Source organism: Platichthys flesus, chromosome 4 (assembly GCF_949316205.1).
Source record: "Platichthys flesus chromosome 4, fPlaFle2.1, whole genome shotgun sequence".
Classification (NCBI taxonomy): Eukaryota; Metazoa; Chordata; class Actinopteri; order Pleuronectiformes; family Pleuronectidae; genus Platichthys; species Platichthys flesus.
This window is the reverse complement of record NC_084948.1, coordinates 11,816,193-11,888,281: the sequence shown is the minus strand read 5'-3', so window position 1 is coordinate 11,888,281 and position 72,089 is coordinate 11,816,193. Positions and strand designations below refer to the sequence as shown.

At 41.1% G+C, this 72,089-nt stretch overlaps 1 protein-coding gene across 1 annotated transcript; it reads right to left on the bottom strand.

The window, feature by feature from the left end:
- Positions 1-15,250: 15,250 nt before the first annotated feature.
- zgc:172282 (leucine-rich repeat and fibronectin type III domain-containing protein 1-like protein) lies at positions 15,251-60,081 on the bottom strand. Its single transcript, XM_062386181.1, has 7 exons — positions 59,888-60,081; positions 58,716-58,867; positions 58,206-58,459; positions 57,782-58,025; positions 57,501-57,658; positions 55,816-56,196; positions 15,251-16,212 (listed from the first exon to the last, which is right to left on the bottom strand). Exons 1-7 carry the CDS (start codon positions 60,078-60,080, stop codon positions 15,471-15,473), a joined length of 2,124 nt encoding a protein of 707 aa, XP_062242165.1. The 5' UTR covers position 60,081; the 3' UTR covers positions 15,251-15,470.
- Between the last annotated feature and the right edge of the window lie 12,008 nt (positions 60,082-72,089).

Here is a 72,089-nt window from a genome sequence, read left to right as displayed (position 1 = left end):
GCTTTATATAGTCCTTGTCTCTGTGTTTGTTATTTAAAGCAGCTGATCGTCCAAACTTATAAATAAACGATATACTCGAACAGAGATAAGGCAAACGGAGTTTCATTTTAGAAAAAACATTGACAATGAAATATTCACTGCAGATAAAGCAGGTAGGATGAACAAAACGTTTTCTTACTTCACTCTGCATTTAGCAGTGAGTCTCAAGAACACAATATAAATTAGAGATGAGGCAAAACACCAAACAGGACTCCCATACAAAATAGTTGATACAAAACAAATTTAAGATGTGTCCTTCCTCTATCTTTACCTTCAGAACCAGACAAACAAGATCCTGAGCCTAACCTTTCACTGCAGCATGACACTGCCACACAACACTGTAAGAAATACAACATTTGCAGCAAAAGAAGAAAACATCAAAAGCCTCTGACTCCAGGGTTTTGTTCAATCGGACATTTCAGTTCAAACCCTTGTTCCTCAATACTAAACTTTACCCTGACACCGTTATTTGTTTTGAATCCGCCAAAGTGCCATTACGCACTACAGAGAATGTTATGTTTGTAACACCTAAAGAAAATACTAAAATCTCAGAATCCAGCACCTTTGCCTGTCGCCACCATCTCATTCACCCCCAATACAGATATACTGCATCAGCATTTTCAGTATAAAGCTGCAAATATCACAGTCCAGGAGCCAGAGTGGAGCTAAATCCATAAACCTGCGCAGTATTTTAATCCAAGAACAGATCTATTTTATCTCCTTCCTACAGCAGTAAATAGGTTTCTGCAGACAGAAACCCAAAGGTGCTAACTCCACGTCCTTCCAGTTGATGTGCAAATGCCTTGCACTGCAGATGCTTTTGTGAATATTAAAATATAAGTTGAAATTATGTTGATGCGTGAAACACACTTTAACAAGTGACAAATATATAAATAACACAACACACCTTAATGAAATTATGTGTGGAAATGCTTGGAATAAAATCTCCTCATATTCACTTCCCTAACCCCACTGTCACCACACACTACAATGCTCCTGCTGGGAAGTACAGTTGCGCACAGTGCACTAACGACTATGAAAATGTTCACACCTTAAATAGAGTTTCCAGATACTGCTATTTCAAACACAGCTGCCGCCATTTATATGTAAATAGCTCAAGGTATTTCTGTTTTGCTGTATCATTTTGTAACCTGCTGACTCGTGCTATCCCCATTTGGTCCTTTCCTCCTTGTTGTTTTTTTCCCCTTCATTTGTTAGCATTTGTATCCTGAGGGTGCGCCATGCACACAAACACACATACTCATGCTTCTCTCGCTCGCAACTCAATGGCCCTTTGCACGTCCTCGCATCACTAAATGTCAGCCAGTATCGGTTGCTATTGTGTTCAATTTGTACATGGATATAAATATAATCACTGCTGCTTATTTGCATTACATGCTTTCAGTGTCTATTAACGATTATTCCCAAGCCTGAAGCACAAGATTAAATCATGTGTGCTGCGCTATGTGTGTGTCACAGATGAGCACTATAAAAAGGACACCAACACATTCAGAGGTGTTTCATCCTTTAAGCATCAGTTACGTATACAGTGCACCAAGGATAGTGTTTTCTAACAGCGTTGTGGGGACAACTATTGACACAGGACTCACACGTACTTGTTGGAGGCTTCAGCTGAAACACTGGGGTGGTGTGATGCCATGCTGAACTGTGTAGTGGAGTTCCTGTGCATTATATCATTGTGTTGATAGCTAGCATGACATGATTGCACCAAAGCTCACATTTTCAAAAGGTTCAGATGAGATTGAACTATGAGGTAATTCATTCAGCCCTGTACAGCCTAATGCCCCTGCACCCAATTCAGTTCTGTCATTATCCTAATAAGAATGATCTTTAATTTTCTCATAGGTCAATAGGACAGTGTTAAGTCAAGCTTAATAGATAGAGAATGTAATGAGCAATACCTAAATAAGGTAAACTGCTCTAAACAATCTGTCATGATTACCGACTGGTATCGTCAGTAACTTGTGAATGTCATCTTTCACACATTCAAATAAGCACAACATTATCAAATAAATAGTGATGACCCTCCGTAGAGTTATATATTTCTATAATGTCTTTTCCTTCAAATATGTTAACCAAATATCTGTTGTCTGATTGTTCTGCAACAGACCGATCTGTTGGGAAGAAGTGACATTTGATTTGATTTGAGCCCCTCAAACCCATAGAGAACGATCTTGGAATCATTTGATATACACGTGTCTATTGAACTCCTCAGTTAAATACTGCATGTGAACTGTTGCATGGTCTTGTTCCACTTGATTTGACATCCTCCACCTGTGGCCATTTTGCAGCAGTATGTATGAGCCCCTGCCAGCAACCATTTAGTTGATTTGATTTACAGCGGCTACAACAGCTTGGTGAGAATAGACTGTGGCTTTTATAACAACCTCACTGGAGGGAATAAGGCTGTGGCTTCTCCGCGTGTGGGGACCGATGGTCCGAGCTATCACCAATTTAAGCCCCATGACACTTCTGGTGGTCGGGACAAAGACATGGTCATGCATCCATTACTGCGTTTGACACATGACACATGCGCACTTACACAAATAAATAATATATCAGTCATAAAAAAACACCCTGAGCTCTCCGACCGGTCACAGCTGGATGCTGCACTTATAGCGCCGGACTTTCCAGCTGTGTGAGTGAGAGGATTCACAAGAAGATTAAGTCAAAAGACATGTGCAGGCGCCTATATGGAAAGAATGAGCGCATCTCCCTTCTGTATAAAGGCCCGTATGTATGAGTGTATGTATGTATGTCTGACCTGTGGTCATATGTGATGTGTGTTCTACAAGTGCATGACAAGGTCAACACTGCCTGAGCGAAGGAAGCAGGAGGGGAGAAGATAAAAGTGGGAAGGAAGTGCAGAGCGTGGAGGCAGGAAGCAGGGAGAATATGAGAGAACAGAGGGGGGGAAGATGGAAGAGGTTCAGGTGTAAATGTACTACGAGTTGGAGAGAGGAGTAAAGTGAAAACACGGGGGGGGGAAATCTTAAAAATAGATCATACAAGGGTAAGAAAGAAACAAGACGACTGTAGGGCTCAGTGAGATGATTCTAAATGATGGTATATGCACTGGGTGAGTGTAGTTTGACATGATCTCGGTATATACAGATGTTGATCTGTTCTCCCGCCTACATGGCTCTTTTAATTGTACTGCTGGGGAGAAGAGTGAAATGAGGGAGGGAGTCTGTACAAGATAAGCAGCTTTAGAAATAAAAAAGACGGCGAGTAGAACAGGGGGAAAAAGACGAGGAGTACCAGGAGAAGGTGAAGGAAGAGAACAAGAAGAGATGTCAGGACGACCAGCCAGAGTGACGGAGGTGGAGAGGCAGGACAAGGTGAAAAGAGGGGGAAACAGAAGGAGTGGCACAAGTAATGAGCTCCAGCTGCATTGTGCTATGAATAGTGTTGTCACGATACCAAAATTATGACTTCGATACTATACCTGCCAAAATATCCCGATACCCGATACTTTCGATAAGATACCACAAATACGATACGATACTAGTTTATCTGATAGTAATAAATTAAACATCTGTAAGGTTACCTTTTTTACCAGCTTGTTCCTGCCCAGCTTTTTGGACACTTAACAAATGGCATTCCTATTAGTATTAGCCTACAGGCCCACATGGGTGAAATTATAGTTTATTTTGCATGTATAGCGGTTACTTAATTGAATTTAATTTTGACAATGAACTGAGCTACGTTCTTGCAGCCAAATTGAAAGCTAGATCAACGTCTTAAACGAGAATACATGCAATAGGGCAAGAACACATTCAAGTGATTGGGGTGTAATTTTTCGAAGTGCGCAAAAACACACACGCATAACGTGAGGGAACGTCACGTTAATTTGTCAAATCAGCATCGCATCAGGCCAGCATGATAAAACCAGCAGCCGTGACAAATTAACGTGACGTTCCCTCACGTTACCGTTCAACATATGAACAATGTACAGGGAGCCACTGCAGAGGGGCTGAAGAGCAGCGGATTGCGGCCCCTGGCTCCCGAGAAAGAATTACTTTTTTTACTGCTCCGCCATTAAAGAGATGCGGACGTCAAAGCATTAGTTGCGCCGCACATTCACCCTCCCGTTAGCGCGCCCCACTTGTTATGTCTCCGCCCGGTCGCGCCAGATAATTTCCAGATTTTACTGCGCGCATTTTTCTTTTCAACAAGCCGAGGACGGTCGGCAAGATCCATGTCTCCCCTGAGATCACTCGCTGTGAGTGAGGGCCGCCTGCATGTGTGAGAGCTGGCAGCCCCGCCCCTCGCAGTCTGCATGCAGAGTGACAGGGAGCGGAACAGCGAGTGCGCTCTGATTGCTGCTATTTCAATGAAGTACCGGTACTAAAAATATGCAAAACCATATCGTTTTTAACGTTAGGGTACCGCGGTACCTTTCTAGTACCGGTACACCGTGCAACACTAGCTATAAAGTGTCTTTGGTCCCTCCGACAGAAGAGATGGTTTTATGAAAAAATAGATGACACAACACTCTCCCACACACACACACAGACCTACACAATGCATGTTTATTTCCTGCACATTTCTTGTGTGACTCCGCTCCAATTGGATTTGTTATAAGATGAGATCTTGTCAGCGAGCCAGAGGATGTACTCAGCCGAACGAAAAAACGTCAACACGAGTCAAAAGAGATTTTACTGGAAGCATCCTGTGACCTCCCATGGACGCGTGTATATTTGCGAGGACAATATGAATTTATTGATAAAATTTGAATGAATGAGTGTGTATCTGTTCTAAAACCATTCAGTGGATGGGTTTGTGTGCCACTAATGCTAAATGTTGACATTTCTGTCAGTTGCCCATCAAGAAAAGCAACGGGAAAACTTTGAACAGTCTATAGAAAAGTTTTTTTTGATATTGTTCAATACATTGCTGAAACACAGTCTAGCAATCTTAAATGTTGTACTTTGTATGCAAATATCTAAACACCACAACAAATTAATTCTTCAAAAGATCTTGCTCTCAGTGTGATCAGCAATAACTGATGCTTGTTATCTGTCAATATTGGCACTTTATATAACACAAGTTAAACATTACATTTATATCTCAAGGGGTGGGTTTGTACTATAGCATGCTTATGCAAATAGCATGAACAATGGAACATGAGGACTCACATATCCTCACACCTGCAGAGCTGCTGTGAACTGAGTATAACAGAGTTATAGCCATATTCTGTCCTGCAGTTTCATAATGATCCATATTTTTTTACACTTATCATAATAACATAAAGGGCTCTACTTAGTGCTGTTGCTTCATTGTTTTGCTGTGTAGCACGCTTTGCTTAGCTGACGCTTCCTCTCTATACACATCAACCCATCTGTCCTTGTTAGACTGCCCATCGGCAGCAGAAGGAGAAATCCCACCATGTCAGTGGGCTGTCAAATCACAATAAGGTTTTATCCATACTCGGCAGGCAGGCAAAATTCTTGAGAACACCTGCCCTTTCCTGTCAGTCCGGTGCCCATGAGAGTGAACTGTGTGCATGTTTTCAATAATCAACCCGAGTCCTGCCTTATTCCTCATCACAGTGGAAACCTTCTCTCCTGGTTTTTATTCAGAAATAGAAACCTGGCAACATGCTGTGACTTTAGTTTTGTACACACTCTGTAAGCTGCAGAGATTGCACCTCGCTAAAGAGGCAAGCCTCAGGACTCACATGTGATTAGAAAGAATTCATTTTGAACTCATAGTTCATACTCAGTCAAACATATGCAGGTGCTAAACATGTGGTTTGAGGACTGCAGAGAACTGCATGCCGCTCACAGGGAGTGAGATTTCCAAAGCCTGTGTGAAGGTAAAAACTTTCCACTGGGACACCGACACAATCTCTCTCAGTGGAGCGGGAGAAAGAGTGAGCAAGGAACAGAGCGCTGCACACAAAGGAACCATGCAAAACACGAGTCCAGAGACCCTTATACGTTATTGTGAGAAGTTTGGAGAAAAAAAAAGCTCATTATGAAACTGTGGCGGGACAGATTACACTATGGCTGCCAACCGCATTTAATGGGAAACACTGATGCATTAAAGCAAACTTCATAGAAATCCATAATAAGCAAGTTATTGAGCCAGTGTATCCATTTATGCTGAGTAGAGAGCAGTGACATTGCTATTAGATCAACACAGGTTCGACACTACAGGATCCAGGGAATAACAAGGAAGGTACAACTCAGTTCATTCATGGTTTCTTTTTTTGGTGAATTATTTGGGGAAAGAAACTGTTTCACATGATCTATAAAATGTTATTTTGCTCACCTCCAATAAAAGAGCACATTCTGTAAGGTAAAAAATCGGTGCAGCCTGCGGACAGGGTGTGTTGAATTCTGCAACATCAGACATCAGCCTCTGTCCATGACTAAAGAGTTATTGCTGACCTCCTGTTGTACAAAGTCCATCCCTGAGGCCGTGTTGTAAGCTCATAAACATATCCTTTCCTAGCGTATTAAATTCTCCGCCTGTGTTCGATCTCTGCTTCGGGCAGGCAGCAAAGAAACTCGAGACATCTGATGGACAGACAAGGAAAGATGGAGACAGAAGAGGGATGAGGATGAAATAAGGACTGACTCGGATGCTTTAAAGGCCAGAAACTAACAGGAGGGGAGGATGCATTTGCCGTCGCCTGTCGTGATATTTTCAGTGCAGAGCAGTATCGAAGCAGACGGTTTAGCCAGGGTGGCTCTCTAATTGTCTAGCTGACAGCAATTAGATGGCTCTCGTAAAAAGCGCTGCCCTCATTAGGTTCCACACCACTCGCGGCAGGAGGAGCTGCGGCAGAGTGAAAGTGTGTCTTAAACTACGGGGCAGGACCCTACAATTGGTAGATGGCCAAGGTGATGTGCGCTGTGTTACCATATGTCACAGTAATTAATGAGCCGGGGTGTGTGGGTGAGAGAACTTGTCATTTGGCTGCTTGTTTGGATGAGTTAATGGGCTAATCAGCCGATTACTCACCTGTGGAAGGGTGCCTGGAGAGATGGGTCAGAGGCTGGTAAAGGTCCTCTAAGGTCCTCACTGGTCCCGCCCAGTGGAAACCATAGATGAGGGACCAGAGCAGAAGAGAGCACAGGCTGGACCAAAAGATAATGAGTTGGTCTAGCGTAGTCCAGTTTAGATTGTAATAGTCCATTATCAGTGTGTAACTGGAGGTCAGGCTCCAGTGGGTCCTTGGTGATTCAGCACTGTCCAGGTCAAACCAGTTCAGTTCAGGCGTCCTTGTTCTGTATGCTGTGCGTGTGCTTCTGACTGAGAGATAACAGGGTCCGGTCAAGGTTAAGATCCAGCTCAGCTCGCTTCAGTTCAGTGGAGTTGCATTGTGGAGCAACTGAGAGGCGGCGTCAATGGTGAGCTGATATTTAACATTTGTTCTTATCCATAACCAAACCCATCCAGACACATTTGAACGTTTGAACGTATTCCCTTCCTGTCCATGCAATCGACCGGTATGTCCAGGTTGCTTGTGATGATCTGAGTGTCCGATTGTTACTGGTTCACAACACATTTCCTGTATGTACCATCTACCCAGTATCTGTCCATGCATATGGCTGCTGCTCGAGGTGGTGAAAAGTTAATTCATGTTTTCTTTTTTTATTGACATACTCATATGCCTCTATTTGTTTTCTGTGCACATTGAATCCATTTCCACACTCATCCACATGATCCAAACTGGCCAATCAGCAGCCATCCGAAAGCGGGCTTTGAAACAGTCTGTTGTCCAATCCAGACACGAGAACCAGGATAAGCAGCGTAAAGTAAACCAGAGAGTTCAGGTCTTTAACCCCATGAAATTCATGGACACAAAGTAATGGGTAGAGTTAATGGGAGATATAGGGAGAGGAGCTATAGGGCCATTTTTTTCTTTAGAGTTTTCACCAGCTTTTCCCCAGTGGTGACGTTCATTCTTCACATCTGCCACCCAGGAAAACATCATCAGGGCTCTGGAAAAGAGCAAGAGAAGAATAAACACACTTTAAAATGGAGCAACAAAAACAGCACATTAGGCTAGAAGGTAAACATAACAAAGGATAAGGACATTTTGTTCTCAAAGTAAATATTTAGGAAAGGAAGGTTAAAAAAATAATCTTGGATCTGGAACAGTACATCAAGTCTTGACAAAAGGATAAAAAAAACACTGAGCGGCGGAGGTCTAGAAGACACAATTTAGCACTGTCTATAACAGTTTGAACAGTATTAAGAATATTTATGCTTCAAGCTTGTTGGGAGAACATAATAAACCTTTTAGGGGGTTTAACTTCTGTTGTTTTGTGTCTGGAGTTGAACTTGAAAATCCTATCCACAGGCCATATTTATAAAGATTCTCTGAGGAGGCTGTTTTGTTTGCTTTCAATTTTGGCCTGGACTTAAAAGTTTAAGAAAAGCTAATATTCACAGAAACCTTGAATATTTTTCTGAAAATTACCTCCCAAGGGAAAGCAGAATAAAATTAGACAAAAATGTAATTGTAGGAAGTGACTTTGTGGCAGACATCAGACTTGTCTTGGAGCAAAAGAGACACGGTTCGCAGTTCAGAATGTTTAAACGCTCTTGGATGCAGTCACCTTATATAAAGGCTCTTTTCTATGTAACAGAAAGGTTTTCAAATGTCATTTGGAAAGAAAAATCAATTCTATTTAATTTTCTAACATCTTACAATCTGATTGTTTTGCTTCGTGAAAGCTGTTTGAGTGTAACGGCTGCAGAGGCGGAATACATTGCATATGCCTGCGTAAGCAACGTCTGCTTACTTGGAAAAGCAGAGACATACGGCAGGTTAAAGAATGATGAAGCCAGTACTTGACGCGGCAGTACATTGCCACAGCTGTTATTCGTAATGTGTATATTTGTCAGGAGGGTATTTTTTAACTTCATTTGTCAGAGGGAATATTTCCTAAATGCGTTTATGTACAGCCAATGCTCATTGTGTCAGTTTCAGAATGAAGCACAGTCTTCTTAATGCCTCAGTATGTGTTCATCCATCACAACCACTGCACATCTCCACTGTCTTCTCCTCCATCACCCTCTACTCCTCTCCCCTCTTCTTCTCCATCATCTTTTTGTACCATGCACATGGATGAAGGAGATGGTGGGGCGTTTGGAGTGTGAGTGGTGAACAGATGGATAAAAAAGACATAGGAAAAATACCACAAAACAAACAACAAAACAAAATAACTAGACGGCTAAGGGTTTTGTAAATAAGAGAAGAAAGACGTGACAGCATGAGTCAGAGGGCGGGTATTTATACAAATACAATTATGAAAACTGAAAAAAAGAATCAATAAAATAAAAGATGGAAGGATAAACAAAGTACAGGTATTGGGGAAAGGAGGTCCAGGGGATAATAGAAATAAGACCTCAGAGGGCACATGAGAGACTCAGAAATATGCAGTCAATCGGTATTCAATAAACACAAAGCTGGGGGGGAGTAATTTTAAGGGTAACTGAGACTGCATCTAAAAAAACAAAGAAAATTGTCACCTCCTCTAGTGGTATCTAACTATGCAGTTAGTTTCATCATGCAGTGGGTTTAATCTCTGCCTTGACCCTGATATAATAAAGGAGAATGTCTGAGTTGCTGCAACACAAATTACAAAAAAGAAATCTGCTTGTTATTGTGTTTTTTTTAATCCATGTCTCTATCACCCTTGATTGTGAAAAATACCTAGGCTGTTTCCAAAATGAATGGTTTCTTTCAATATAGGCTGTAATTTCCGTTTTCTCCTCGTCTCTGTGTGGGGTTTCTCAAGGTACTTCTTCCCACAGTTACACAGATTGGAGTTAGGTTAATTGTATTCTTTAAATCGCCCTTAGGTGTTAATGTGAGTGTGACAGGTGGTTTGTCTCTATGTTGGTCCTGTGATGGGCTTGCGACCTGTCCGGGATTTAGCCCGACTCTTTCCCATTGTCGGCTAAGATTGGCTCCAGCCCCCCAGCGACCATAATAGATGGATGGATCTTACCAACAGCTCCTTGAACTAGGGAGTTGTCAACATTTATACATCAGAAATTTGTTGAACAGTTTAGGTAGGCATCTAGTGAGAATGCCTTCTGGGCTCCTTCCTTTTGGAGGACTACCAAGCTTGCCCAAGCAGGAGGAGACCCCGGGGTTGACCCAGGACTCGCTTGAGGGACTACGTATCCCTTATGGCCTGGGAACGTCTGGATATTCCAGATAGAGCATTGAACTGTGGCAAGGGAGAGGGTTGTGTGGATTACCCTATTTGGCCGACTACCTCCACAACCCAAGACCGGATAAGCGGAAGACAACGGATGGATGGAAATAACTAGATTGAGTTGATCATCACCTTATTGTAAAAGGGCGTGTAAAAGGAGACATCAATGTAAAGGATGGTTATCTTAAAACCTCTAAGCGAAAAAAAAGCCACTAGAGGAAATGAATTGTTTTTTCTTTATGTTTGTGTGAACTGAACTGACTAGAAAACATAAACCCCTTAAAGAAAGGGTCAAAGGGCAGCATGCTACAAAGGATTGAGGCGTCAGTAGGCAAAGACAAGAGATGGAGGGAACTGTGACAACAGGATGAAAAAAAAAAAAAAAACAGGCAGAGCTCAGGTTTTTTGGTTCCAGTCATTACTCTTTCTGTGTAGTGTTGGTGCAATCTCTTTGTGAGGCCAAGAGACCTTCAGATCATAAAGTCTCTCCATTCGACAGCACGAGGTCGCCTGTCGTCTGCTGCTGGAGGCGTCCGAGAAATAGAAGGAGACAGAGAGGAGGGACATGGAGAGAGAAAGACAGGAAACAGAGCCGAAAGCGGCAAAAAACAGTGAGAGACGTGGTGAGAAACAGTAAGAAACGGAGGAAAAACACTGACACAGATACAACGGGAAAATGGGGGGAAGGGAGGGAGGAAAAAAACATCAGGGCAGAGTGTAGGTAAAGAAGGAATATTTTGGTTGGGGTGGGGTGGGGGGCAGAGAGAGCTTGAGAAACACAGCAGGAGGGGAACAGAGGTGGAGATTCAGGAAAAATGAATTCAGAGAGACAAGGGTTGGTGAAGAATAAGGTCGGGTATATGGGATGAAATTTAGAGGAGTGCTGATAAATTTAAATACATGGAGGACAGACAGACAGCCGGGTCATGGGTGGGCCATTGGGAGAACACACACTTGCACTTCACACAGAGTCACACATATCTTTGGGTTATCCTCAACTGTTTCGCTGCCTTGGCTTAAACTCGCGGGAACATTTGAATTGGCTCAAGGCGGTTAAACCTTGTACACAACAACACCAAAATAATATGCAGCTACCTGAAGGGATTTGCTAGCTGACCTTTGGCTTACAGACGCACACAACAAGGGTTTACGTCACTTGTGACTTTGTATTGCATTGGGCATTCATCACTAAGAGGCTTGTCCTAAGATTACCTTAAATGCAAGACTTTACCCCTAAAATATAATGTTTTACCGACCTTTTTTATTTCTTATTTTACATAATGACTGTGAGGGATGGAGTTTTCCCCAGAGATGGATCAAAACATCACACATTCAGTGGTTGGTTGGCTGTTGGCATTAACATAATAGGTTTATATCATGCATATAATTACTGCTAATGAAGATTGAAAAGTCCCAAATTATTATTTCGATTCAGAAGAGCTACTTCTGTTGCAAGCACAGACTGTATATAAAGATGGACGACAGGACTGCTCCCCAACAGTGAAGCCAACATATCTCATCGCCGCCTTGAGGCTGGCTCCAGTATTCGCCATGATATCCACAATATTTTGCCTTCATTTCTGGATAGTATGAGAAGCATTTGTCCATCTTTTTATACAGTCGAGAGTCACCAGCTGAACTTTAAGCTCCATTCTAACAAAGTTTTCTACCATGTTATTCAGTTGTAATTACTTATAGATAGGGTTGGTTGTTGTCCCAATCAGTATTAATACAGTACACACACTGATACAGTAGGAAGTATGACCACATCCATGCCTTTTCTCATGCCCAGGAATATGGGTCCTGACGTGATTCCCTTTCGTGGACAACGTTCAGTCTCATTGTGAATATGAAAAATATAAGGTTAGCATTGTAACTGAGCCAGATTCTAAGTTAACTTTGGAAAATATCCCTGTAATGCATCACTTAAATATCCAAAAATTTGCATTAACTTCAAACCTGAAGTGAGGATTGTGGTTTTCTCCCGTACATTACACCGGACTAGATCACTTTGGTGTTGTCCAGTATGAGCAAAAAGTAAAAAGCTAACAAAGGGAAAACCATCACCCACAATGGGCCTGTGCCTTCATGGTGGATCACATTTTTGACAACCGTAAGCCTTTAATGGGGTCTCTCTGTGTATCTGTCAGTTGCTCTGTTCCTCCGGCACTCTGACTCACTGCGTCGCTCTCTCTCTCTCAGATCAGATCAATGTTGCCTTTCTCTGCAATGCAGCAACCAGCGAAACACATCACAGACATGGCTACACCCTGAGAAACCCAAACAGCCTCTGTACTAACACACAAGTTTTATCCCTCATTGTAGTTTGCCCTCAATGCGCCAATGATCCTAGAATCAGAGCGAAGAAACAAAGAACACGAAGGCCGTGTGTCTCTTTTTTTGTTCTTTCTTCCGGGGTAAAATGTCAAAAATAAAAACTGTAATAATTGCTTTGTTCGTCTGTCTTGTTGAGGTCTGGGATGCTCCTCGAGACTGATACTCGTCGTCAGTCATATGAGGCTGAGATGAGGTTATAGCTGTTAATTAGGCCTATTGGGGAACTGTTGGAGTTTGTGCATATGGTGACACCTTATTGCTGCAACAAAGTAAAACTCCACCAACTTCTTAAAGATTCTGCCCTGTCACAGCCCTAATGAGCACTCCCCATCCCTGCACGTATGGAACTCCAATTTGCCCAATAAACCCTCTCAGAACACTTGCCAAACTACATCCACACACACTTCCCCTCATTTAGTTTCAGAGGTGAGAAAAGCAACTAGAAAAACTAGTTCCAATATGACTCAAGCCAATTAATATCCAAGGTAAGCTGCTAGCCAGTCCAGCACTTGACACCATCAGAAATCGATGCAACCCCCCCCCACCCCCCACCCATTTCACAATTAAAGAGTGTGATATGAGAAATGCCCAACACATTTAATTGTCTTATAAATGTCAGCGCAACAACAGACCCAGCAGAGTTCATAGAAGTGAAAACTTCTTTCTAAACTGCCGTGCTTTGCACGCTCTTCTCCTCCCTGGTATCAGCGCGAGGCTCGATGACACTTCATTTTAACCCATTCACAGAGATCGATTGAATAATATAGCAGCCGCTGATAAAGTATTTTCAACTCAGCTGTTTAAGCCACTTGTGTGAAAATGGTCTTTCCATTTATCGCTTCTAATGAAACCCCCTATTTCCTGAGTGGATGAGTGATAAAGACGAAGTGGGCTGGTGTTGGTTTAGTACATGGAAAATCTACCCAAAAATAAAAAATTCACATGCCGTCATAGATCCCTATTATCATAGGAGTATTGGACATTTTGAGTGTCTCTCAGCATGTGCAAATCTGGAGTGAGACAACCGGAGCATTATTACATAAACGTTGATTTTGTCTATCTAATGCCTTAATGGCTGAGTTACATAAGTGCAATTAAAATAATCTTGCATGTTGAGGAGGAAGAGCTGTATACTATATAATTATAACTGCAACATGGTGCTTTCACCATCATGATTCTTGCACAACAGGAATGTTTCACTCTATCTTTCTCTATTTCTTGCCAGTAGTTCACCAGTTTTCCAACAGCTCATCTGTCTTATACACTTGAATTCTTTTATTGATATTGGCACAAGAGGTCTATCCATGAACAGACACCAGTGGCAAGAGATAACGAGACACTGAATGGAAGCCCAAGTAGCGGGCAGACTAATGGTTCTACAGATATAAATTAACAGATATTACTTAATTAAGGTGGATTTGGATGATGCTCCACTTCAGCCATTTACACTCACTGCAAAATCGTCATTGCACAGCATTTGGTGTGTGTCAGAGCGAAGTTCTCATTAGTCCTTCTCTCTGTGTAATGTCGTTTTCCCGGCTTTCTTTTTTATATTTTAATATTTATAATCCTGCTGAATAACTTTGATAGAAGCACTGTATAAGATTTACTGCCCCTGGCCGTTGCTGAGTGCGTGTTTAGCTTACTGCCATTAGTGGATAGCATCCTAACCCCACGCACTACTTTCTTCAGTCGCGCTGATTCGTCTCTCCACCCGCACAAGTCTTATCTTCTTGCAGTGTCTTATACATAAATCTATACTTTAAGAATGGGTGTGATTGCATCAGCTGCCTGGTACATTCCCTGTAAATTGTTTACATCTATGCAATTCGGCCGTGTTACCCCTGAAGGGGTGCCATTACTCTCCTACTGAATCTAAGGGGAATTGGCTCAGATTTACATACAGCACCCTAGGGGCAGAAAATCTGAACTGTGAGTGTACACAGCTGTGTAAACATTCATACATATACTGTTGCATATGTAAAACTCAATGAGCAGGGTGCCGGAACATTTTCATTTGTTATTTTTGCCTTTTCTTATTTGATGCATGTATTTGAACAGAGCCACGTTAGAGCATTACACCTAATGTGACTGCGTGTTGCTTTATAAGCCTCTACAATGTTTGCTTTACCATAAAATGTTCAACCTCACCGAGCCGCCTTTCATCCTGGTGTTGCATTTCAACCAACCTTAAATATCCTTTATCTTTTTATAGAAGTAACTTTCACTCAAGCTATCTCATTTTGTCGTACTTAATGGTAAAAACAAGCTTTTTCTGGATTCTGGCTGTAGCACTCTAATAGAGGACACTCAAGGAATGCTAAAATGTAGAATCTTAGCTGTTGTGTGATGGATGATCCCACCTGCATTTTCAAATCCATCTCTCCTTGAAAACCAACCCGTAAAGATTGTGAAACCTTTGACTTGCTTTAATCATATTTGATGAATTCTGGTAACTGGTAAGAGCTGAAATCTAAAATCAGGCTTCGGGTTCCCATAAAAAGTAGGAGGAATGTATTTAAATTGTGTCTGTTTCATAAGAAAAAGTTTCCTTATGCAGAGTGAGGAAAGCAATGATCTGATTTGCCAACTTTCAGTGAGAAGACTGCTAACTGCAACTTCAGACACTACATCAGCCGAACACTTGTCCCTCTCTGCTTCTCTTCCTAGCTAACCAGTCCACAAGGATGGCATCTCTCTTATTCCTCCTCTTGTTCACACTCACTCAGTTTCTCATTGTTCCACTCTCAGTTGTTATCTCGCTCAATTTCACACCCTCAATTGCACATTGTCTGTTTCTCATCCTCCATCTCTTTCTGTCAGACTGTATTTTTTTATACTTCCCTGTTCTCCCTCGCTCTATTGCGGTCACCTTCTTTTCGTCTATCTTTCCACCTCTCTGAAGTGTTTCCTCCTTGCTGTGCCCCTTGCCTCCTCTCTGCAAAGCTCATCCTCGCTATCTATATCTCCACTACCTGCCGGTTCCTTGGGGGAGGTGGACTCTTTGGCGACAGATGGCGGTCTACTTTTCATCTCAATGGCGACCCTGGAGGAGAAGCGGGCCTTTGTGGGCGAGAGCAACTCCTCATTGGCCAGGGAGTCAGTCCTTGTCATGATGCTCCGTCCACTGCTCTCCTCCTCTACCAGTGCCACAGTGTCTCTCAGGGTGTTGCTAGGCGACATGGCTCTGGACGGCGAAAGTGCTTGGTCATCCTGACTCTCAGTAATTTTAGAAGCAGAGTGAGGAAAGACTTGGACTTGTCCACTTCCTCCTTGTCCGTTGCTCTGCGGTCTCGCTGCAGTCACAGCAATGGCTGCTTTTCCGTTGCCCGCTCCTTGGTGGCTGTAAACCTTGTATCGTATCATCAAGATGATGATGAAGACCAGCACAGAAGCAACAATAATTCCCCCAATGATGATGATCATAGTTCCACCCAGGAGGTGGCTGTGCAGTGCTTGACACTGGCTGAACTCTGTGTCTGTAGTGAACGACAGACAGCCCAAAGGACGTGTTGCAGTCAGTGATGTAACGACATCATCGAACACAGCCAGGACACAGAGGTCATAGCTGCGTCCGGCGGCGAGGTCCCGTACCAGGAAGTCGTTGCTGCTCGATGGGATCATCCTGCCAAAGCAATAAAAAACAAGACACCAACATCAGAGACATTTATAAATTATACTAAATTAAACACATTTCAGGCTGAACAAATAGCAACAATTTGTTTAATCGGCCCATAACTTGTGTGAAACAGAAAATTGAAGGCAATTTAACAATTGCACATCTGTGTGAAAGGAACGTTTTCAATCATAAATGAGTGGAAAGTAAATTATTAGCAATTTATACCCATGTCAAGTGAGGGAAGAGCAAAGATGTAGATCTGCAGTTACAAGGAAAATTACAGCACAAGTTACCATAAGTAAGATAAATGAATAACAATACATGTGTTTACATAATAAGCAGTTTGAGATACAACAGGGTCACAGGGGGGTTGATTTGAACAATTCATTTCATGAGGTTGGGAACTTCTAAAACACGTGCAAACAGTTCGACCGATTACACAATTGAAATGGATTGTTTCCAGATCGAGCTCATTCTCATTTAGCTTAGAGTTGGATTTTCTTGACCAAAAAGACATAAGTGTTTACAACTTACAAAACCAGACAACAGAGATGCCTCCATATGCATTAAACACAGACCTATGTTCCGTATTGTTTGTCTGAAAACGATGGCACAATCTCCTCCAGTATTTCCCTCAATGGCAGTGGGGGTCGCCCACTCATCAGGTTAATGTTGCCACAGTGCCAAATCAAAAGGCCCAACTACCAGCACAACTTGCACTCAGTTCAACATCTTCACTGTACCAATCACAAAAAAAAAATCCTTATCCCAAAACGACTTATCAGTACGCCTGTTTCTATTGGTTCCTTGTTTTCTGTTGTGTGAAAGCTGCATTGATCACAGATGCACTATTGTTATATATTTCCGTGCGGTGCAGCCTGGGGCAGCCACCTCATCGTTCTTATTTCCCCACAGAGCAGGAATTCATGAGCCTGCGATCTGACAAACATTCACACAGCTCCGTCCCCCACCAGCTGCCAGAATCTTCGTTCCCTGATTAAACAGATATCCTCCTGATTCTTCCCATTGTCCACTTCTGTCTCTGTATTTCCCCATGGTGATACACGGTAGCTCTACCTTTTTTCCTGCCAGTGTTTCTTTCCTGAGGGAAATTCAGGGGGGGGGAAATCACCACACAATGCTTCTCTGTGTTTACCTCAGTCGTGCTTTGTCTCTCCTTGTTGCACTGCTTTCTCGAGGGGTCCTCAGTGAAACTAGCGGCCTTGTCAATATGTCGTTGCAACATTTGATCTAAATCATATTGTCCCACTGCTTCATTCACATTTTCCCCAATGTACTGGGAGTTTCTGCTCATTTCCCCTCATATATATACATATTTTCCCACCTGGGTGTGGAGACAGGCCGGTCTTGCATCATGGTGAGAGTTAAATATAACTGATTGGAGCCGGTGTGTGTGTAGGTGTAGGTGTGTATGTGGGCAGCAGTATATTGGCAGGCCCAGTGTCAATGCCAACCTCATTGATGCCACTAAATCTCCACCAGGAAGCATTTCTTAGTTTTGTGTGTGTGTGTGTGTGTGTGTGTGTGTGTGTGTGTGTGTGTGTGCGTGTGTGTGTGTGTGTGTGTGTGTGTGTGTGTGTGTGGGGTCTAGGTTTTACTCATATCGTGGGGACATAAATATGTTTGCACAGCAACATTATGAGGATGTGTCTTCTTTATGGGGACAACACAAGAAAGTCTCCACAACGTCAATCATTACATTTTTAGGTGAAGACAAGTTTTAAGGCAAATAGTAGTTATGGTATGAGTTTGAGTAAGTCTCCAAGTCTATGCAATGTCCTCTGAAGTCATGTTGACACGACTGCGTGTGTGTGTGTCTGTGTGAGTGACCTTAACAGCAGAATTTGTGAGCAGGGCTCCCGTTCCTGTGTGCGATTTTAATACAAAATGGAAGTGGAAGCTCCTTAATGTGGCTGGACAAAAGGATGGCGTGCCGGTTTGTCTCCCATCTCATCTTCTCAGTGTAACAAATTAAATCTTTATTAGTTAGAAACTTGGGGGAAATCATTGGAGTCCAAGACTTCCGGTCTCATGTGAGCTTCTAATCCAGGATGTGCAGTCTAACACTGAAGTAACTGCTTAGACTTGATTTTTTCCTGTTTGTGAAAACATGAGCTGTAATTGAAAGTGAAGTGTTTTAGGAACTGGATAATCTGACTCAAAACACATTATGTAAAAATAAAAGTCGTGACTAATTATAACTAAATCGTCATGGAGACGGAGGAGGGAGGTTTCAATATTTGAATATGAGGCCTCCACTGCTAAACGTGCATCACTTTTCACAATATGAAAAGAGTTTCAGTAATGAAAGACAAATATAGAAGTTTAAAATGACGAAAATCATTTTTTATATAAATGTTAATACTTCATTAGGAAAATGAATAATAAATGCTCATCTGTAAGCAGCTCAATTTAAGACTGTCTACCTGCGAGCCACCAAAGGCTGCAGGTAGACTTCTTGACCCCGAAAATCCCACTGAGTCCTGCCTGTTGCACAGCCATGTTTCTACAGTAGTTCAGTATAGAGTCACACTGGCTCTAGAGAGGATCTCATGTTTTTACATTAGCTGAAGGTCATTGTAGGTAAATGCCTTGAAGAGAAGTGTGAGGGGAGGGGTATTCAGTTTTTTTGCAATAAACTGGATACTACTAAAACCTACACACTGAGAAATATTGAATTTCCATGGAATGTAACCAAGGCTTTTTTTATTTTTTCACTTTTCATTGTATGAGTATCGTTATCGTGTAGAGACATGCACCTCTCCCCCTCACCTTTAGTTTGAGTGTCGGTCTGGCATAAATCTGAAACGCCCACACTACGCTGGACTTGATCAGGACCAGTGCAGATGTCAGCCCATAAATATCAATTATGTTCTCACTGAAGCAGCTCAGATCAGTCGGATGCAAGCAGACACTTGGACACACACTCGCGAGGCGTGTCCCCCTGCCTGGAAGTGCTCTATTGCTAATAGGAATTAAACTGGGAAACGTCCTCTGCCCTGAGGCTTTGCTGGAAGTCAGCCGCAAATGAAGAGTGCGTGTGAGGGATGAGATGAGATGGAGAGTGGTTGAGTGGAAGATTTCTTAATCACTCAGAAGCAGCGTTTTTGCCAACTCATTTGTGGACCTTTTCAATTTTATGTTTTTTCCTGGAACATTTTTTTTGTGTTGTCCCTTCCAGAACGACATCGAAAAGGGTCGTACACAGAACAACCTTGAAGAAGTGAAAGATTCAATGTCTCATTGAAATCGGCATATGTCATGTGATTAGCTCGTTGGCCGAGACTCTGTCCGGTGTTTTGTACACCCACAGCTTTACAGATGTGTGGAGACTGATGCAACATTTTCGAACGATCAATAATTAACTGTGGCGGGGAGTTTTCACTCTTGTGTAAGTGTGTCGTGAATTTAAAAAGGACAAGGACTGCTGGGCCAAGCAGAAATGCTTCAGCAAATCCATTTGACACCACAATCATACTGGATGGTTTATTCAGTTAATGGGTTCAACCATGGACACACACACACACACACTCTCTCTCTCTCTAGCTCCCCCCCCCCCCCCCCCCCGGCTCTTTCTCTGAGTTAAACAGTTTAATGGATTCTTTCCTTCACTATCCACATACTAATAAACACACAAAGTTATGGCGCAAAACTAATGGTTTGCAAGACTCTGCTGCTCTCACACATGCCGCACAAACAGATCAAGAACAGTCATGTTTTGTCACATTTTGGTTTATCCTCACAACCACAGGCCCACACGTGCATGTGCAAACACACAGACACAAACGCACAAACACAGCTGAAAGACCGAAAGACCCAATTAAAAACCCAAACAAGATAAACTATCTGTGTGTGAATTGAACAGATTAGCACTCGCACTGTGGCCGCGCTCTGTGTACACTAGTATTAAAATACTGTGAGCATGACCATCACCATCACCATCATCATAATGGTCAGATTGTGTTTAAATGAATGCAGGATGTGACAATGCTTTAAAGTAATCCATTTGATTTTCAATCTTTCTCTTTGGCTCTAACACGACTGAGGCTGTGAACGCTGTGAACTGGAGGCTTTGTTTCGGTATGAGCTCAACACTGACTCTAGAGGGGTGTTGCTTAGTCCACAGATTTAGAACTTTGTGTTGCAGTGCAAAGTGCTAATGATTTGTACACAAGCTTAACTGGAGTGCACAGACTTTAAGATGTGCATAACTGTTGTAGATACATAAGGTAGATAGAAACCAGTTCTCATGAGTATCCAGCACATTTTGTGACTACCTGTTTAGGTGTCAATGAGGAAGTGTCCACTAAAGTTATATAAGAGCATGGCACTACTTTATGAAATATGCATTCCATGAGGCTAAAACTATGTTAAAATGCATTGGATAAAGCAAAACATGCAAAATTACACAAATATGCACTGCATAATGTGACTGGAGGCTGTTATGGAACCAGAATGGCATAACTTTACCAACAGTCCCCCTATGAAAACACAGGTATCCTCTCATCAAGTTTTACTTCACACAATAAGTCTATAAATGTCATGGCAACTGAACACTATGTTACTCATACAGTATATATTAATTTAGTAGGAATGTGTGTCCTTGTAAATGTTCAAGTACAGAGCCTCATACAAGTAGGAGAGGAACTCACTCCCCCAGTTTCTTTTCATTTATGGCCATAATCAAGTAGGAACAAATTTTACTTGACACATAATACGATCAAATGTATTCAAATATGAATTTTGCGTCCTCCCACGTTTGAGTGAATGTTAGAATTTCGAATAAAACCTGACAGCTCTAACTACGTTTAATGGTAAAAAGCACATTAATCATTTAACGTAATATCAGGTGGTTTTTCATTGGCTCTACCAAAATGATCACATCACAATTCGTAAACGACTGTTAGGAATTTCTTCAAAGCAGCGTTTCCCTCAGAATTAATTCAATCTACACACGTGACAAGGTGCACATGGACGGAGGTCACTCTAACCTGCAAACGATTCAGAGTGACGGGTACACAGACTAAGGAGAGAAGGATCATTACTTGCGTGAGGGAAAGAACTGCATTGCATGCTGCAGCTGAAACTAGGAGGTCTGACCAACTGCGTGGATGGTAACAACAATATTGACCATGGTGCAAGCATGCTGTAGCATGCATGCAGCAAACAAGATCTCTTATGTTATAGTGAGATGTGTTAAAACGTATTCGGTTCGTTATGTCACTGTCGCGGGACAGATTAGAATATGGTGGCCCTGCTGGAATACTAACCTAATGCAATACAAAGTTAAAAGCTAATATAAATCATAACCCTTCCATCCTGTTTACTCAGCTGGTAACATATATCCTGCAACAAACAGATATTCAAGAGCAATTTTTGTTAACAGAGCCTGAGAGTCCAGGACAACCAATGTACAAAAGTGAGTCTGGGGCCCCGGTGTGATACGTGTGAAAACAAAATGAAACAAATTATTTAGTAGGGGCCTTGAAGGCTGTAATATAAATTAAAATGGCTCTTGATATTAAAAGGGTCCCACAGCCCTGGTCTAGTTGATTAATGGGAAACAGGTTGAAGACATGATGGTTAGCTGTATTCTTCATGTGTTACAGCTGCTGTTTCTAAATCTAAGAGCTGGAAATTCTGCCCTTTTTTTTGCATTATTCTTTGGCCTCCACTTACATTTATTTCAAAAATATTTTTCAAAGCTTTGATTTAAATACACTACTAATATAGCTTCCTCTCCTTGTATTCCCCCGCCCATCATCATCTCGACAGACTATTTTTAACCTCAACTGAGAGACCAATGAGATTTCACAGTGACCGGCGGGAACTGGGGAGCAGGACGTCCTCCGCCTGTTCTGCGATAAAGCACAATCTGCCACAGCACATGTATCAACTTGAAAGCTGACTAGCGACGGCAAAGCTGCCATCTCTGCACGCTTCTTTAAAAGGTGTGAGCCGGTTCACAGAAAGAAGAAACATCCGGGGCCGCCCTCCTCCGGTTGGTGTGTTTTACATCTGTCAGGCCTGTTTTCTCACGTAGCGCGACTGTTTTATCAGATCATTCATATTGACACGTCCCCCTCCCTTCGTCATCAGCGTTCCTTTCCTGCTTCTTCATCTCTAACTGCTTTCAGCACCGCAGCGATCGAAGACCAGTAATTACTGTGGATCGCTGTCAAGTCCCCAGGTTATTTCTCACATGTGCGGCGCACAGCAGCACCAACCATATCAACATCGGACTGCTTGATAGCTGCAATGGAAAATCCCAGAGAGAACCTGCATAGCTATTTTAATTCAACAAATTTAGAACCGTCGAAATGCATTTATTTCCCAAAGTTAGGTACAGATAGATATAAAGGTGGACAGATCTTAGCATCACAACCCAGCGTCACCTGTTCTATTGTATTTAGATCATTGGAATTCTTGCAGGGAGAAGGGACACATGTTTTTTTTTCTGCTGACAGAATTATGTATTCTCAATACCAAAGGATTCATGGAGATCAGGCTGATGGGAAAGTTAACAAGTTAACTACTCATTTCTGACGTGATGTAACTATGTTGTGCTCTGTGGGAAAAAAATTGCAGTTGTCCATTATACGGATTAAATTAAAATGTTTATGCAAATAATTTCAGTCAAAAGTCAAAATGGCCACATACCACAAGCCTGAATGAGGAGCTCAATTGGACAGATGCATCTGAACTTCGGCTCATCTTGCCGAACCATTTTTTTATCTTTTCTATCTGTCTCTCATACAGACATTATGAACCTGCGTCTGGCTTCCTAATTCAACCTTGGGTCCAATAGAGGAAAGAGGACTCTGTATTATAGCACAAATATAAATCTTAACCTGACTTTACTTTATGCTCTGACACCCTGGGTTAGAGAAGCCTAAAATAAGACAATGCAGATGAAGTATTTTTAAATACACCCAAACCATAACAATGACCCATTGCCAAGTTTGTGTTTTCAACCGTCAGTGGTCATTCAGAAACATAGGAGAGCAGTAAATCTATTAACGCTATTGATACTCAGCTTTAAAAGCTTTTCGTAACTTGTGGCGGATGTTCTGTTTGTCTGAAGTTTGTTCTCTTTATTCTCCAGTCTGTGCTCCACAAAAACAAACAAAAGCAAGGCAGATAAAACACCATCCAAAAACGTTGTCTCCTCCTGTCTCAAACCTCTTAGATGTTATTCATCAGATTTTGACAACTTATGAATAAACAACTTAATATAAGACAGTTTAGCCCAGTCTTGCTGTGGATCAGTAATATGCAGCAGTCAGAGGCTGACGGAGGCCTCAGTTTCTGTTTTGAAAGTATCCTTCCCAACACTGGAAATGTTACTGACTTGGCAGCAGTAACACCTATAATTTAAAAAAAGTTTTTCTCACGATGGTAAATTTTTCACACAGGTTTTAAAAAGTGCATGGCTTGTGTTTATATTTACAATGACTTTGATTAAATTACTTAAATGCACACAGATTTGTTGTTCTTGTTTCTGTAATGAGCATTTAAATAAAAATGTGGGAAAAAATATTGTACAGTAAATGTATCTCATATTGTGTTGGTCATATTTAAATCATTCATTACGTTTTTTTGGGGGGGAAAAAGAGGATAAAATAAAAAAATTGCATATTAAATCACAATATTTGGGGAAAAAATTGCAATTACATTATTTTCCCAAATCGTTCAGCCCTAGTCACAAATGGCCTTAATAGATGCTAATAGAGCTTTCATTAGCAGCTCTGCCTCGTTAGCATGTCATTATTGTCTATTCTCGGACGGGAACAGTGACAGGTCGGTAAGAGGCACTTGTTACAACAGCAGAGTAACGAGGGGCTGCCGCGCTGCTGAGGCCTGCGTCTGCATGTTCGAGGATGAGTGTGTGCGAGTGCAAGTGTGGCTGACATTTCCATATGTATGTTCACGTGCACATCTGCTTCCGTGCATGAGCCTGACATTTTCAGCTGTCTGCGCTCGGTTATGTTGACTGACTGGAGGACGCTATGTTTGCAAATACTGTCCATCAATCAGCCCCTGGGCACTCAAAATGCAAACATGCGCTTCCATTTTTGTGTGCACGCTCTCTCACACACACACACACACACACACACACACACGCACACACACACTCACGAGATGTCATGAAGTCACATCCAGAGCCCTGGGTTCTGACTGTTGATCTAAGCAAAACGTCAAGTGAATATTTATGATAATGTGCCCCGGCTGTTTTTAAATAATTTAATGTGCCAATTATTCCTCCAGTGCAGGCTGCGCTGAACAGAGGAGGGCAAAGGTTTGACAGCAGAGTCCCTGCAGGACACACATCCTGTCCGTCCCGTCACACACACAGCGAAAAATGACAAAGAATGTGTCACTGAACAGAACATGGATGGAAGGACGTGCAGACAGACTTTAAACTTCAAACCAAAACATGCTCCTCTGCCAAAAAAAAAGCGAAATTATACCTTGAAATATTTCATGTTTGAAAAACAGACTGTAACTCTGGTTGTTTTTCGGTTTACAGACCCTCCTTGAATGAATCACCTGCGAGCTATTGTGGGGCTCTGAAGCTTTTTTTCTCCGAACCACCCATTGGCTTCTGAGGGGAGCGCAGCGCAGACAGGTGCGTGGCAAAAGCTCAGAGAAGAGACAAAACTCTATTTCAAAGATTTGAAGTGAAAGTGACTGGAGCAGACAATGTTGCCAGAGGGAAGGAACTACTGAGCCGCTAAGTAGATGTCATAGAGAAGTTATCAATGGGAGAATCTCACTTGACAAGACTGAGCTTCTTCTGTCTCCTCTGTTGTCGAGCAGGAAGCAAATGATAGGACTTAAGTAAGGAGAAATAAAGTCTATTTAATTTCTATTTTATACTTACCAGTTATTTGAACAGCAACGTTGAGGGGATGGGTCAGTGGACAAAAAAAATGATCTTGTGTAGCAGAGGCTTCTTTCACCTGGGTTTACTAAAGAATAAAATATCACCCAACTCTCAGGGAACAATTCTCCTGTCTTCAAATATTGAAAAAAGACGTTCATGGCTTCCCTAAATCCCTTTCACAATTTTTACAGAAAACAGTAGCCATCAGGTATTCTCAGGACCCGGCGAAAAACTTTGATGTTACAATCTTTAATTATGAAAATAAGTGCCACATAATTAATCATTCTGTGCGACTTTGCCTTCGGGACTGTGCCCTGTTGCCCCCTCTTAGCTTGTGAGCTGTCTTCCTTCATCCTCCCCCGGGGAACTGAGTCAGTATTTTTCAAGATTCCACTGGGCGGCTGGATCTATTAGCTTTTCAGTCCAGCAGGGTTTTGACACACAGCCCATCTCTTTCTTTTTTCTCTCCCTTTTTTTTATCATCATAGCCTTTCTGTCTCTATCCCAGCACCCTGCTTATAATTCTCCTCCCTCCATAGTTCCACTTCACTCCCCGTTTCCCCTTTTAAATCCTCCCTGTCTCGATGTCTTTCCATCTCTCTCAGCCTGCTCTCCTCCTAATTTCTCCCATCATCTCCAATTTCTCTGCCTCTCTGTCTGTGTGTTTTTTTTTTTTTTATTTACTCTCTCACACCAATATTCAGACAGATCCGATTTCAGCGGTGTGAGACGAGCACACGAGGAGATTCAAATCATTTTTCCATTACTGGTTTTAAAAGAAATCTAGTAGCCAGATGCAGAAATCAGGGTTTGAGTTATAACACCGACACTGAAAGGCTTAAAAGCAAATAATAACACCAGCCACAGTGTTACATACTGCTGTACCATTGGCTTTCTGAAACACAATCACAAAACTACTTATATATGTGTGCTGTAATTCTCAAAACTTGTTTTCTATTATTATTTTTCCTAAAACCAAGAAGTCTTTCATTTTATGTAATTGCTGCGATTTTCTCCACAAAATGTTAAGGTGTTAATTTTAGAATCTTTTATTTTATTTCGACAAATATCCAAACTCCTCTAAACTGTGCTCATTAGTTAAACTTTTATTTTTTATGTCAATGGGTTGACAATTAGTTTGAGATGCAAATACATCCGCAATATCATTTGCCAGTGACTTACACAGCTTACACCTCAGTAAGATAACCAGGAATTATTTATGTAGTTAATGTATTTATCTAGAGCAGCAGTGACGTCCCTAGATGAGGTGATTTACGCTGACAGGGATAAAATATAGATTAGTATGGATTAGTAACATTATAAATAAATATCATGAGAAATATTTAGTGGCAGATGTGTGCAAACACTGGATGAATGAAGGAAATGTTTTTGCCTGTTGTGTCTCATGTTCATCATAGAAATTGCTCTACAGTGTGTTTTATAATGGTTTTACACAACCAGTCTCTATACAGTTGGCTGGTATTCACTAAACACACCTTGTCCTGTAAGTAGGTGATCAGCCCGGGGTCATCCTGTTAGCTTGGCAGTGTGACCCCTTTAGAGATGCGATTTAATTCTGTCTATACAGGAAATAATTTATACTTTGTGACTCCACTTGATAGATATTTACCCAGAAAATTTATATTTAGTCCAACATTTGTCCGATTAGAAATTATTATTGGTTAACAATTGCAAAACTGAGATACTTACTGAGTTATTACTTCATTCAGCAAAGACAATTTTATTGTCATGCCAATTTTTAGCATGGCTACACCAAATGTTTAATTGTCTTTAAGCTGTTAGTTATTTTGGAAAGTGGGACATGGGTTTCCATCTTGTGGCAGGAATTAAAAATGAGACTGTAAAGCATCATGAATCTTAATGATTATAATGCAGATTTTTTTTCAGAAAACCAAACATTGTATAACATAAAAACTGCCACTCAGCCTTGATGTGTAAGAGCTTTGTCTTTTTATAGTGGTGTGTAATGTGTTTTTAATATTTTGTCAAAGTCTCATTTTTTTGGCATTAAAAAAACAGCAAGTATTCCATCAAAATCAGTATAGGCAAGTCAAGGTGCAATTTTCAAATACATTTTTACGGAGATTCCCTCTGTCATTTTAGGTCATTCTTATAACACCCAGGGAGGCACAAGTGTTTTCAGGGTAAGTAGGTTTTACAAACAGGGTGGCACTTCATGATTGACAGCTGGAAGTTGAGACATGGCGTCCATCTTTATGTTCAGTTCATGGACAAGTCCTGAATATTTTCAGTACCTGACAAATACAGATGCAAGAGCTTTGTCTGGCAATATTGGTGCTATATGACGTGTATGAATCTAATATATTTGCAGCAGAGCCTTCTCCTAAAGCAGATTTCTCTACATGTGACCTGATCATTATGAGTGAGGGACAGTGTCACACGTCTCAAGTGCCATTAGACATTGTGAGTGTGTAGCTCATACATTATTCTGAATAGTGATTAATGGAGGGTGGAGATTTAATAGCGTAATCCAGCAGGATTATTGTTCTTGCTCTTCAGCTTCGTTGATTTGTATCTATCGCCTTCCTCCTCCACACTCACACAACCCTTTCCTTCATCATTTTTTATTTTCTCATTAACGCCTTCGAGCCATTCTCCTTTGCCGCCCACTACTTCTACTCCGCCTCGGTAGAGGGTCCTATACGAACAAAACAGCAAGTTAATATTTCAGCACAATTTCACAGGGTTATCTGTCAATGACTTATATAAATGTTCCCTCCCGGATTTCTATTGAGGAAACTTTCACTTTCACAAGGACATATACAAACAGAGAGCGAGGTGGCCTCAAGGATGGAGTATTTTTCGCTTCTGTTTCTTTCTTTAACTTTTGTCAGGGAGTTGGAATATCCAGAGTCAAAATCAGGAACTTGACCCAAAGACATTCTCTTATTTTGCAAAAGTTTCTAATGCAACCACCATCATCACCTTAGTGTTGGGATTATGTGTGTCGGCAAGAAAACAAAACCAGTCACACTATGTACTCAGAACCATGAACAGAATATCATCTCATTGTGAATAGACGCATTGCATCTCTACATAAGTGTGATGTAAGGGGGGGCCTGGAGTGCAGATGGATGATGTTGGAGAAAAACATGTATTGTTCTCTACTTGAAAGGAAAATATTTCACATATATATTTCAGATGATGCTTGGTGAAGAGCATCAAGAGAGGAAAGAGCAAACAAAAGAAGCAGATGAGAACATTGCAGCCATAAGTGAAGTGGCTGCATCAATGAGTGGGAGCTCCAGCTGTCCCCTGGTCTGACCCTATACAGCAATAAGAGCTGGATCAATTATGAAGAGTAGAGAAAGATGAAAACAAAATCTATGTTATAGATCCTTAGCACGGAAGCGGCTCGCCTATTTGTTTTGCTCCCTGCATGCCCTTTTCAAATCAATTTAGTGTTTTCTTAATGTTTTTAGAAGAGAGTATTATCGATTAAGTCACAGCTGATGGAAAGTTACGCAACATTATAAACACTAGTCTTTTTTTTTACAAATGACTTTGTGTCCAGTGCTGATTTCCCATCACAGAATGTGTTACAGCTGATATGATTTAATTATGGGAGCTGCACTTCGATGGACTGTTATAATGAATCATTATGAGGAGCAAATAATGTCCTAACTCATTGTATCATGTTCAGCATCATGCACGCTTCCACTTCAGCCAACACATAGATTCATAACCTTTTTTGCCATTATATTCTGTTACTGCAAGTCACTATAATGTTGGAATGAAGGCATTAAGTGTGATCTGTGTGACGGCTAAGACACAAACTTATCTCATTTCTGAGATACAACTGCAAATGTAGTTGTGCTTCTAAAAATGTAGAACTAATCCTTTTTACTGCTTGTGATTAAAATGTCACTGATTCTGTTCAAGAGCCTTAGATGTTTTGTCCAGTCCTCACAAGCCACAGTGACAATTTATCCTACGTAACTAGGATTTACATAAAAGTAAAAAATAAAGACTGCATCGTTGATTTCATACTATTAGAAAGAAGCTACAAAATACACACTGATCCTCATCTTAATATGCTTTAAACCCATTAGAAATGGGATTTAAAAGTAGACTGTGGTCACTTTACTTTACTGTGACTTAACAATACAAATTCACAGCAGCTATATGTTATCTTTCCGGATGCCGAAAGAGTTGAGGCGAGTTTATATATATATATATTATCTAAGATGCATTGAAGTATGCGGAAGTGCATACTTTTTTGGGGGGGTCAGATATTTGGTCTTCATAATGTCTTTGTGTGCACTTGATGCTCAAAGCTGGATCTGAGAGTATCCAGATCTGTGACATTATGATGGCATTTCCATTCACAAATGATGTTCTCCTTTTGCTTGACAGATTTCCTCTGTGCAGTCGAGCCAAGTTTCTGACTATATCGAGCGGTTGCATAAATTCGGGGTCCAATCACGATGCTTAGATGCAACAAAAAACAAATCCATCTTTTATTTTTTTGACCTTCACTTACAGTCAAGAGTGTTTTAGTGTCCAGAGGAATACGATTATGGATTCAAGCAGCCAGAATGAGATTCATTCACATGCTGGCCGAGCACGGTATCTGTGACACAGCGACGAGCCAGGCAATCCACAGGGCTTCAGAGTTAAGCTCCCACTCCTCTGCATTCAGGGCAGCCAGCTGAGGTTGTCAGGCACCTGGTTGGGATGCCGTCCCCTCATGTGCATCGCTTTGAATGTATACCTGTCACGGCTGACTGAGAGGGCAGCCCGGGGGGTAGGCGCAGGCTGGAGGGGCATGCTGGAGGGGGTTCCAGCTGGCAGGCCAGCTACTCGGGATCCCCCAAAAGGAGCAGCTGCAGCAGAAAAACGATTTATCCACTGCCTTGTCCTGTTGTCACCTCAAACAGGAATGCAGAAGAGAAATATAATAATCTACTGCCTCCTGCAATTAAAATGTGACCACAGTTTCCATGGTGTTTCAACAACACACGGACTGGCCACTGAGGAATTCATTACTATTTGAACATTGAATCTTACTAGAATGGCACTCATGGAGCTCATTGGAGGCCAAGCCCCAACAGTCCCCTTAAGAAACCGCTCTATTTTTTATCAACATCCAGTAATTATTCTCTTAAATATTAATGAAAATGTTGAAGGACAAAAGAAAAGCATTCCTGGATCAGCCCTCTCCGGATCCACAACAACATTTGAATGGGTTCTTCCCTGACCCATACCACATTTTTCCACAGAGTTTCTGTGTATCCCATCCAGTGGCTTGATTGTAATCCTGCTGACAGACAATGAATAGACGACAACATAAACCCCTTGGCTGAGGTAATAATATTGAGTTTCCCTGCCATAGAAAATACTCTCCAGCCATGAAATAGTAAGTGTCCATTATCATTATGTCAGGCTTTAAACATAATCAGTAGTAAACCATCTCAGGCACGACACCAACATTCAACACGAGTGGTGATGTTTCTTGGTCATTAAGGCAGAGCCAAGAAATTCTGATCATTTCATTTACTGCTTCCAAGTAACTCCCTCACATCAACTAGATGACTGGCAGGAGAAAATGAACACTGTCACAGCAGTAGGCATCAGGCTGTTTTTGGATCATGACCAGCGGAGGTGCTGATTTTTGAATGTGCTGAGCTTCTGCTAAAATCAGCATTGTCTTTGGTTCGTAACATTGAGTCACCCAGTACCTGGATTCTATTCAAACTGTAGTGGTGAATGTGAATACACCCTTTCCTCTGCACTGTTTTCACCTGAAAGCAAACAGTGGACTTATTTTACCGCTGAGCACACTGCACAGAGCCCCACCAGACCAGGGTGATACACAAACAGTGATTGCTTGGGGAGGGGGGGGGGGTAAGCATATTAGCACCATTTTGATAATGACAGTAAACCTCATCATCTTACACTATTAATGGCAGACTTGGGGCTTCGTAATTCCCTCCTCACCGGGTGGATATTACTACAGGTACAGTATTCCTGGATTATGCGAAGAACGCTGCAAGGAAACAACATCGCTCTGTGGTAGACAGAAGTTGAACATGACATCTTGCTGCTCAATATGGAACAGGCCTTAGGGGGGCAGGTTTTTAGTGGGATGCACGATGCAAAGTGAATGAGGGATTGAAGGTAAGTGGTTGCGTAAGAGTGAACTGGAACTATCTCTCTTGTGGCTGATGTACACTGCACATGCCCAGTGGAAGCACGGGCGTAAGGACGGCCTCGATGACTTGCACTCGCTTTTATAAGTGGGTCAGGTGATTTAACGGCGCTCTGCACCTGAAGTTATTGTACATTAAATCTCCAAAAGCTGCCCGCGACGCACTGTAATATACGAGCGCCCCTGTGTCCCCGTCACTGTGTTTTCTGCCTGAATGAAGCTGATCTCCACCGTTAACTCTGTGCCCTCAAAGATAAAATAAATGAATATTAGTCTCCGGTAGACGTATGATTCAGTGTTAAGAGATGCATGACCTTCATTCTCAATGAGTCAGAGGGCGCAGGATAACTAATATCAGAACGACAGCGCTAATCCCCTGCTGCTATTGTCTAAATAACAACAGGCCGAGACTTAACATTCAGCTTAAATACTTTATATATTGCCGTCGGCTAACCATGGCCATTTGTCATAGCAGACATCCTATGCAAGATAAATATAGAGGCAGTCCGATGTAATAATGCGGATACCTAGGATTTACTAGCTTAAAGCTTAGAGAGGAGAGACAATGTCCTTTATGTGAAAATACAGAAGTGAATTTCTGAGTTGATACTTAGGAATGACCTTTGGATTGATTGAATTTCTATAGAATCCTCTTTTAAGATATTTCTCAGATTTTTCACTATAGAGATTCTATAATCCCACATTCTACCACATTCTATATAACAGTTTGACATCTAAATTCTGCTCATGTAACTCTTTAAAACAATAATTGTAATGATCTCTGTAGGGAAACAGCTTTTCCACATGTCTTCCCACCAAACAGAGATTAGAGGTTATGGTCAGCTACAGGCCCAGTTGTATATGTCTTACTAAAGGAAACCTCAGCAGGGATGACTGTAAATACCGATCTCATGCTGTGGCCTCTTTATCCATGCTGCTGCTCTGGAATTATAAAGGGCAATTTCCGTCGCGGCAGTATTTGTTTAAGGGCTGTGAAAAAGAGTAGAACAGTACCCAACCCTTTTGTTTAAATATAGAAGATGACGTCCCATGTGACAACCACCAGAGTAATCTCTTTTGCTGCTGTGGCTGCTCTGCAGTAATGATCTTTGACTTAATACTATGACCTTATCCCCAAGTCTGAGGACAGTGGCTGATCTTTATGGGATAAATACATGACATCATGTCATCTTTGATATTAATATTGTATTTCAGTAATGGCCTGTGTTGTAACATCACACTATAACTTTGAAATTATTTGCTATTTTGGTCTCCCTCGAAAACTAGAATTTCATCTCAATGGACTTCCTGGTTAAATAAAGGTTGAATGTAAAGATTTAATAAAAAAATTAAATAAGATCCTTAGCCTGCTGTAATCGTGATCCCTAAGAATGCTGTAGTAAAACTACAGTGGTAGTATGTGTTTTGAAAAGATGGTATTTCTGACAGATGTGGACTTTTCCTAGTGACCGAACACCCATGCAACATGTTCCGCTATGAAAGCAAAACATTAGGATGAATGAAATGTTAAACAAATTCATAAGTACATCAAAATGACTAACATGGTCATAACTTTTATGTTAATCAATGAAAATGGACTGGAGAGGATTTATTTTTCCCTTCAGGAGGATTTATACATGAAGGCTAAAGCAGCACTTTCATCAGGAGGGACCTAAATTATTTTACACTCAATATGCAAATTGAGATTAATTGGACATTGGTTGGAGAATTATCTCACTGATCACAAATCATGGAAGAACCATAGGTGTTTTAATTGCAATCCCTTGGTTTGCATATTAAAGGTAAAATAAATGAGGCCATTGACCCAAAGGAAAATCCTGACACCGGGAAAGTACATATATGTAATCCCCTTACTCTTAACAAATGCATTTCTGAGCTTCATGAATTATGATCATGTGATTAACGATGAGTATGTGACCATTTCTTTTATTTATACTTTAATTATGCCCACGTAATATTCGTTGAGTAAAGCAATAAAAATAATGAAAAATTAAAAACCTAAGTGTACTATATGTTTATTAGAAAATATAATGTCCAAATGCTCATTGAAAACACTGAGGTACAAGTGTAACAACACAAACTACATCTGTGTAACTGCGCTTACATTTTCTCTAAGCAAGCGGCTGATGTCATATTTATAACACTACATTTTAACAGGGTTTATTATAAGAAATACTTGTAGAAGCAACAGATCCACACTCTCCGATGCACTCACACTGCTGTTAAATATAATGACTCAGTAAATGCAGAGTAGAAGTGATAACACTTCCTCCGTAGCGCCGCTTAACAAAAATGTCAATCTGACGCAGCTAAATAAACCATTCTGAGGACGGCTTCATCACAGTTTAATATCTGTAAACGTCTTAAAGCTGCTGCTGTTGTTTTGATGAGATGCGTCTGAACAAACTGGGGAAGTTACTGACCCCAAAACACTAATCTCTCTTCTCCTCTGTATTTCCTCCCATCCCATCACCCCGGCAAATAGAAAGAGATAATCTGGGAAGAGATTATTCTGAGATTAGTCGTGTCTACTCCATGTATTGTGTATGCACTCTGGTGGAAGAGCCAGACTCACAGTCGACACATAGTCAGATGATGAATGGAGTGATAGAGGGAAAGGCTGAAGGGAGATAAAGAGACAGGTGAATAGACTTTCAGTCGAACATAGAAAGACAGATAGCCTGTCAGAAAGAGAGAGAGAATAAACCTGCCATGTGGCTTTGCTTGGGTGAGCTGAAGAGGTTTTCAAGTTGGCTGCAGCACCATAGCTGGTTATTTCTAATGTGCGCTGTGTCCTATGCAGTAACCTTGTCATGCTTTAAAAGTCTGTCACGAACCTTCAAGTGGCGCAAGATGAAGTGCCCCGACCTTTCAACTAGCTAGTTCCGGTACATTTTTCTTAGCACACAACATACAGTATATACAGTATGTTGCATAATTCATAATGCTTATGTTTTGTTGTTGCAAACATCAGTGAACAGCACTACTCCAGTGTCCTGAAATAGCACCAGCTGCACAACGTTGCCTGTAGAAAGTATAGTAAATATCACACAGCTACAACAGGGGATATGCTGCAAAATTGTCAATGTCAAAGTTTTACCTAATGGAGCTAAATGGGTGTCGGCCATGATAGGATGATCCACATTACGTCCCTGGTTGTTTATCATGTTTATCAGTTAGGTTTATGCAGACTTGCAGCCACAGCAATTAAATTCTACAACATGAGGTTTGCAATAAAGATGCCACAGTGGTATCATTTTTCCCACTTGGCTATAAACTCATGACATCACAGATGTAATCGATTACTCCGGACATTTTAAAAGGAAAGAGTGTGATGGATTGTATTGCTGGCAGCTTTAGTTTCCAGCTGCACTTGCTGTTGTGTGCAGCCTTTTCCCTTTGCTTACCTAAACTGTGAGAGTCCACTTCTCATAATAACATATAAAATCATTGAGAGGTTTTTGCGTTGGTGCTTCGTTGTAGAATTAACAGCGCTTGGCACTACTGTCTCTTTCCCACACACCTGCTGTTTCTCTTTCTCTCTAATATGGTTGACCCGTCTGTTAGGGATCCGTTGGTCCCTCAAAACGTCCATAAAGTTTTTACCGTCTTTTAACACCACACGGTCAACTCTCCTCTCATCCTCTGATGCTACCATGTCAATGTGACTCCACTGCTGCATGGAGAAGTCACTACAAGTATTTTTCAAATTTTTTTTAACTGCAAATGAACCAAATCAACTATGAAATATACATAAATAAAGTGACGATGTAGTGGTTGGGCGAGGTAAGTAATCTCCATGTGCCTGAACACCCACTAACACCTCTAACACAGACTAATATTGAACTCTTGGTTCATTCTGGCTTCACTGCACCTTTAATGCGTCGGGGCAGTTTGACCCAAAGAGAAATAATTCTGCTCTTTGGCTCAAGAGAGCTTGTTTGTTTTAAACTTAATGCTTCGACATCAGTACAGATGAAATCCATAGTTTTTGTCCCATGTGAGCAAAAAACACTTTTGTTTTGCGAGAACACTTTCAGCAATTCTTAAACTACCTAACTGTCAAACTGACATTTCTCGGTTGCATGTTGGTCAAAACCTTGTGTTTATTGTTTGTGGGTATGTGTGTTTTGTCCACTGCCAATCTCATACCGTTTGAAAAGGGCAGCAGAGGGCCTGGAGTGTCCTGAGGGAAGTGAATGCAATACATCAACAGTTGAATGAAATAAAAATGATGTGGGAGCCGACACTACGGTAAAATGTTCCCCCTCGCATTAATGACCGACAGCCAGACAAAGTTAGACACGCATAATAAAAGTCATATTTTTTAAGAACAAGTGAAGAATCTGAAGTGACTGTCAGAAAACTGTTTCACTGATAGCTTTGACCATTTCCAAGCTTTTAGACATGCAACGAAATAGCTTGGCCGATTGTTATAACACCAATGTCCCAGTTTGTTGCACCAGACATTTTCCTGTTCTTTTCCTTCCAAGAAATCATAAAAAAAATTGAGAAAAGCTTCTTGCTATGTTACTGCTAACTATTTCCCTGAATGCACCAATCATGGCTGGACATTGTGTTTGTTTGTAGTTTGCTTAATCATATAGCGCTGTGCTGTTGAATTAAAGTTGTCAAAAAATATTATTTATTAACATTCCAGCATACTCTTTTTATACATCTTAAAGACTGAGAGAGCCCTTTCAGTTAAAATAGAGATTTCATAAAATTGCAGATTACTAAAAACAACCTGCAGCCTGCAGAGTCATTCTGGTGCAGGGAGTGGTCACTGTTACTACACTGTGTATTGATATAACTCATCTGAGCTTGAATACCTATGGGTACAAACATACACACACATATTAAGCCAGCAGGAATGCCATGTCTTCCTACATTAATAATGTGATTAATACACCAGTCGGCACACACATAGACTCCTGTAGCTCTCAGTAAATAATGTGCAAGGGCAGACACACACACACACACACACACACACACACACACACACACTCTCACTCACACTGTGACAGTCATAACCACGCAGGGGAAAATGTCAGTCTCTTTGTCAAGCAGAAGAGCCTGACAGAATCAATTAGCAGGCAGGGAGAATGGAGAATACTGGATTCAATTAAACTGACAGCTTTCCCCATAGGCACACCACTCACTGGGCCATTATTCAACCAAACCTCTCTGTGTGTACTTGTGTGTGCTTGTACTTCCATCTGTGCATGTTGCACAGAGTGTCTGTGTGTGTTTATCTTGAGGATGAACTCATTTTTCTCCATCCGCCCAGAGGTCAGCTAGCTCTGTTAGGGATTTGGACCCACACAAACACACAAAGTCAAAACCTAATCCGTCCTCCAGCCGTCACCACAAAGCCATACGCACAAGCGCACGCTCTAACACATTTGTACATCTATCTTGGTGAGGACATTCATTGGCATAATGCATTACCCAGCCCCTTACCCTGGCCTTAACCAACAGAACTAAATACCTAACCCTAAAACCAAGTATTTAGCCTGAAACAGCCCAGGCCAGCAAATGAAGACCGCCAAAAATGTCGCCATTTTCCCAAAAAGTTCTTACTCCATAGGTCATAGACTTCCAATGGTCCTCAAAAGGACGTCTGTACAAGTACAATCACACACACTTAGGCCAGGGTTCAAAGGGCAGATTTGGTATCACTGCGCTTGATTTGATGGAACATTAGCATTATTAGGGAATGTCTTTGTGACACTGACTGTGAAGAACGCTCCAGCAAGAGCAGGTTATCGCTTTTTTGGGGGGTTTAACAGTGTTCAACCCAGAGGCTGTTGCAGAGTCCAGGGACACTCACCGATAGAAGAAAAATATACCCTTTCAAAATCAATAACATTAATGTATAGTTTCAGCAGGGGTGCTGGGGTTGGGGTAAGGTGGGGGGGCATTGTTGTTTTTACAAATGTGAAACCCACATGTTATGATTAGCCTGGACTTTTTGCTGCCTATTCCAGTGTCACTCAGTCATATGCCTGAGTTCCCGTAGCGAGTCCATTCCTCTGTTCGCCGTCATTCCTCTTGCATCATCAATTTGACGGACAGCTAACATTTTTTACACTTCAGTCTTCTCTGAGCTCATTATCTGTGACACACGTCATTCTCTGTTGTTTGACGGATTTTCTCTCCGGTTAATTTCTGCATTAAAGACGTCGGGAGATGCTGAGATCAGAGATTTCCGCTCTTCAAACAGTTGCTTTACTCTGAAAGACTCATTTTGTATCCATACTATAACACTTCTGACCCTAGCAACATAACAAGACGGCAAATACTCCACAATGCAACACTGGAAAGGACAATAGTTGGTAGGTATTCTCTCCTTTCAAACCATATCTATTGTAATGCATTCATGTGTGACTTTCATTTTAGTGCTGAAATATAAGAAACCTCCTAGGGGCAGAGACTTAGATCCTGGCCAATAAGGTTTCCTTTCTCCGCAGAATGCCTATAATGGTAGAAGTGTTCTAATGATAGGGGAACGCCTGGTTTATAAATGAAGCAGCAAAGTAGCTGAGTGGGGTGGGTGTGTGGAGGTTGCACTTGATTGTTAGTGTAATTATTATTGTAGACTGAGCCATCGAGCCGTCTGCAATTTGGAGCCTCTTAGTGTTGTTGGCTATTTACCGTCATTTATCTTTCAAGTAAATTTTGTCTTGATTGCTTTTGTGTGTGAGTCTGTGTGTAAGTCTGTGTGTGTGTATGGAGATTCCCTATAGTCAACAAACCAACCTTCTGAGCAGAACTGCGCTGAATTGTATTGTGCACTCGGATTCAGTCCCCAACGTTCCACCTGTACTCAATTATGAACAGAACCCCCACTCTCGTCTCATTGGTTATTCAGTTCAGCTAGAACCCCAGACAAACGGTGAGAGACGATTAGGACTGAATTTATAAAACATAATGTTCAGCAGGACAAACAATTAGAACTAAATGGGACAATGATCCTGACGAGGAGGTATTTAGTTTTGCAGTTCATCACTGTTGTGTTGACTGTCGCAAAGTAGGAAAAGTCTTGTATCACCACAAAAACAATGTTTTGCTTAAATACACACACATTATTTCAGTGTTTGGAAATTATGCACTTTGCTGAATCCAGACAGAACCCCGCGATTTAAGATGACTGAACTTATGAGACTCCTGATGAGAAGCATACTGTAATCAGATTGTGTCCTATGGTCACATCTACTTGATAGAGGCTGTGGCTTCACGTGTCTGTGGTCTTTCACTTCTGACATTCCTCTCTATTCATCCAGTGGTACTTCTTGACAAACCTACATACATATGTTTAATTTCCATGTCATGCCAATGCATTTGGCCCATCTCTTTCTTGGATTGCAACACCCTTAATAAACAAAAGAGTGTACTCATTACACACCATTTCTGAAAATGCCTCTTTTTGTTCCATGAAAACTCTGTTTCAAAGGGAGACTTTTTTTGCAAGTTGTCCAGGAACACGTTTCCCCCTCAACTTCTAAATTGCATTATTTTGTGCTGACAAATGCTGAAAGAGACAGGTTGACTTGGACTCACAGTCCTTTTTTTACTATGCAAAGTACAGGCTGCAAGCTTTAAGAAGATATACTGGAAAAGAGACAGTATATGAAATATGGCTTGGCAGTCATACAGTTCACATTTGGTATAATGCTCTACTTTTACCACAAAAGAAAGATACGAGTTTATGTTTTTCGTAGTTGCATAACCAATAATCCTTGTGTTGGATACAGTAGTCATATACAGTCTCACCAGGAACGTTCTCTGCCACAGATTGATTGAGAGTGACGTATAGAAGCTGACTTTGAAAGCTGCCCTGCTTTGCTCCCCTTTGGCTTATTGAGTCATTACTTACATGTATGTTGCATTGACTCCAGTGGTGAACTTAAGGATACGTATATATTCAATGAATTCATCTTACACATTTTTGCATGCATGGGCATTACATGCTCAGCTTAAAGCTGTTACTCAATCAAAACATCTCAAATCAAATCTTAAAAATGTCATATTTATTGAAAAAGACAAAGACAAATGTGAATTAAATATGTAATAAGTGTCGTCCAGACAGGTACTCTATAAACATACTTGTGTAACAGGTGTCGGCTCAGTCGAGCAGTGGATATTCTGACCCAATTTCCATTCAGCTTAAGCCAGACAGAGTTAACATGCTTGTCTCTTTGGCCGGAAGCCTGCTTCTATAACTCAGGCTATTTTATCTATTTAATTTTTGATCCAAGTAATGAAACCAGTTGGCCAGAAGCTCATTATATTTGTTTTGAATGGTCCTCTCTAATTCCATCGCAGATCTTAAAGAGAGAAAAGTCTCAGTCTGTATTACCATTCAATGATTGCTGCATTTATTTTTCCATGTAAGCTTGTGGCTGTTTCGATTGAACTGCAATGAATGCACTGAAATGCAATGAAGTGAGATGATTTCACTGTGATCTTATTGTATTTAAAACTATGCGACTGACTCCCTCCCAAATTACATAAATTTGGAATCATATATCCAGATAAAACATGAACCCACTACGATGTCCCAGAAATATTGCAACCCAATTGAATGCCATGATTGGAACTGGCACTGAGGCTGTGGTGCTGCACGTTGCTGGTGTTCTGATCTTGAAATGCACACGATAGAACAACAAAATGGGAGTTGCATGCAAATAAGGTAGAATGTGGCAAGGCATTTTTTTCTGAGGTAATTGCTTGGACCACGTCTCTCATCTCTTGTAATTTGGTGATTTCACCTCCTAGCGTGAAAGGAATGGATAGTAGAAATGTGCAACTGTGACACAATATGCCAATAAACCACAGTAATAACAGTAATTTGAATAAAGAGTACTCTGTACTGCTGGAGTGTTGGTAGCCAATGGGAATAAGTACTGAATCTCTGTAAACTGACATATAAAGAACCACATTAAACTGCCTGTCTATCTTCTTCCTGTCCTGTCCTTCTGCCTCTGTCAATTTGACACATGCACACAAAGACAGACGGTTAACCAGTCAGATCCTTAACCAGCTGTTATAGTTAAGATTTTCAGAGGCCACAGCCCGATTTCCTCCCATTTATCAAAACCATCGATCTGCAAACCGCTCACAGCCAATCAACCGCTGCGGATGAGAGAGGGAGAGAGAGGGGGCAACAGATCGAGCAGATTAAATTCATTGTGAGTGCAGTGTTGACAGTGGGGGACATGGGCTGGATTTAGCTAAATCTATCATAGATGAAATACAGAGAAGGAAAGACTGAATGAGCAAAAGAAGAGAGGCGAGCATTTGAACTTTAGAGGGGGGAAAAAAGAGGGAACAAATGGAGAGGAGAGTGAGAGAGAGGAAGATGAAATATTGTGGAATGAGCAGTGTTGACACTAGGGAGCATGTATTTAGTTCAACTGGCAGATTAAAGCCTAATTTTACATCCATCTAAGTGGGCCATAGGGGGAGAGAGTGGGGCTGAGGCTGATGCTTGTAAATGGCTTAAGAGTGTTGTAAGGGCTGGGATAGACTTTGAGTTCAATGACAAGTTGTACTTGAGACACGCTGAAGGTTTTAGGGGCTCAGGAAAAACATGTTTCCAGTTCAATACTGTCAAGCAGAAGTTCCCACCCTGCTAAATCCCTCCATTTTAATGTAGTTCTGCCGCTAAATGAAAAGCGCATAACTCCATAATTTTAGCCTTTTTTTCCAAATACTTTAATTGAATGCACTCACCCTCATGTGCCGAGTAAGGTCCCCGACCTGATGCCCTGGAAAACCCGCTCAAAATACAACACACTATCTATTTATATATGCACACACACTGCGAGTTGTGATAAACTGAGAAACTAAATGTCCTCACTCTTAAGATTAGTATGCAAAACCTAAAGCCACAATTATCCTGCACTCTGTGTAGCTGTGGCCTGCAAACGCACGCACACACAGACACACAACATGACTTCAGACGACATTCTATTGACTTACATTGATTTCATAAGACATACTCTAACCTTGATTATAGTTACCACTAACCCCTTAACCTACGCCTACGTCAACCTTAACCTTAGCCTAATCCTAACCTTAATTTAAACATAACTCCACCTTTACCTAACCTGAACATTTCTTCACCTTTACATTTCATGATTTACGTTATGGGGAATTGCTTTTTGTCCCCATAGGGTAGACAAGTCCCAATAATGTGCTGTATAAATATATATTTAGGTCCCCAAAACATAAGTTGTACCTGGACGCCCCCCCTGGCTTTTGAATATTCTGAGACACAGCGACTGACATGGACTTGAATCATCTGCTTTGCCGCTACCCGACACAAAAATAAGTTTCAGTCGAACACCATCCTCAAAGTCAAGTGAAGTTCTCACTTGAGAATTTGAGGATAATCCACTGCTGCCCTGATTTGTTATGTATGTATTAAAACATAATGAATTCAAAGGCATTAACTTCCTCTAAGTACGCACAAGGCAGATAGAGACACACAGAGAGAGGGAAAGAGAGAGAGAGATGCTGAAGTAGAACAGCAAAGACAAACAAACGTAGAGGAGGTGAGCTGCACGGAGAGATTAAGCTCACTGACATACAGTTGGAGTGCCCGGAGAGTGTGATGTAAAAAAACGAAGGAGACGGGAAGGCTCCGGCCGACTGCACATTCCAAGCTTAAAAAAACAACAACATGATGTTATGTACTGACAGGATCTGCTCGGTTACATGTTTAAAACCTCACGCCTGCAATCTCTGCAAACTTGGTTTATGCAAATGCAGTTTCAGCAAATGTGATAACACATATCTCACACATAAACAGGCACCTGAGCTTGCGCTATTTGGCATGCCGCTATAGGTAAAGCACACACTGATAGAAATGCACCTAAACACAAACACACAAAGAAATTATCAGCACAGTCAGAGGCAAAGTATGCAGCCTTTAAAGTATTTTTCCGTCTAGCGCTCCGTTTCATCTTCTCTGTTATTGCTCTCTCCATCTCCTTGTTTATGAAGCCTATAATAAGCACTTGCACCTTTCCACGTGTGTCTATGACAGTGTGTGCGATGTGAGACCTCGCAAGAGCTGTGTGCACGGTGATTATTGAAGCTAGTCATTATTGCAGCTTCCTGATGAGTGAAGGCGACGAGGGGAGAAAAGGAAGGAAAGAACAAGAAATAGAAGCAGTCGGAGAGACGAGGCTGGAGCGTGATGGAGAGGGAGAAGCATTACTGGCCACCAAAATAAATGGTAGATCCGACTCATGAACATGCAATAGTTTGTATGTACAAACAAGCATACACAAACCGGCATATACAGCACACAAGAGCATACCAAAGTCAAATTGGCCACTTAGACAAGACTGCTGGTGAATTGCGACAGGACGCTGTTCTCCACAGTTAGCAGTGATTGCTCAGTACCTGTGTGAGGCCGTTAGCTCAGGACAAGAGAGACACATAAAACTGCTACTTTGAAACAGCACAATCAAAATAAACTCGCCGTTACAAAATGATGCTCTCACTATTGTACTAAACACAGGATATGGAGACTGCCTTTAAACAAACCCGTTCAAGCTTTCACTTGCAAAAGCTGTTGCTTGCAAATTATATGTTTTTCCCTGTTCTTATGTGTTAATTGCTTATAGACAAGTGCAACCGTATGTGCGAAAAGTGGCAGAATGTCACAACAGGTAAAAGATCTCAAATGCTTTGGTAATTTTAGAGGTGCTGGGGATGTTTCTAACAAGACTGACGACATCTCGGAACATTGTATGTTACGAGCCCTGAGTAGACCTCATAAATAATTCATTTTTGAAATAGAAGGCAGGAACGAATGACTTGTATTCTCCCACCTCTGCATTAAAATGCAGTTTCATACTTTTATTGGAAAAATACAAGATATTGGGGAAAGAGTTTCACCCCTATCTTTTTTTCAGTTTGGTCACTATGTATATTCCAGCTGGACTAAATACTACTAAGAGATTAGACAAGATCATCCTTTACAGTCCCATTATGGGGAAATGTGCTGAGTCACAGAAGGGATAGTGAAAACAGACACTCAGTATAATTTATAAATAAGTTAAGATTTCATATAAACACAGGGAAATGTGCAATTTAAACAGAACATACATTTCATATGAGTTTGACATTCATGAAGTAGTAATAGAGGATAGAAAAACAATTAGCGGACAATTAAATTAGTTGAAAAACATGAGCGAGCTCTATAAGGTGCATGTGGTCAACTGGGAGCAGTGCTGGTGGTCTTCCAGCTCCAGGAAGCAACAAGCTATAAAACCTCTCCTGGATGATTTCATCAATATTATCTTGAAAAAAAACAAAAAAACATCCCTCGTGGTCACATTTCCGTCTTTGGATCTATCTCAGACCCTATAGTATCAACCCCTCAAGTTCCTTATTCTGCCCCCCCCCCCCCCCCCCCCCCAAAAAAAAAAAAAAGTTTTCATGCTGTTAGCTCCCAAGAAAATGAAACCAACACAACACATTTAAGGCACAATGAAGTTGTTACAGCCCCAGACAGACCGTTGTCTGGGCATCTGTCCAAACCCAACAAGCCAGTTCTCTGGTTCAGTCACTGAGCATCACAGCCCCTCTGTTTACTTATATTCAGACACATCCTCTTTTTTTTCTTTCATTTTACTGACACTTAACTGAGAATAAGTCATAGAATCACCACACATCCTGCAGAAAGACAAGACAGCCAGATACCACTGAGATACATTTAAACCAGTGTGCTGGGGGGCAAAAGTGAAAACTCAGCAACCTGTCATGGTTTCACTTTTGATTGTTTCTCACTGGCAGCGCTCTGTCCAGATATATGTCTCCTAAATTTCCATATAACTCTCGGTGTGTGTGTGTGTGTGTGAGTCTATGGGCAGCGCTTTCTTCTCCCATTCTGAATGAATAAGAGATGTTGATTATGTGTTCAGGAGCTCAGTGACTGGGTGGTGCGTTCAGTGGGACCCCTGACGGCAGGTCGTCTGTTCGGAGCTGAGCCAGGATCCTTTCTCTCCTATAATGAGGCACTGCTCCCTCCTTCCACCCTCCCACTCCCTTTTATCTTTCATTCTCCTACCATCTTTTCTGTTCTATCGCCTTTTCCTCTCTCCTCCTCTTTTCATCTTGCTCTTTGCCCCTTGAATACTCCCTCTTGTTCCTCCCCTGTCAGTCTTGCCTCCCTCTCCTCTTTCTCAGGTCTTACATGTAACTCCTGTGTCTTGCATCTTCTCTTCCCTCTGCCCTATTCTTGGCTAAGAGCATTAACTAAATGGTTACAAAATTATGTTTATGTAGACAAAGATCAAAGAATACTACACTGAACACCATATCTGTCTTACAGAAGTTGCTTCAATTGAATATCAGGTAATTCAGTTGTTAATTATCAGAGCAGGTATGAGGGTCAATATTAGTTCAATACCTTCATTTTGGATGGTCCTCACAACTTCAATGGTCTGATTGAGGGTTAAGACTTGGTTTTAGGGTTAGGGTTAGAATTAGGTTAAGGTTAGGGATAGGCATTTAGTTGTGATGGTTAAGGTTATGGTAAGGTTCTATAGAGAGACATGAATGTGTGTGTGTGGGTATGAGAAGGGCAGAATAAATATTTTGTTGGAAAGCGTTGATAATTAAACAATGTATCACAACAGAGTTGCGGGGTGTAGTTGTTTTGTTTAGACTTTAAAGGTTGTATATACAATACTCATTAATGCAGCAGCCAGCAGCTATTTCCCATGTAAAGATACAGTGTAGTAATGGTGTCCTTAGCCATGACTGACTGTGTCTAAGTGTATTGTTTTGTTCTGGTTCTCACTCTGGGTGCATGTTCATGTCGGTGCAGGTGATTCTGGTCCTTTGAAACCTTTGATGGCCGTTGTTAGATACTATTCATTGTCTATGGCAGCGCTGATAACTATGTACTGCAGTTGTTATAAATGTGTGATTAGTGCTCAGTAATATTGTGCTTTAATTATGTAGAAGTACTGATAAAATAATCATATCCAGATTGCTCACTGTTCTTTTGTTAGGAAGCTGCTAAAAACAGTTCACCTGCTGCCACCCACGCAAATCAATCATTGCTACTGAGATTAGATTGTAATATTTAAAAGGACCATTCCACTCAAACAGCCCTCAAGCCTTTTACTGGTGGGTATTTCGGGAGTTCCCTGGAAATGATCAATCATATACCATGGATAGCAGTTTATCTCACTTTAGTTTGTTATTGTCACATTTTGGCTCTCGCTCTCTCTCCTATAAAAACACATCTACTTTACATAAATACATTACAAACAGTTGACTAAAATGCGGGAGTGATGATGTCTGAACCAGTTTGTAGTCATTCTAATAAATACATAAAAATGAAATACATTCATGATTGACAGCCTTCTACATACCTTGTGATGTGACTGTGGACTGTATTTCTAGGTGATTTCTGACAAACATAATTGCCAAATGTCTGACTCTTTCAAAGCACTGGTTAGACCTGGTGTTAACATCTGAAGTCTGAAATAAACTGATTTGTCTCCTAGTATCTCTGTTTATTATTCAGAGCTTATTCGAATGTGCTCTAAACATGTGAAGTCAAATAAACAACAAATATCCAAAACCATATACCAATGGAAATTGTATGAGTTCAAATGGATTAACTGTGATAGAAAGACATGGACAAAGAGTGAATCAGAGTGAAAGAGAGAAAATGAAATAAGGAAAGGCTTAATGTAGACCATAGCTGCAAACTATCATTTCTGCACATCCATGGAACAGTGTTGCAAACTTTAAAACAAGCGTATCCTGTAGCAACAGATAATTACAGGATCAATGTATATGCATGCTGTGTGAACACATGTGTCTTTATTTATAGATCAAATGCTGGATTATAAGATTCAAAGGGAAACAAAAGAAGAGACCGGGGAAAAAAGGGTGTAATAAGATGAGCCCTGAATAATGCATTGATCAGTGAATGACAACGAGAGAGATAAAAAGAAGGGCTAAGATACAGGGGACGGTAGTTTTACATTTCAAGTCTATATTAACAGGAAAAGAATAGATCATCCTGTGGTATCGGACACTTCCACATCAATACACCTCATGTTTCACATGACCTGCAGACTGACATGTTAATCATGGGCTCATTCATACATTCTGTATAACCATGCACACACACACACACACACACACTCATCAAAGGAGAGTTGTTTCTAGTAGAAACAAATTGATGGATCTTAAAAACTAGAGCTTGCTAAGGTTTTTTTAAAACAGGGGTGAGTCAGTTGTATTATGCAGAAGAGGTAAAGGCTTGAGGTTGGAATCATTTCTAACTTTCCTTTCTTTTAAGAAAGAGGCATACACCTCTGTAGCAGCCCAGGTTTGATTTCCCTCAGCTCTTTGCTGCAAGCTATCCCCCATTCTCTCTGACCCATCAAATAAAGGCCATAGAAGCCCATCAAATATACTCAAAAAAAGAAACTAGAATAAAATAAAGACCTCCAAAATGTTCATTGTCAATCTGTGGGGCGAAGCTAGCCGTTTAGGGTGGAAGCTCAATTGAGGAAGATAAAATTTGCAGTACTGCTTGGAGTTTCCCTTTATATTCTTTCCTTCTTTTTTTTTTCCTTTTTCTTTTTTGATAATATTCTATGTTAAGTAATATTTTATTTGCTTGAAAGTTTATTGCCATTTTTACTCTGTTTTTATGTGTTAATGCCACTAATTCCCTGGATCCTGCCCCTAATCCTAAACATAACCCTTATCCTTAACCCCTTACCCAGGCCCCAGTGGATGAAGGATAACAGGATAAGATTTCCATCAAACTGGGGAGTTTAAAGTCATGTCATTAAGATAACGCTCAAAAGCAAGACAAATAAAACAATACATAAACGTAACTCGTCCTATATACGTTTCATATCACAAGCTTTTCCCCAAGTTGGTTGCAAAGCACTTACAAATAGGACAACGACAAAAAGCTTAAAACTTAGTTTAATCTCATCCTGGTTTACTGCTGGGCTAAATTGTACTACAATACATTCAATACATTGGATTCCATCTCACTGATTGGAATTACTTAGACTTGTCTTGTTTACAATTGATCCTTGCTTTGATGCTCTCGGGCAGTGTTTTTCTCATCTCAGCAGCATAACACAGCTCAGACAATAGTAAGCTCGTTGAATATTGTAAAATGCTTTTCCTATCGAAACATGTATTCCCAACCTATACATGTTTTGTGATTCATTAAGCTGCATCCATTATTTTCCAAATTAAAGGTTTCCTGATGTCTATAGCCAGCAATGTTCAGGACATAAAGAACGGATGAACCCTTTTCCCATCAAAGTGTTGTATTGACAAATCCCCACATATGCAATATTGTAAATTAACAATTTAGCATTTCTGTCTTAGCTGACCTGCATGTTTGGACTAAACGCAAGTGAAAAGTGGGCAACTCCACATAGGCGTAATGTACAGAATAAATACTTCATGGAGCTGTTTTCTTACTCTCGCAAACCATGTGCACTTTGGTGTCAAACAGTTGCTTTCACACGTCAACAACATTATGCACATCTCCGTCTTTGCACCTTCAAAACCCCAGTGACTGTTAAGGCAAGAGTTTCCAAACCATTCATTCCTACCAGGCAGCTTAAAACAACGATAAACCAGGCTTGAATATTGAGTTTATGGGAGCTCGGTCACTAATAAAGAGTTTGTTCAGTCGTATTTCATTGAGCGTTGCAGGATGCAATCCATCTAGCACCGCTCTTATCCCTACTTACCATCCAAATCCCCTATTCTCCCTTTCCCTCATCCTCTCCAGTTTCTCTCCTGCGCGCCCCCTCCTGCCTCCTCATCTATCCCACTCCCTCTTTCTTACCGTCCTCTCCCCTCTTCCTTTTTTGCTGTCTTCTTATTTACTGCTTTTCTCCCCCTCCCTTCCCTTCACTCTATCTATCTCTCACTGCGTGTCACGTGTCTTTTTAATTACTGTACCCTCCAGCCATGAAGATCTAAAGGCTGGGTGGTGGTGGCGGGGGGGAAGCGAACGCATGGCGAGGGGAAGAGCGTGGAATGGAGGGGGGTGGGATTGGGATTGGGGTAGTAGGGTTGGGGGCGTGTCACGGGATAATTAAACATCGATTTGGAACGATGATGAAAACGGCAACAAGGCGCCAGACAAGGGGATTACGGGTCGGACAGCCGACGGCATTCTGCTGAGCTCTGCAAATAACTGGGAGAGGGAAGGAAGGACGGAGGGAGAGAGAAACGGGAAGGGTAAACCTCCATGCAACGAATACAAACAGGAGACAAGGAATGTTAGGGAAAAAAGGGCAGAAAAGCAAAATGATGTAAAAAGACAACAAAATAAGAGTAAATCAAGATGATGAATAAGCCAAAGAGGCTCAATGAACACTGGGATAGAACGAGGGAAGAGATTGGGTAAAGGAGAGTGATACAGAGTTAGAAGAAGGAAAACTGCTGAGGGAGTGAGGCTGCGACGTGATAGAGAAAGAACAACAACGACTAAATGGATGTCTTCAATGTCTTTGAACTGTACCTCTCTGATCTAACTCATTAGTTCTCCATCTAATTGGCACTCATGCAGCTGGTACCAGTGATGAAAGGGTGAGGGTTTGTGTGTGTGTGTGTACGCGCCTACGTGTGTGTGCGGGGGGGGGGGGGGGGGGGTCATTTGTCATTAGGCTCTCTAAGCTCATTAGTACATATACACTGAATCACTCAATTAAATAACAATGACTGATGGCAAACTGATTGCTCATTGCCACTAGTGGATATGGAGACATGTTCATGATCATGAATGGGAGTAAATTGTGATTGGACAGAAATATTGGTTTGGTGATATTGTATATGAGACTGAAAGGTGGATTAGGAATATCACATAAAGCTCCTTCTTTTTGCCACATTTAATATTAATTTCCTGATTGTTCATGGAATTGACCACCGGTATAATACCCCGCTGTAAGTCCACTGTTAATAGTGACAGTAGCAGTAATACTTTCTGAAATAAAGTGTAGGAAATATAAATAAAGTTGCAAATGTAGGATCGCAGTTTAAAATGCATATATGAAAACTTGATTTATGGGTTGGCTAACAAATATTGGCAGATATGAGCCTTATTTGCCATATTCGTATATGTGTCTGTTTTTACAGCCCTTAAATGTATTATTTTCCATTCCAAGGTCAGATTTTCTATGGCTCACTCATTCAATTTTAATTTAGGGGGCATCAGGGCTGCTTAAGAGTATTATCCATATCACTCAATTTACCACAGAAACTTCCCTTGATTTTCTCCCCTCTTTTTCTGCTGTGAATGCTCTGATTTACCAGTTGGAGTAATTCTAAATTGACGAAAGGTGCTTCTGAACTTGATAGTAAGTTAATTGGGCTATAATGCCTAATTAACCAAGAAAAATATATTAGAAAAAAGGGATTGAATGTGATATTAGTAGAGTTGTTACTTGCGGAAGTGTGCACCAGCTATAAGCAGTTTCATAAGATGAAGCCTCTTTTGATCATGAGGAAACATTTTCAGGTGAAGTAGAAGCTTATTTACTCAACTCCAAACACTTGACTTCGCAAACTGAGGAAAGGAGGGCAAAATGAGTCATGAAAAAAACGGATGCACATCACCAATTTATGTGAATTTTATACACCCACCTATACGCACACACACACACATTCTCTCTCTCTCTCTCTCTCTCTCTCTCTCTCTCTCGCTCTCGCTCTCCATCCCACTGTACACATAGTCATCCACATGCACACCTCAGCCCACCCAGCTTTGTTCCAGATGCTTCCACCACCTGCTACAAAGCTATTAACCCCTTACTCCCATTTAACTCACACACACACACACGCCTTGTGCACTGACTTGAGTCTGTTCATATTTCAGTTTAATGATGCTTGACAATCCACTATTTATGTCACACCAAGTACTCTAATGGCTTTTAGAATTCCATAAAGAATGTACCACGCTTGCTAAAATCCTTCAAAATAAAATGGATGACATTGCACAGGATTTAAAAAATAACAAGATGCTTATCGTTTTACTAATCTTTGTGGAAAAATAGGTGAACACCAGGAGGTGTGATTAGGAAATTATAAGACAAAAGTGTGAAAGCTTGTCATCATCCATGTAATGATGAGGTACAGAGAGTGCATTTACCCTTGCTAATGTCACATAATGTGCACACCATCATCTAAGTAAGGGCTTGCTTAACAGGAATGAGAGTGGAGTTTACAGTTATTAATGCACGTTTCCAGTCACTGTATCCTGAGTCTGCTATTTTGTACAGTTTTTATGAGTCTGTAAGTCCATTATCAAAAGAACTCCTGACATGGACAGTACAGAAAAGGTTGCTCCACCTCTTCAGAGAAACCGAGAGTAATGTCCGCTCCACATTAAAGGACATTCAAGCCAATTTTGCTTGTGACTCAACCTTCCAAACAAGCAGGGGCGTTGCCAACTGAATCAAAACCTTTCTCCATTTTGAACAGGGAGATCTTGTGTAGTATGAAATCGGACAATTAAGCTAAAACCTGCAACAGGCAATTAGAGCGAGCTGACCAGGATGTGTCATCAACTGGACTTGAGAAAAGGAAACTGCCTACAGCGTTGAATCGTGTCACGTTTGATCATTTGTGATTCCTCACAAATACTATGTTTGAAAATCGGTTAATCGGTTAAGAGTGTGTGGCAGGCAACCCACACAGGCAATTTGGCTCATGTCTGGGTTGTTGTCTGTATTTTGTGTGTGTGTGTGCACGTGTGTTTCTGAGTCGGAATCTCTGCCCTTGCGTGGTGAGCAAATTGTGAGGAATAAAAAAATCTTGAAATTACTCAAACATATCTTTAGCATGCATACACACAACTAAATAATCTGATCCCACTCACACATAGAAGCAGAAAACCAGACGAAATGGTTTGAATTTGGAAAAGCAGCCAGAAGCTTCTTTGCAGAAGCCTTTCATATGTGTTCCTAATGCATGTATTATGATGCTTTGCATCGATGAGAGAAGTTTAATGGACTCAAACTGCATCTTCAAAGACAGTCAAGCTCCCAAACCAGGATCAAAGTACATGCTTTATAGAGAGAGCACCTCGGTCCGGAGGCTGACACTGTGTAAATATATCTTAATGGAAGAAGTAAGTAGGCATGTTGCTACTCATTTATTATGTCTATGTGTAACTATATGATGCAGCACACAAGTGGAAAGTAGCTGGAGTCGACATGCTTGGCTTCAGGCCCAGTTCAGACCTGGGAGATTCAATCACCAGTTGTCAGCGGTAAGTTTGCCTGTTCACCCCTGGTATCAAAATGTGTCCCTACTGTGTCTCCTGGGACCATTTTTTATCAGATCTCACTTCCCTGCTATTCGCACAAATACACATGTACGTCTGTTGTGTTTACAATAACCGAATGATGTTTTTTTTACCCAGTCTGAGTTTACAGATGTTTCCGATGATGAATGTTTACGTATGTGTGTCGGCACAAGTGAGAGAGCGGCAGAGAATAGGGAGAGCAGATTCAGGGGGACTGACTGAATGAACGCGTGCAGTCATGAAGAAAGATTTGACTAATTTGAGAAAAGGATCAACCATTATGTGGTTATGTTGCTATTTTGGCCACAAAAAAATCAACGTATGGGCTCTAAGAAGCAAAAAATATGTTTGATTCATAATTAATCTGCAGTGGGTCAGAGGACGTCAGCTGATAAGGATGCTGCAGCGAAAGCAATGTAGTCAAATGCAACCTAGACCAGCTTCGAATGTGGACTGAGTGATCAGATCACAGGATGCATCGATGACTCATTTAAATGCATTCTAACCGGAATTTGGCGCAAACCACTTGTTACAGGATCACTCAGGATAGATATTAATACCAGGCCTGAAGGAATTCTGAGAGCCATTAAAGACTTCTTTATTAACCCAATGACTCCCCTCTCCTCTCTCCCATAAACAATCACACTGATTTGGAACATGAGACAAACATGTCCCAGTCCCTGGAAAGCTTTTAGCGCTAAAGAAAGATTTAGGAGAGACATTTGGTGGATTAAAAAGCTAAAAATTAAAACAAGTGGTGACACGGCAAACCAACTAATTTCCACAAAATATATATAAAACACACACATGCACACAAACACAGGCATTTAGAGTAGAGGATGGGAATCAGTTAACTCAGGAAGTCATGGCTTTGGAAATTAGACTGATTGGATTAACTTTACAAATAATTCCTCTCGGGAGGTGGTAGCCTGTGAGTGTTTATCTGAATAAATTTAAATAGCATTCAAAATGAGACGGAATATTTTGCTCATCAATGCGCTCTGCATGTGACCTATGTTGGTTACCAACAATAACCTACATAATGTAAATTAAAGGAACTAAATAAAACAGCACTAGTGACCACAGAGGGAAGCTGAGACACAGTTAAGTGTCTCAGTAAGAATCTGCTGACAGTGCAGAAATGTTGAGCAGGCCACATCCTTTGGGTTGTTGGGTTTAGATTCTGATGGTAAGTCTGACTCATAGCTAAGAAGTCAGATATATAAACACACTTTTTAATAGTTAAACAACTAACCTAAAAAATCTAAAATCAAATACCACTTGAAGAAATTAAATATTAGGGCCACCTTGTTTGTCAGTCCCTCTTGGCTCTAAGTTTGACAGCTTCTCTTTACACATGTGATGTAGCTAAAAGGAACATTTAAACCCCCAGAAAAAGAAAAGCAAATCCACTGCAATCCAGTAATAATTACTTTTCTTCAATAAATCTGTCAGAACGTTCACACAAAAAATCACAGGTTGTCTCTCTCCTGAAACTCGTGCATTAAAAAGCGATGGCACATCTTTTATTACCCACATAAGGTGTGGGTACAAGATAAAAGAATGGAGGAAATTAAATAATCAAGGATGGACATGCGAGGTGGGAAGAAACAAAGAGGAATCCACATGAGAAGAGATGTGTCAGTGTAGATGTATCTTATTCAACATTGTACCACAGGACATCTTATCTTAAATGATGCCTTTCTTTATGTTTGACAGGGACTGCAGTGAAATAAACATACCTTCTATTATTATGTAACGTTTTATTGTCTATTTGGTCTTAAAACCTAGAGACGGAATAACTAGGATTTCAGTCCTAGACACAAACCTACACCCCTACACTTAGTAAGTGTTTGGACCTGCATTGCCACTGTGCCCACTGCAACTGCATCCAATCTTGAACACGCAGGGGCAGATGGGAGGTTGCTATGCAGAGCAACAGTTGCCATGCTCAGAATTGCAAGAAGCCACTTGTCCCCCATTGTTACCTGAACTGTCTAAATACAAAGTTTTCTGTCTTCGCCTTAGAAATAGCATCTCCTCTCACTAGATTTGCACAAATCAAGATCAATTGTCTGATTCTCCTGTCAGCTGAATTTATTTGAAATATTCGATCAAAGGGTTTTTTCTCCTCAGCGATTTTATTTTTCCCCAAAGAGAGAATGTCAACTGTTAATCAATGCTTTAAAACAAGATGAAACAAAGACATAGTCAGCAGATCTCATCTGTGATAGTATTAAAGTTACCTGTCACTCATAACTAGAGCTGGGAGACTTCCCCCAACCTGTTGCCATGACAACTCCACAACATGAAACTCCTCACACATCTGAGAATAAACAGAGTTTTACCAGGCTTGCCGAGGGATTTCTGCAATGCTGTTGTCGCTGCTTTGGTTTTTGTAAAGACAGAGGGAAAGTGGATGATTCCCCAAGAGCACACAGATTTAGAAGAGAACTTAAAGTGCGCCGTGGTAGTTTAACCGTGTTTCTCTCTTTCACAACGCCAGCACAGCTCCTGTCACATTAGCTGTAACAGTCATAAGAAGAGGCAATAAGGTGGGTGAGAAAGAATACAGAGGGTAATCTCCCACACTGACATGAAGAGAAAACTAGTCATCAAACAAAATCGCTTCAAATAGTATTCAATAAAAGTTTGCTTTACACACCCAATCACAGCTTCAAATAGTGAAGACACGAGAGATATGTCATATTCCTACCCAACAAGTAAATAATAGAAATAGGCATTCATTGTATTTAAAATCTTATTTCAATGTAATGGAACAGGTCGGAAGAAGGTAGCAAAAACACTCAAGCTAAAACTTTAGAGCTTTAAATCACATTTTATTTGTGCAGATTCCCATCCAGAGCCCTTTGGCATCCAATGGGTCATTTTCAAAAGATATCTGGGTTCTTGTCAGCTCGCTCATGTTGGCTGGACTGATTTGTTTTCCACTGCATTTGTCTGTAATTGTGTAAAACAAGCAGCCATGAATGTCCGTGACAGGCTGACACAAACTCGGTGTAAGTTACATTAACTGCATCGGGCTGTGGTTTGGTTCAGACACAAACAACAGAATCCCTGTCGGGTTTGGTTCGGGCTCGGAAAGAAAAATGTGACCCTAGTCGCCCTCTCACGTTCATATACTGTATGAACTGTACTCCATGATTGATGGAAAGATAAACCTGCAAAAGTCTGTCATTACATACTTTGCTGCTTTTGTTATGGAAATTAACGTTGTGCTGACACATGAAGGAAACTGATTTGTTAATATTTGTTAAAAGCACTAATTTGGCAACCGATCTTAATTCCTATGCAAAGGTCCACATTCCTTAACTGCAAATGACAAAATGAACAAAGTTTTATGATTAACATAAGTCAACTTACAGTGACCTTTCCTCCAATTCAACTTCTGCATGTAAGATGAGGCTCGTTCCAATGCTTACATTAAAATTCAGTGGCTGCAATCACAGAACTATCAAAAAGAATTACCATAATACCTTGAACTGCTCTTTGTATCCATTGAAATTCTTTGGGCGTCCATTCCCACTTTATTTGGTTTTAAGGTATCAGTGTGTGCAGTCGGATGTTGTGCATACAAATCAGAAACTTACCTCTTTGTTTCAGGAAGATGGCAAAATAGGATTTTCCCATTCAACATTCAAACATTTGTAGCAGTGTGATATTCAAATGTCTGTCAATCGGAGTAAAATCTGGCAAAATAATGACTTTGCCAAGATAATTCAATCCATACCACAAATAAAATACCCCACTGAAACAAAGGTGTAATGACCAGCAACAAACGTACAGAGCAATGCAGCAATGAAGCCAACTGACAAACAGGCATTAAAACCTTTTACAGAGCTACTCTCACATTTGGCCCAGGCCTCCCCTGCATTCAGGCAACACAACAATGGCTCTGCTCCAGTACAGATGTCTTTATCATTTCAGTTGATTAAGCTTTTTACGAAGACTGGCTAATCTCCTCTTGTATCATCTATCATCTGCTCTCATCCTCATAGCCACGGAGGATGTCTGCTGGTTACACCCACAAATGCATCCTCTGCTTTTTAAGAATATGGCTTAAAAAGTGTGTTGAATTCAAGATAATTAAAACACAGAATTATGAAAAGGAGGTGGAGATGTTCGTACCTATAAACCAGTGCGTCATCCCCAGAGCTGTTGTACTGGACCTGGAACATCCTGACTCCAGATGTAGGCGTCTGACTGCTCCATCTAATGAGGGCAGAGTTTCCCGTCAGTTCCACCAACGAGACCCTCCGGTCGGCCGCCCTTGTCTCGTTGTTAGGCAGTGCCACCTTAGAGGAGGTGAGAATATCAGAGGGGGCAGGTTCAGAGGATGGGTCCCGGCTGCGGCTTGTGCTGTTGGCGAGATGCGGCATGGCTGTGACAACTAGCTCCACCCTTCCTGTGGACTCGCCTGCTGCGTTCGAGGCGATGCAAGTAAAGTTTCCTGAATCCTTCAGGGTTGTCACATTGATCTCCAGGCTTCCATTTGGGAAAACTAACGTCCTGAAACAAATGTAAAAAAGAGATATATCTAAGTCAATTAATTCAATCACTTTAACACTATTAACTGAGAGGTGACTGCAGCTTGGATAAACAGGCCAAACTTTCCACTACTGTTGTGCAATCCCCATTCATTTAAGCAAGTAAAATAGCAGAACACATTTACATTTAAATTTAAGAGGCAACCCCCTCTAGTCCTCACCATCCAGTCACAGAAGATGTCCTCGCTTGTCTTCCATACAGTTACAAATCAGTGTTCTACCATTCAACTCATCTACATCTACCACCATCATTCATTCTGACTCTTTTCTAGAATCAATACAATGGCTGCCAGTCTGAGGATGTGTGTTGCTGACTGTGTGGCAGCTTTACCCCCACAACTTTAGGCTTTACCACAAATGGTACTTGCCAAAGAATCCGACATTGCTTTGGATCCATAAATTAAGCTTTCTTTTGTGAATATGCAGCTTATGTCACATCCTTCTCTCATTTACTCTGGTCCAAAAGCAACAAAAGAAGAATAGAAATATATGCTAGACTTCTGTGAAGCTGTGTTATTATGTGTACTTTATTTTTGGTTGTTTTCGTCCTCACTCCATCCACAAATGTCTTATATTTCAGTCCATAGTTGAGGACCGAGGATAGGGCAGATTTGAGTGTTTACTAGCCAATGTACATTTGTAGAGCACTTTATGTTTTTCTTGTGATAGTCATGAGAACAGACAATGTAAATGCCTTTATTCTTGTGTCGGATGTGGTTACAGTTCATCCTCGAAACACAATGTCCCCAATGCGTCTTTGGTTCCTTTAAGCATGCACTTTCATGTAGCCAAGCACTATCTGATTGCAGTGCACTGAGCGGAGGGCAATTTTATCAATGAAAGGAAACCAATGTTATTTAAACCATAACCCTAAACCCACGTCTGACAAGTGTGCCAACTAGGTTACCTGATAAAAATGTGAAGGTCTAATGGTGGAGATTTTAATTCCGATCTCAACAGCTACTTTCTAATCATGTTTCAGATTTGGCACACGCAAGTCATCTGCCTACGTCCTGTCCCTACAGCCAAGTCAGAAATGATGTGAGGCACATTATGTTTCTGACTTGGGTTTAACATTGGCTGAGCTCGAGAAATACAGGAGACTATTTAAACAACCCCCTTTTTCACCTGCTAACTGTTTCCGCAGGTTTCTGACATCATTGAATGCGGACTAGTGTACTCACTGGATATGTCATATTTGCGAAATTAACACTGTACCTTGAATACAAAATATAAAATAAAAAAAAACAGGAATAAGGGTGATACCTTGAGCCATTCGATATAAGTCTCCCTTCAGGGCTTATCCAGTGGACCTCAGGCTCTGGGTCACCGTTCGCTTTGCACTTCAGACTGGCAGGCTGGCCCTCCATTGCCACAGTGTGAGGTGACTTGCGTGTTAGAACTGGTGGGTCACAAATAAACTCCTGAAGGACAAAACAGATCAGGTCATTTTTTTTTTCAAATTAGCATACTTTTCTGAGTTGTATTATAAATTAAAGATTACTCTCATAACCAAGGTTATAGGACATATTAGTGTCAAACCTCACCTCTTCAGGTATTGTCCAGAAATATTTGGCACTGAGGTCAGAGGGAGAGGCGCATGTCTCCAGGTCATCTTCTCTGGTTAGTCTCCTCAGCCACAGGAGTTCACAGTTACAGTGAAGGGGGTTACCACCAAAACTCAACACCAGCGAGGTGAGAGGGGAGCCTCTGGACTTGGCATAAACTGGGATTCTCAGGAATAATGGATCGGGGGGAATTTTCTTCAATTTATTGGATGTCATGTCAAGCCTGTGGATGGACAGGGTTTCGGGAGAACATGAGGAGAGGATAATTATTAGATCGTATTTTTGGATTATCACATGAACCGATTAAGGATTTTTGAATTATCAACTAAATATAATATATTTCATTTCTAAGATCCCTTTAGATTGTGTTACTCTACAGACAAAAGCGTATATATCCATTTACCTGGCCAGTTTGTGCAGGTTGGTGAACACGCCTTGCGGAACGTTTTCTATGAGGTTATGATCCATATTCAGGGTATTGACATTGGTGAGGCGCCCAATCGTGTCCCATGGCACCTGGGCAAGGTTGTTGTAACTGAGGTCTAGATCCTCCAATGTGGACAGGAAGTCATCAAAGGCATGGGGAGATATGGAGTTGAGCTGGTTGTTGGCCAGGATTAGGTGACGAAGGTTGGTCAGGCCTTTGAAGTGCTCATCCTGGTTGATTAAAAAAAAGGGAAAATACAGTGAGCTGTGAGAGTATTGCAGATATGTACATGTACTATATTTCTATTTATCTATTCACTCTATCTCTCTGCATTGTAACTCTATCATTCAGTTGTGTGAATCCATCCATTTGACTGTCAACTTTTTTATTTTGCTCAGTATCTGTTTAACAGCCCATTGATTCACACAATACTTCATTCCCATTCAGCATCATCAATCCAGTTGGTCATTCAGACATTAATCTTACCCTGATCACAGTTATTCTATTAGAGTCGAGGTGGAGAGATCTGAGTCGACGCAGGTCACTGAACGCTGAAGGGAGGATCTGACTGATGGTGTTCCTGGACAGGGTTAGGTGGAGCAGGCTGGTCATGTTCGCGAAATCCTTTCTTCGGACAGCTGGGAGTATACAGGATAAACACAAAGAGAGATTCCATCAGCAATGTCGCTAGTGAGTAGATATATTAGAAAGTAATGAGGCGGAAAGACCAGTCAGATAGATATGCTTTCACATTAATGACAGCGCATATGGTTCTGGTGCTTTCAGAAATATTTGTGTCATAAAAGGAAAATATAGGTAACACATTTGTCAAGTTAACCGTTTCTGGAAAACTATTGTGTTTTCTTATAAATGTATTTTTTGCCAACAAACTCTAGCAAACGTCAGTAAACAGCTTAGAGATTCTGGCATCGCACAAACAGTTCCAGAATCTTTGAAATTGTACATGAAAAATGTGACTTCAATAACTATGGCTGTGTGATGTTGTTAGATGTGCATCACAATATCTTTCTGGGCCATATGAAAGTGTTCTTTTCTCTTTACCTTTTGTCTTTTGTTTTGTTGAAGCACAGAATATAATTTCTTTTAAGTCAAGCCTGGGAAGATTAGGTGGCTGCCGTGGTGGGAGCAAATGGAACTTCAGATTAAAATAAAAGGACAAAGCAGCACTTCAGTTCTTAAAAATAAGTATGTCTCGAAGTAAAACAAAAAAGAAGAATTCTTTGATATATGGAGAAGATTAATCATTAATGAGACTTGCTTGTGCGAAGTGTGAAAGTTGAAATACCCAGACTCGTGAGAAATATGACTCACGTGGAAACCAACAAAAAAAGAGTTTTGACTTCAACCAACATTTGTATTCACTGTAAACAAAGTGTTTTCCGTTGCACACAATTATTCTGAGATAAAGTAAATATGCTCCCATCATTGCAACCTGCCCGGTAGCAACAACCAGAGTTTTTCCCCAACATAAGCAACAAATCCAAGCATTCTTATAAAATGATTGATAAGGACATAAATGGAGCAGTTCATGAATGCATGTATCAGCACTCTACACACTGAACTCTGAGGCAATGTTTGAATTTCAGAGTTATGTTAAAGTGAAGGATATACTGGACAGGCCGGTTGGTACATTTTACCTGTGATGAAGTTCTCTTGAAGCCGTAGCTCCACGGTGCGCCGGTCGATGGCGGCAGGAACGAACAGCAGGCCTGTCTTGGAGCAGAGGATAGCGAGCGACGGGGAGAGGCTCTGGCACATACAGCGTTTCGGACACGGCTGTCCCCTGCATGCTGCTGCCAGCAACAGCAAAGACAACCACAGCCGTTCCATTCTCCTCCAATGGAAACAGGTCAACTGGAAGACAGAGTGAAGACACCAATGAATTCAAGTGAATGCAATGACGGTGTCACTGACGAAAAGTAAAATGTCACAAAATGGGAAACCAGGAGGACCTTATCACTCCCAGAGACACTTCATCTCTGAGTTTAATGCCTGTGTTTCTGTCTTTTTACAGACAAAAACAACTCCTTCAATAAAACAAAACAACTTCACGAGACAGCGAGCGGCCTCTGAGCAGTTGATCATGGCAGCGCTCAGCAGTTGGACTCAATTGCTCAATGCTGTCAGCCGGTAATAGACTCTGTCATTGTGTGGGTGTGTGGTGAGATGACATTGGGGATTCTTTCCTCACCACTACCTTTTGAATGTTGTGATTGTGACAGGTAATATTGTGTATATTGTATAATAGCTCTTGAGTGACACTGTTATACAATGGTAATCTGCAATTTTGTGGTCAAGGTTGCATAATGTCTGCATCGTCCACCTAATAGCAACAGTGTGCTATACTCAGTGGAAACCGTTTATAGTGATCCCGCTTGTCCGAGTCAAATTGATCACTATAACCAAATTACGTAGCTTCTGTACGATAGTCCCAGAACTTTTGATAGAAGTACCAGCTTTTTTTTTTAAATAAGGGCGATATCACATTGTGGACTCGCGCACACACACTCACTTCTCTCTCTCTCTCTCTCTTTCACACACACAGATTCAGCTGACGTCTCTGACCTGCTACAACTTAAACGTTGATTTGATTAAAATGACACCACAATATCAATAATGATCACCACATAATGACCAATACTTTAATTAAATGAGTAAAATATAATCTTTATAACTGTGTGCATTAATTAACTAATTCAGCTCATCCTCACTGCGCCTGCTGTCCCCCTCTATCCATCGCACGCTGACACACACACAACGACACAAGCACTCACACACACAAACGCACAGATTCATCGGACACAATAGAATTCATAAATGAAGTTGTCTTTTATAACTTTTTTTTGTATTAAATAATAGAACTCAAAATACCACCAGTCATTGAGGATCAAATTCTGTCACAGGCAGCTAAACGTGGATCAGTATTGACTTTTAAACAATGCGGACACTGTTCTAAACTCATGGTGGGATTTTCATGTTTGCCAGTGGGCAGCAGTGTATTAGCCGGCCCAGCAGTGTATTAGCCGGCCCAGTTTGACTGCCTGACCAATCAATAGCACTGAGCTTCTTTACAGCTGAAGACAAGTGTGCAACCCCTTCATCTTGCTTCTTACTTGCTACTCCCACTACCCTCAATCAAACATTTTTATCAAGGGAGGATATATCTCCGGATTAAAAATACTCAGTGCTGCTACATGAATTTCTTAAAAGTCCCTGTGAATTGTCCCGCAAAGCGAGTCTGCCAAATGTATACAAACAAATGAAATTGCATGCAGTCTCATGAGCCTGCTAAAAATAAAAAGGCCGTGATTGGATACTTGATGTTCCCCATCCTCCCACAATAAGACGCAAAGCAGGAATGATGATTAGCTATAATTCAGATATAAAGAGACACTGAATTTCTTTTATCAGCCTTTCCATTTTACTCCCTGTCAGTGTTCTACTTCTATTTCATTCAAAATATATCTCCCCATTATTCTTGATTATTCCATCAGCTATACCTCCCCTTGTCATTTACCCCGCATATGGCAATCTGTCCACCTGTTGTTTTTACAGATATCCTCCTCCCTGTGTTCTGTCACACACTTCACTCACTCCATAATCCCTCTTTCCAAACTTGTGAGTACACTGCCTTCTTCATAAACACGTGCATTGTCAGTCTTCTCGTTATTTCTGTTTTGGACTCCTGGTTACTTGTCCTCCTTTATTTTATATTTTCTCTTGCACTCTTGTTCTCTTCAACTGATGCATTGCTTACACTGCACCAAATTTCAATTCTCAATGTCTATCAAACACCCTTCTTTTTGTCATTGCTCCTGCTGCCTTTCAGTTCTTCTGCCACTCTTCCAGCTCCTAAATCCTTATTTATAACTTTCCCACAGAAGATGGGATTCTCGTTTCTAATCACGCCCGCCTGCTTGCTTTTCATTTTCTAGTTTTTCTCATGATCATCCATCTCACAAGCCCCCATCGCAATCTTTCTCTTTTCTACGGCTGTCCACGATAGCTCCGTATTTTTGCCCCATCATCCGTTTCTCACTGCGTCTCACTGTCTTACAATGCTTTCATTGTAATGCATATTTAATGTGTTTACATTGCAGAATTTGTTACCAACTGTGATTTTAAATCCATAGTCCTTCTCACTCTGTTTGCATGTGCATCAGTCCACAGTGTAATACCCATGCTCTCTTGAATATTTAGAGATACTTCAATTGGTTCTACCACACATCAAGCGTATTTGTCTTTTTAATATGTTATTCAATTATGGATGCATGAGTTTTGCTGTATAACTCAGTTTGGGCCTAAATAGTACTTGGCATTGACTTTAAACAATCACTGTTGAGACATCTTTGATGCAGTGCAGAGCCTGACCGCATTGAGCAAACTCCATTAAAACTTCCCTCGCAAACCTGCATACTTATACTGCATGAGTCTGAATACTGCTGAAAAATATAACTAAAATGATTAATCATGCTGCAAATCTTCCTGCATCTAACTTTTGGGACAGGACCGAAAATGAAAAAAAAAAGAAGTTAAATATCTACCGGTGAAGAATCATTGTCATACATGTAGAAGACGAAGATGTCAGGACAGTTTGTGTTGATAAAAGCTGACGCCAGTGTCGAGGTGCTGTAAGCAAAATCCTAGGATCTATGCAGCAGAGTTAATATTTCCCTTCCTGCCCCTGTCTACTGCTTCACCTCTTGCCTGAACAATGTGGATTTGATTGTGTCGTGAATGCGTCTCTGCAGAGAACCTTTCGCTGTGTTGTGCATGTGTGAAAGGCAAATTCATGGTTAACTCCGAGGTCATGTCTGAAAAACAGCTTGACAACGTTAATAGATTTGCAGCCAATCTAAAAAAAACGTGACGAGGCCGAGCAGAATAGAGTGACACTAATGAGAACGAGGGTAAACAGGCAGTGTTGCATCCTTGCTTTTAGCTTTAATAATGTAAAGTTGCATTTCACAAAATTAAATTCAACCTGATGGTTGACAGACCACATAATTCCAATTGTTTACTTAAGTACCTCGAGGGGTTGTTATCTGAAAACAAGTCCATTAGCTGACAGTGTTTGAGATTCTCAATTTGTATCAATCAACGAATCAAGAATAATTGTGTCAGTCGGGAAGAGGTTCTCAAAATTTGAACAAAAAAATGTAGATCTATCAAATTTAGTTGGTAAATCATACCACATATTCCTCTCAACCACTCATGCCTGACACCATCCACTAACTGCAAAGTGCTGTAGTTATTTTTAAAAACACTTTCAGATGTCTCGTTTTTCCGGTCCATATACCGTCAATTATTCAAAGTTGAAATAATGCTTCTTTATGTCTAAAAGTCAGAGTTAATGGACAAAATGCATCCAGCATTATTTTGCAGTAATTACACTGAGAACACTGCATTGATATTCATTTTCTCGAGGGGACCGTAAAGCTGCCAGAACAGAGCTCAGGTTGTCTCAGCAGTGACAAATGTTTACGTTTTCAAGTTTCTTTTTATTTTAATGGAAAGTATGACGCAGTTTGATCCTGGCGGTTTCTTTGTTTTGCTTGCCAGTATGATCTCTGCTTTGCATTTGTGAATCAATCAGCTGCTCCCCTGCAGAATGTTTCAATGTGTTCAGGGCAGATATTGACTGGAATTCCACATTGCCGTGTTCACTGCAAATGCAGGGTTGTGGGTGTACTGGTTGCAGCAGAATGTGCATTAGCATAGAGGAAACGCAAGAGATACCTAAAGCACATCAAACAAAGGTAAAGGTATCGTTGCTTTTAGATGAACTAAAAAAAGAACAGTTTAAAGCTTTTTCACTTCATTAATGGTAGAGAACCCTGAAGAGAGTGGTAATTAGCAACATGTACCGCAACAACAGCCAATGTCCATTTTCTAAAAAAACAAGTCTCCTTCACAGCTCATATCGACCTCACCTGTGAACATCAGAGACAGCCCTCTGTGCTCCTGTCTTGGTTTTTCTTCACCATTTCCCACACAATCAATGAGAACAACAAGGTGTCTTAACTTATGTGTTTATTGTAAATATAGCAGGCCCCAATGCTGTGTTTACCTTGTTTGAAGAAGCTGTGAAGGAGCTTAGTCTCAATTAGAGTCGACCTTCATTTGATTAAACGTGTGCTCTTCAGTCAGAAAAGTGATCAAAGTACCCTGAAGTCATCTCAAGCCCTTTTATTTAATTGCATTCATAATGCAGTTACATTATAGTGGAGAACAAGACAACAACATTGTTTGATGCGGTCACAGCAAAGAATGGGAGATCGAAACTGAATTTAGCAGTGGTCACAGTGAAATAGATTAGCAGTTGTAGGGACTAAAGCTAAAAGAACTTGAAAAGCAACATTTTTGCTGCCTCGATCTGAAGCAATTAGCAACGCAAATCCCAAAACACACAAATAAGCTTATGAAAGGGATGGAGACTGAAGCATAAAGACTGCAGAGGAGAAATGATCAAAGGAAACAGAACCAGTCAGAAGTAAGTCAGTAGAAAGGGATGAAAGGAAAGGGAATGATTAGGAGAGGTAAAAAAAACAATGAGGTGACAAGGTGTACAATTTACTTAAATGTGTAATTGATTCGAGACACACAAGTAAAAACTCACGATTGTAGGGTCAAATGTATCTTATTGATGGTCCTCCAGAGAGATGAGTCCAGTAAATAATCTCTAGAAGTAAATTAACCATGTGGAGGACACTCCCAGACGCCCGGTGACTTGACCCATATCCTCGGCTAATACCCCAGATCAATGCTAATACGGGATTCATTTTTCAAACGATAACTTGACTTCCAGAAAGGAGTACAGATCCGAACCCCTTGAGTTTCCTCTGTTTGGTTTAATGAGTCAAGACATGCTTGTGACCTCTGAGAAAGCAAATGTCATTTCATTCCCTCCCTTGGTTGCCCGTTGAAAGATACTTTTACAAAGACCGCCCATAAGGCCACCACACAAGTCCTGGTTATGTGCTGGTATGTGTTAATGCAATTCTAAAGCAAGTATTTACTGAACATTTTCTGTAACCTGTGATCTCACAATCAGGACGGCTCACACAGTTGCATACAGGGCTTCAGGTGGGCTGGAAATGGACTCCTCCTCCTTCAAGAGTAATGGACTAGTGCATGTGCCAAGACGGTTTGAGTCCCAGCTTCCATGGCTATGAGCAGTGGTTGCCTGTTATTCAAAGTTAATTAATAATGAACAGTTCGTCCAAATCGCACATTCACCGCTGCACCTCCTTGGGCCCTGAGCAATGCAAATGCCACAGCTGAGGCTGAAAAAATGTGCAAATGTTAAGCTATGCAAGACACTGCCTGAGCATGTAGAACTGACATTTGACGTTTGTGTGTGTGTGTGTACAGAGCATTTCAAAAACCCTAAACAAGATGTTGCATCAATAACTAGATGGAGTTCAGCGTTGGGGCAGTTAATATATTGTTGCTCCATTGCCATTTACTGGGTTCGAGATTAAAATTGTAAATAATTGTGAATAATCCCTTAATGTAATCTTTGCACTCGCTACCAGCCTATTATCTATGTTTATACACATCTGTGTGTGTGTGTGTGTGTGTGTGTGTGTGTGTGTGTGTGTGTGTGTGTGTGTGTGTGTGTGTCTGGCCCCTCTCTTCACACGGTGTACTGCACCCGACAATGGAGATGGATTACCCTGTCAGTGCTCCAGCAGGGCCACTGCAGAGTGTCTTGTATGTGTAATTTACTGTATGTTGTGAAAGCACGAGTGTTTCAGTGTGTATACAGTACGTGCACATGAGCTCACTCAGTCCTCATCAGGTTTGTCTCTTTGAATTAGGTGTCGGCAACTTCAAGACTTTTCCCTGTGATCAATCGCAAAGACGTCTATAATCTACACTTCAAGCAAATCATAGAAATCGTGGCATTTGGTGACAGTTATATTCGCTCTACCCTTCGTCCACAAACCAACGCAATGATTGCCTTCTAGATTGTTGTGCCGCCTGGACAATTGGTATTGCATCTCACTTATAGTGTCTCATACAAAAAAAAACAATACAACGCTATGTATGGCAGATGAAAAGCTGGTCCCAGAAAAGCCCTCGTCGGTCAATATCCTGGCAGGTTTCATCCAGGACTGAAGTCGGTCCCATGTCACTTTACCCACTTGCTCAGACACCTCATCCTCAGTCGAAGGCAGTGTGGAAGCCGACTGTACTCTCTTGCCACGAGAACCCACAGCTGTCATCTCTTCATCCACTACTCCCCGAACACGTTAATAGTTGGGGATTCCGTAATCATAAAGATCTGTTTCCTCAATGCAGTCACTCATTGTTTCCCCCGCAGCCACAGTCCCTGACACTCTGGAGAAGCTCCCCGGGTAGTTGCTCTCAGTCACCATGCAGCTCGTCAGCAGTCTGAGCTGACCAAAGAGGATTTTTTACAACCTTTTAAAATCTTTAAGTACTTGTGGAAAGTCTGTTTTTATTACCGCTCCTATCCACACACTGGATCACAGGGCTCGACTTTTAAGCAGAATACTCAGTCCCAACAGCTTGCTCCAGTCTGCCTGCACATTCCACTATATAGGCTTTATTTACAATTTGAATCTGTTTTGGGGATGATGTCCTTCTTCAGGACAGATGGACTCCAACCCAATGTGCAATGTAGCCGAATTCTTGAAACGTGCAGCTTTGTGTACAATTTACTGCACATGATTGATTGTTCACTCCCCACACACCCTCCCTGGGTACGTCTTCTACTCCTGTGGCACCAGAACACTATTCCCTCCATTAGCGCTGTCCACCGGCCTCACTAACCCTCTAATTCCCCCATACAGTCCCATTATCAAGCACAGAATGTCCCACCCACACGGTACATCTAAAGGTATAAACAGTTACAATCTATGTCCCATTTTGTGTCGGCCTGTTTGTGTACATTACATTACATGTCATTTGGCAGATGCTTTTATCCAAAGCGATTTACAATTAGTGCATTCAACATCTATGAGTATATGTGTCTTTCCTTGTTGATTTGAATACTCATGTATGTTGCCCTTCTCACTCCCAAACCACTCACTGTTTAGATCAACCCTTTCAATCTGATTCAATCATTTAGCATGGCCAGACACTCTAAAGATTAAGATACGATTAAGATACATTTATTAGTCCCAAACACATGCACAGACATGCATAGGCACACTCATGCAGATCTAGGGAAATTTAACCTCTGCTTTTGACCCATCTGGTGCAGGACACACAGAGCAGTTAGCAACCATGTACGGCGCCCGGGGAGCAGATGTTGGGGGAGTAAGGTGCCTTGCTCAGGGGCACTAGACAGGGTAGGGAGAATCCTTTTGGATTTTTGGACAGATCAATCCAGGTTCGTCTTTTTGTTTTTTCTCCGTGGAGTCGAATCAGAGACAAACCAGAGACCTTTTATGCCCATAGTCCAAGTTTCTGCCACTAGTCCACCGCCTCTCCAAATAGGTCATCGACTTAGTACTCTCATCAGGTTACCTCCCTGAGCATATTAATCTGCTGGCCGCGCCTGTGAATGGCCATGATGCTGTTTTGTAAAACTTCTCTACACCTTCCTATTCCTGATCTCTTCCCTACAACAAGTTCCTGCAAACGCCGCCTCTGCTGCTAGATTCTGTTGAGTATTTCTCTAGAAAAAAATACAACCCAAAGTTGTTTTAAGGCACTACCTTGGCTATTAGTTTTCCATCCACCTCCTCTTCACAACCTGGTGTTGAGTTATCCTGGTTCATTTTCTAAATAAGGAGTTTGGAGGGTAAAGACAGAGTGTAGGAAATGGTAAAACAAAATGGTAGGAGAGTGTGATTACTTTTCTTTTCTCCATTTCAAATTAAAAAACCTTGCCATTTTGAAAGAGTACTCTCAGGTCTTAACATTTATTGTTATAATAATTTCCTGTCAGATTTTGGAAATTAAGTTGAAAAAAGGCACCCTGGCATTTACTCTGTATTTGTGTGAGTCACATTCATTTTTGTGTGATCACCCATAACTTTTTGTCTGGATGTAGTGCATGATCATGTGCTCCTTGCTTTACTGTATGAGAGTCTATACATCATAGTAAGAACACTGGGATATTAACGACATGGAGAGCACCATCATCCATCTGCTGCACACACACAAAGCCATACTGTGCGCACACTCACACGCAAACACACACGCTCATAGTTCACTTGAATTAGATGGAAAGTGTGTTTAAGTCTAAGCGGCTGCACTCTTGTGTGTTTGAGTCCATATGTACCCATGCACAGGGCAACAGTTGTGCAGCTCTCAGCTGTGCAGCTTAACCTCCCTATGACGCTTTAGTTATTAACAGTAAAACAAATCCGTGCAATTGTCTGCTCTTGCATCAAAACTATGTCAACTGTAAATGAAACAAAACAGCCCCTCATCTACTGTAGGTCTTGCATTTGCCTTCTCAATTATTTTACATCATTATGTTCTATTCCATTGAATAGATCAAGATCAGGACCAAAACATTGATTTCAAAGCATAGTGGCCATGAAATGAATGAAAGGCAGGTGGAGACCATGGGAAGACAATGAACAGAGATAAAGCTAAAGCAAAAAGAAAGACTTCCTATAGAATGGGGTATCTGGGAAAACCAGTGGTGAAAGCAATGCTTTTATTGGCTGAAAAAAAAAGAAACTTGGTAGGGGCCTGTAACTTAGCAACGAGGAATGACACATGGATGGTAACAGTGAGGAGGTGGGCAGAGTGTGTGTCTGTGTGTTATGGGTGTGGGGGTGATGTGAGAGTGTGTGTATGGGGGCTGTGAGAAAGTACAAGATTGGTCTGGAGATCTCACAAGTAATGAATCTAGAGTGTGGCTGCAAGAGAGAGCGAATGGGGAGAGAGACACACATTCAGAGACCGAGAGAGAGAGAGTTTGCACATGTGTTGTATAAAGAGTGTTGCATCAAAATGAATCATCATGAAACAAACACACTAAGGCTTTTATTCACAATATCACAGAGGGTCCATCAAACTGCAGTTTCATGAAATATTTGTCTAATTATGTTGTATTTTTCTTCATTTGTTGGGGGAACCCTGCAAAGACTTCACGAGTCCCTCATAATCCCCATCAAGTCATATCTGTGGGAATTAGCCCATTTAAAGCCCCTAATGAAACCCAGTGTGGTGAGGAACTCATTAAGCATCTAATGTGATTACAGTGAAATGTGTGTTTTAACAACGCATGGTGAGTAAAGACTTCAGGAACCTCCAGACCACAGAGACCGATGCAGTGCAGTAGTGAGGATTGCAGCAGCCAAGTCTCACTTTGACTCTCCGCAAAGTCTAATAACACTATTCTGTTAGCACAGTTTAAAACACGGTATTGGATTGCTAAATGCAAAAATGTTTATCCACCGTACATCACAACATAATAACTGAGCATTGAGGTTTATTTTGAAAATGCGTGTTTTGACAAAACTATCCCATGTGGACGTCCTGTCACTGAGGACAACATCTCAAAAATCTGCTTAACCAGAGCTGCAGGTCTGAGTGTCATTTCCATGTGGTTTCTGCACTGTGCACAACCCTCTCACATCAGTCTGCTGAGTCAGGTTTAAATGTCTGAAAAATCCTTTTTTGCTGCATTCCACTTTGCTCAGTTGTTTGTTGCTTGCACATAAACCAAGTAGCAGAATCAAGTTGTTAACTGAGCATCCATGCCCTAGCCCATGCCCCATACACACAATATACAACACATGAAGTTTTTTGGGCTGTTTTTTAATTGCCCAAACCAAATTGGCTACGGGATGAATAAAGTGGTATTGTATTGTACTGAGTAAAACCGATCACTACAAGTATGTGTAAAATGAGATAACCTTCATCTTTACAGTGCTTTAAGTGACTTATGTGTGGTCTGGTGTGAACATGTGGCATGTTGTCCAAATCCAGACATAAGGCTTTGATTACCGTCTTTTGGCCTGATCCATGTTCTTATGTCCTTTACTTAGAATATTCGTGGGAGCCCTACCCAGACCCCGACCTCCCAGAGGAGGATGCGAGAGGAGACGCTGTCTCTGTGGGGATCCGTATGACTATGTCCAGTGTGCTGTGCTGTTCACTTTCTCTATCAATGAGGCAACGAGTGCTAGATCTCCCACTTGCATATGCTGCTGCCTCGACAGTAACCCCATTCAAATGTTGTATCCTTAAGAGAAGGCAAAGACCTTCAAATTTAGTTATTTCACATTCATGTAAGGAAATATTGGTGGAAATTAAGCCTTTTCTCAACTCACTTAACATTTTGTGAATTAAAGAGGTAACCATCTGGAAGAATACACTGTAACACGGCTTTTAATTTCGAAGGGAAGTTAGAAAAGAAATCCCCCCTCTTCCTGACTACCTTTTCTTGTCCTCTGCCTTTACCCTTCAGACTCTGCCTTCATTATAGTCCCTGCGATTAGACCATTATTACCCATAGAAGCCAACACGATGACCCATGGATAAACCCATGTTTGAGGCTGTTATGAATGGGTCATCGGACAACTTTCAACCTGCAAATGCAATCTTGAATTTAATTATGGATTGTGTACAGTTCTCACACAGCTTGGCCTCTGTCTCAAATGATGAATATGGATTTCTATAGTGAAATGTAATGACCCTACACTTACTATATAATTTGTTTGGCATTAACCTCCAGCCTACAGAAACTTCAGCTTTACCCTCTATGAGAAACTCTGCAATGGCTGTCATGCTTTAACTCGTGTGTTGCTCGGTTTGTCAAAAAAAGATGTATATGTATTTTCGTGCTGATATTTTCTCCAATTTTGCAAGGTATAGTGTTTGTCGAAGATAAATGCCGGGGTTTATGGACAATTGGATGACACCACAAGAGGCAGTATGGAGGCTGTTTATGTATATTTATGTTTTTTTCCGTTTGAAGATGTAGTCGCTATTTACTTCAATTGTATTGGATTTGTCTAAAATACTGTTTACCCCTGATATTCCAAAAATTATTTTGTGTAATCAAGACTTCACCCACCCCTCAATCGGAATAGTGGTGGGTAGATAATGAATGAATATATATTTCTTAGTGAACTATCCCTTCAACATGTTGCAGATAATAATGGAAATATTAAAAAAACGTAGATCATTTCATAGCTAAATTGACTTTTATTGGTTTTATGTTTCATTCAAATGAAGATGTGTGGGAGATGGGAAGATGAGCAGAGGTGTGTTATATAATGTGACTTTTGCGATCGTTGGCAATTTTGCTTATTTATACTGAAACGTCGAGATCAATGTCAATATTATTCCATTCTTGATTAGGGGGGGTCACATTTTCAGTCTGTCTCTGTGTATCTCTCATGTCAAAAACACTCTGCAGCTCGAAAACCACAGTTGGCTACCCAGCAAATACACATATCCACATAGATACACCAGTACTGACACACACAGTTGCCCAGACAAACTTTCAGCTCCAATGTGGAACTGATACACCGCTGGGATCAGAGACACACTTACACACACACACAGTAATGCTGTCTTTCAGAGATCTGAGCCGGGGAGGGAAACGGACATTTGCTAATGGCTCTCTTGTTACATGACTCTTTTCGCTTTCCTCTCTTCTCTCTCTATTTACGTCTCTTTCTTGCCATTTCACACTCTGTCTCCATTTCTGTTTCTTCCCTTCTATTAATCTCCTTCTCCTTTTCGGTCGTTTTCATCCTCTGTTTTTTCCCTGTATGTGTTCTTCCTCCCTGTCCCCCTCGCTGTGACTTCATCCTACCACTCTGTCCCCTCGCTGTCAGTAGATAATGAGGTGATTGTGGCTACTTGCATGGCGCATCAATGCTTGCCGCTCTG

Excerpts from the sequence above, each read along its gene's own strand:
- zgc:172282 (XM_062386181.1), bottom strand. The coding sequence starts at position 60,080 with ATGGAACGGCTGTGGTTGTCTTTGCTGTTGCTGGCAGCAGCATGCAGG. Across the intron at positions 58,868-59,887 it reads TCAAGAGAACTTCATCACAG|CTGTCCGAAGAAAGGATTTC; the intron begins GTAAAATGTACC and ends GTATACTCCCAG. Across the intron at positions 56,197-57,500 it reads CTTATATCGAATGGCTCAAG|GACGTTAGTTTTCCCAAATG; the intron begins GTATCACCCTTA and ends CATTTGTTTCAG.